Here is a 72,089-nt window from a genome sequence, read left to right on the forward strand (position 1 = left end):
GCCAGTTTGGCTGAGTAGATAGAGCGTTGGCCCTTGGACTGAAGGGTCCCGAGTATGATTCCGGTCCAGGGCACATACATTGTTTGCATTGGCCCTGGTCAGAGTGCATGCAGGAGGCAACCAATTAATGTGTCTCTCTCACATCGATGTTTCTCTCTGTCTCCCCTTCTCCCTTCCACTCTCTCTAAAAATCAATGGGGGAGAACCAAGATGGCGGCATAGGTTAAAGCCGGAGTTTGCTGCTTTGAACAACTACTTCAAAAGTGAAACTAAAAGACAGAACGGACATCACCCAAAACCACTGGAACGCTGGCTGAATGGAAGTCCTACAACTAGGAGGAAAGAGAAACGCATATGGACACTCAGAGGAGGCGCAGTGCTGAAGTCAAATTCTGAGGTGCGGAGTGCGCGTGCGGAGCGGGCTGGCAGCGGAGGGCGCGGTTGGCGTTTTCAATCGGGAGGGAGTCGCAGACTCTGAGCTCCAGATACAGGCGAGTCTTTAGGGACCCAGACTCAAACGGGAGAAGCGGGACTGCCTGGCTTCGGTCAGAGCGAGTGCAGCTTTCTCTCCGAGGATTGCAGCGGGTGCTGGGACTCAGAGAGGCAGAGCCCCTGGGGACAGGACTGAGAGCCGCCATCACTGCTCTCTCCGGCCCACCCTATTGATACTGTGCGACCCGCCCCGCCCAAGCCCTGCACAGAGCCATTTGCCGGATAGCCTCAGGCAAACGCCAGATTAGCACCTCCCTAGAGGACAGAAGTTCTCTCACTGCTGACACAGCTGATTCTCATAGCCACTTGGCCTGGAGGTCAAACCCTCCCTGGAATTAGCTACAACAATCAAGATTTAACTATAAAACCACGAACAAAGACCACTAGGGGGTGCACCAAGGAAGCATAACAAAATGCGGAGACAAAGAAACAGGACAAAATTGTCAATGGAAGATCTAGAGTTCAGAACCACACTTTTAAGGTCTCTCAAGAACTGTTTAGAAGCCGCCGATAAACTTAATGAGATCTACAAGAAAACTAATGAGACCCTCGATGTTATATTGGGGAATCAACTAGAAATTAAGCATACACTGACTGAAATAAAGAATATTATACAGACTCCCGACAGCAGAACAGAGGAGCGCAAGAATCAAGTCAATGATTTGAAATGCGAGGAAGCAAAAAACACCCAACCGGAAAAGCAAAATGAAAAAAGAATCCGAAAATGCGAGGATAGTGTAAGGAGCCTCTGGGACAGCTTCAGGTGTACCAACATCAGAATTATAGGGGTGCCAGAAGATGAGAGAGAGCAAGATATTAAAAACCTATTTGAAGAAATAATGACAGAAAACTTCCCTCACCTGGTGAAAGAAATGGACTTACAGGTCCAAGAAGCGCGGAGAACCCCAAACAAAAGGAATCCAAAGAGGACCACACCAAGACACATCATAATTAAAATGCCAAGGGCAAAAGATAAAGAGAGAATCTTAAAAACAGCAAGAGAAAGAAACTCAGTTACCTACAAGGGAATACCCATACGACTGTCAGCTGATTTCTCAACAGAAACTTTGCAGGCCAGAAGGGAGTGGCAAGAAATATTCAAAGTGATGAATACCAAGAACCTACAACCAAGATTACTTTATCCAGCAAAGCTATCATTCAGAATTGAAGGTCAGATAAAGAGCTTCACAGATAAGGAAAAGCTAAAGGAGTTCATCACCACCAAATCAGGATTATATGAAATGCTGAAAGGTATCCTTTAAGAAGAGGAAGAGGAAGAAAAAGGTAAAGATACAAATTATGAACAACAAATATGCATCTATCAACAAGTGAATCTAAGAATCAAGTGAATAAATAATCCGATGAACAGAATAAACTGGTGATTATAATAGAATGAGGGACATAGAAAGGGAATGGACTGACTATTCTTGGGGGGGAAAGGGGTGTCGGAGATGCGGGAAGAGACTGGACAAAAATCGTGCACCTATGGATGAGGACAGTGGGTGGGGAGTGATTGCGGATGGTGGGGCGGGAACTGGGAGGAGGGGAGTTATGGGGGGAAAAAAGAGGAACAAATGTAATAATCTGAACAATAAAGATTTAATTAAAAAAAAATAAAAAAATAAAAAAATAAAAATCAATGGGAAAAATATCCTCGGATGAGGGTTAACAGTAATAAAAAAGGAAGTAGAAATTAGTAGTTACAAAATAGTCACAGGGATATAAAGTACAGTATAGGGAATATAGGCAATAATATTGTAATAATTATGTATGGTGCCTGGTGAGTACTGGAAATGTCAGGGGGAATACTTTGTAAAGTATGTAATTGTCTAACCACTATCTGTACATCTGAAACTAATACAAAATAATATTGAATGTAAACTGTCATTGAAAAGTAAAATAAACAAACAAATAAGTAAATTAGCTCTGAGAAGGCACTCAGAAAAAAAGTTCTTCAGTGGCTTTGGATGTTGGAGGGTTTAGTTCAAACTTCTAGCACTTTGTCATAAGGTCCTTGGTCTTATCTCTTTCATCTTATTTATTTCCATTCTCCTTCTCCTTACTTGCAGCTTTTAAAAAAATAAGCAGTAGCTTTCCTTCCTTCCTTCCTTCCTTCCTTCCTTCCTTCCTTCCTTCCTTCCTTCCTTTTGTTGTTAATTCCCACTCAATTCTGCCCAGGCTGGCTAGCTCAGTTAGTTAGAACATAATCTCACCAAGGTTTCAGGTTTGATCCCTTATCAGGGCTCATACAAGAATCAACCAATGAATGCATCAGTAAGTGGAATAACAAATTGATGTTTCTCTTTTTCTCCCTCTTTCTCTCTAAAATCAACTTTTAAAAAGGTTCTTGGAAAAAAAAATTCCACTTATCCTGTAAATCAATTTAAAAATAATTCTTCACTGCAGCCCCATTCTAATTTAAATATGCCTCTTTCTGCTATTGCAACCCATGCACCTATTAGTGTTATCACACTGTATAAATGAGATTGTTCATCTGTTTTTGGCTATTTAGTTTTTTCTCCTGGGAATTGACAATTTATATTTTGTTCACTTTTCTGTTGAGTTGTGATTTTCTTACTAATTTATAGAAATTCCTATTTATGTGACAAATATTTTTTCACAGTCTGGTCTTAGTTTTAGTTTGTAGAGTGTTGGTTTTTTTTGTGTGTGTTTTTCTCATACGTAATTTTTGTGTGTAGTAAAATATATCTAGAAGACCTCTACACTGGTATAAATTTACTTGCTTAATTATGTCTTCTAATATTTTTGTTTTTGTATAATTAGCTCTTGGAGTTCTTGCATAATCATTTTCGAGATTATTGGTTTCTTCATAAATATCATTTTCTATCGCTGAAAATTTATTCAATAAATTTATCAAATGTCCACTTAGCTGCTGGGGAATACAAGATGAAAAAAAGACAAGGCCGCTACCTTAATAAAGCCTACATTCTAGAGGTGCAGGCAAACAATAAACAAGCAAACAAATAATCCAAGTAATTATTGCTTTTAAAAACAACTATGAAGGAAATAAAATGGGTATCTACTTCTTAGAGTGGTCACTGAAGGCCTTAATGTTAGTAGGCAGAGGACGTGACGTGCACATAAAACAGTTCCATTAAATCAGTGGTTCTCAACCTTGGCTGCACATTAGAATCACCTGGGAATCTTGTTAAAATCCTGATTTCTGGGCCTTGTCCTCCGGAAATTCTGTTTCTTTGTTACTATTGATGAGGCCCAGAAATCAGGATTTCAACAAGATTCCCAGGTGATTCTAATGTGCAGCCAAGGTTGAGAACCACTGCATTAAATGGATCTCCCATAATTTACGTAACCATTTAACCTTATTTTTATTTTAGAAAGAGAGGAAGGAAGAGAGAGTTTGAAACATCAATTTGTTGTTCCACTCATCCATGCGTTCGTTAGTTGATTCTTGTATGTGCCCTGACCAGGCATGGAACCCGCACCATTGGCGGGTTCTGGACGATGCTCTAACCAGCTGAACACCCGGCCAGGGCCTGAACCATTTTTCTTTACTGTTTTTAGATTGCTTCCACATTTACCATTACACTAATAAACAATTAGAAACAACTCTCTTTGTATATTTCCAAGGAATAGGTTCCTATAAATGTAGTTACTGGTTAGGAACAGTACTTTTATACACAAATTGCTTTCAAGAGGGAATTCCAATGCACTCTCCAGTGAGAAAACCGACTACTGCAGGGAGAGGTAGGAAGGGAGAAAGTAACTAAAAAAATGGCACGTTTGGGCTCAGCAAAAGGAAAAGCTAACTGTAATGAAGCAGACCTGGGTTTACAAGCCAGGGGCGCAGGGTGATGACAAAGGACAGCACTCCCTTGGGAACAGGAAAACTCCGATTCTAAACCCATTTCTGCCACCCAGTGACCTTCACAGGTTATAGCTCCTCTCTCAGCCTTAGTTTTCTGAAACTCGGTAGAATCGACCCTGGTTTCATGTCCTCCAACATCTGCATACCAAGCATTCTCTCTAGCCCTTCCGAATTCCAGACAACAGCGTCGGAATTGGTGGAGATGGGAGTGGGCTGAACTAGCCCCCGCTGCAAATCGCCCACTAGTCATTCGCGGGCACTTCCGGCGGCCGGAACAAAGGGTTTGCAGCCGCAGGAACTGCACTTCCGGATAACTAAAGCTGCGCACTGCAAGTCCGGGTCCGCGAGTCACACGGGGTGACTACGGTGCCGCCACTGCGCATGCTCCCCGCAGTCGCGAGGCGGGGCGGGTCAGTGGATGGGGCGGGCCGGGACCCTGACTGGTCTCGCGGTCACTGGGCGGGCGCGCGAGCGCCGCGGGGCGGAGCCTAGTGCGAGTGGGTGCTGCAGGTCTCCGCGGAGCGTCACTGTGCCGGCCGACTGAGGGCGACTCAGGTTAGGCGGTCGCCCCGGAACTGGCTGTGGTTGTGGCCCTGGGTGTTCCAAGGACCTGACGCGGAGTTGTGCTTAAGGAGGCGCGGCATCACCCCGCTCCCTCCACCTTGGCTGCAATAGCCATGGCGAAAGGCAGAGTCGCCGAAAGATCGCAGACGGAGTCACTCCAGTCGACCCCGGCGGGAGAGCGGGCTGCGGGGACGCGGGCTCCCACAGCGCCGGGCGGCAGAGACCACTTGAAGGGTGAGTGGATCCAGGGACCAGAGCTGGGCCTGGATCTGAGGCGGGAGGGTGCCGGTGGGGGTTCCGGGGGCGGGGGGGAGAGGACCCCAGCTGGGTTCCGGGGGGTTGCTGGTGGTCTGGGGCCTGTTCTCTCCAGGCGAGAGAAGGGAGAATGGGGCACCTGCGTTTGGGCCGCTGCCCAGCACCAGGCGGGACACCTGGTAGGTGAGCCGTGGTGTCTTAGTTAAATTCAGCTGAAAGAAGGAATGGCACTGGCTGGTTGACGCTAGGGAGAGTGTAAGGTTGATGATACTGGAGCTAGACGGCTGTCAGAACTTCGGCATTCGTTGCTTTATTTTTGTAGGTGAGGAGGCTGAGGCCCGGGGTGGCTGTATGACTTGCGCAAAGTGACAAAGTCAGATTAGTAAGGTCTCGTTAGGAGCAAGGACTTACCTACGTCCAGGTGTGACTTCAGGTGGCAGGAACACTTGGGTTTGAGTCCCTGCTTTACTACTTACTTAAGACTTTGGACTTGTTATCTTTCAAAGCTTAGTGTCTGAACTGTGTGTGCAGTGGGGATGATGATCACATTAATGGTATGTATTTAGACTGGTGCGTGGATTAAACGAAGTAATTCATGTAAAGGATTTAGGGTAATGCATTGCTTGTATGAAGTAAGGGCTAAATATTAGCGATTACTATTGTAGCTATAAGAGCCCCCCCTCCTCCCCCAAAAGAAGCATACCTAGAAATTAAATATTTTGATTCCACCTTGGCATAAGGTTTTTCATTGCTTTCCAGCAACTAACATGATCAAGTTCTTTAGATTCTTTTAAAGCCCATTACCTTGAAGAGATCCTATCAAATGGCCATTGTGTTGTCTGCAGCTTACTCACACTATTGTGTTCCACAACCAGTGATGGGTAAGAAGAGGGACTGTAAGAGTGTCTACCAGCACTGTAACTATAGTCAGTAATAAAGTATTGTACACTTAAGATTTATAAACATGAAGATACTATGTTTAACATTCAGCTGAAATACTTTTTGAGTCGAGTTTAAAATGTATTAAATGAAAAGAGTGTCTAGCAGAAAATGATATTTTATTTTTAAATAATTAAAAATGTCTCCAGCGTACTTTGGCTTTTTAAGCTCTATGGATAGACAGTAAAGCCAAATAACTTTAGTCACTCAGAAATGAATTGCTCTCAATGTATAAATCCACTCAAATGAAATAAATGTTTTGAAGATGCTGCTAGTGAGAGTGACAATAATCCAGGGTTTTCCTGAAAAGTGTTTTCCAGGTAGCGCATCCCAAAAGATTGTCATTTGCTTTGTGATAGCAGTCAGTTGATTTATTCCTTTTTTTAAAAAAAACCTAATTCTGTTCAGAAAATAAAAACTTGAAATCTCCAAAGTACTTTTAAATTGTTTATCTTATTTTATCATTTGAACAACACATTCAATACAGTTATTTTTTTATGATGCTGTCAAATGACTTCGGTAGACTACACATCTATAGGAAGAGAGAGGGAAGAGAAGTGAAAGCATGCCTTCATGGACGCCTTGGGTTTGGATAAATAGGTTTTGGATAAGAGAAGGGAATGGGATTGAAGGTAAATGTGAACCCTTTATGTGTGTCAATAAAGAGAGTAACTTACCAGGGGTGAAGAATTTTTGTAATTAGTAGGAAATAAAGTTGGCCATGGCATGATCAAAATTATGTGATAATATGGATGACTTTAAAGGGCTAGGCAAACCCAGCTGGTGTGGGTCAGTGGTTTAGCAGTTGACCTAGGAACCAGAAGGTCATGGTTCGATTCTCTCATAATTGATGTTTCTATCTTTCTCTCACTCTCACTTCCTTTCTAAAAATCAATAAAAACATTTTTTTAAAAATTCCTAGTTTTTTCTTTTTCTTGTCTTCCTTTCTCTGTCAGTTTGTCTGTCTCTAGTTAGTGTTAGGGATTCTCTGGTTACTGATAACTGGGAACTAAAGTTAGATTAAAATTGGCAACTGGACATTAACCAATGTATTATTAGCCTGATTTGTTGATGCCAGTCTCAATCCAAATATTATGTATCAGGATTCTTTTACTTATAATTAATAGAAAACACAATTTAAATCCTTGCTAAAAGGAAGTTTATTGGTTCATAGAACTAAAAAGTTGAGAGATTAAGTGGGATTCACTGGCTTCTGTCTGGAACCAGTGGCTCATGGTAACATCAGGATTAGATTTCTTTCATGTCGTGGTCTGCTTACTTGATGTTAGCTTTACTTTAAGTTTGATTCCTCTTGAAGGTAGCTAAATGCTATCTTGTTAATTTTGAGAATCATTTTCTTAACATTAACAATAAAAGTCTAGTTATTCACTCTGATTAGATTGTCAATCAAATGCACTGTTGTCAGAAGGTAAGAATAACATGATTGGGCCAACCTGATCCTACACCTAGAAAAGAGAGTAGGAATGAAGAAAGTAAACTGGTAATACCTATTTTGGGTTAGAGTATATATAAGGAAAGGATAAAGATTCCAATCAAAGGTGCTGCTTCAGATGATACACTATCAAGTCCAGGCTGTTTTCATGAAAGGAAGAGAAGTGAGGAATCCAACAGAAGGTAGAAAATGAAGTGAGTAAGCTCAAGAAAGAATACAAGCGATCAAAGAATGACATAATGGAGTTTAAAATGTCCATGGTGGAGCAGTCTCAGGTGATGTGAGAACTTAGTGTACCCTGGAAGTGGTTGGCTAAAGTTGAATAGAAATGAAGGTCTAAAAATTTTGAGGCTAGGTGGATCATACAAATGGATGATAAATCCTTTAGGATTATAAAGAAGTTTTCTATAAGCTTGGTCTCAGTCTTCAGTGATGGGTGGAAGTGCCTGAAGGGCACATCTCATCAGATGATAGTGAGCGAGGGTGTGTGGGTTGAATGGTAGCAGAGTTGTAGGGCATAAGCCTTAAGAGAATGAGCTTTTATGCAAAATAGGTAGTGCTGTTTCTTCTGCTACCTACAAACATACTTTCTGTGATTTTTAATGGTTATTTTTTTGGGTAACTTATAGTTATTTTAACTGTTTAAATTTATGCTTGATGATATTACCACTTTTATTAATAATTTAAAAATTTGAAAGTCCTTGAAATAAAATTTACTTCCAACAATACTACAGTAGATTCTTGTGAACTTAAAAACTTGTTAGAGTCCCTGTAAAGTTATATTCTCAGGAGATATGTACCTTTGCTTCCTTCATGATAGGATTAAGTAGGTCTAACGGAAACAGAATATTGAGAACTAATGGACTAGATGACATTAAGAGTCATTCCTAAGATCTTAAAGACAGGAAGATTTTGATATGTAAGTAATAAGAGAAATAGGAAGTTAGTACAAGGGCATTAAGGTTAAATTAGACTTTTTCAGGATGTATATATATATACATATTAGAAGTTAGAGAAAAGGTACTTGTAAGAGGGAGGAATTAAAGATACTACGTGAATGGAGAAATAATTCTGAGAGCAAGATCTGAAAGGGAGTATGCTGGCATTTAATGCAAAGAAAAGGGGAACGGGACAAGGGAAGATAATTTTGTGAGCAGATCTTGAGTTAGAGATTGGGAGCTCACTAGAGTGTGGAGGCAGTGTCATTGGTTGATAGTAGTGGAAGGTAAAATTAAAGGCTTGAAGAGATTTGAAATAGCCCTCATGGAGAGAGCTGTAAAAGAATTATTGTTTGCCAGTGATAATCTTAATTGAAGATAGAAAAACATGTGAACTTGTTCTCGGCCAAGGGAGCACAATGATCTGACTTTTTCTAACAGTACCTTTGGCTAGGGAGGGGGTTGGAAAGCAGATAATAGGATGATTCTGATTGTGAATTGATATGATGGAAGAGTTAGAGGTTAATGAATGTACAAAGTACTGGTGTGGGTAGCTCTAAATGCTTAATGACACGTGTCTAATGCAGCCAGAAGAAGGCACTTTATAAATATAGGGTGTCCCCCCAAAATGTATATGCACTTTAATAGCTGATAACTCACTCAGTTTTCACAGTTGCACTGATTTTAAATAATGGGTGAAGCCAGACTACACTTTGAACAAAGAAAATTTATCCTAACTTGCCACTAGACTTTTTTTTATGGGGATACATAAAAGATAACATTTACAGAATAAAACCAGTAACAGTTGATGAAGTGAGAGCACACAAATACTGAATGAAATTATTCTTGATGTTTGTGATTCCATTGCTTCGAGTTATCAGCAGTGCCTGGCCCAGAACAGGCATTGATTAAAAAAAAAAAAAAAGACATTGATTTAAAAAATTTATTCATTTGAAAACACGCATTGATAAAAACAATATTTATTTCTGTAGAAGCTTTTAAAATTTGAAAATGAATTGTATATTAATAAACACTGACTTTATAATCATTCAAAGTGCATATACATTTTTGGGGGACACCCTGTATTTATGCTACACATTTAGATGTAGAGTTATGCTTAGAACAAATTCCTTATCTTTTATCCGTTTAGAACTAAATGAATTACATGCTAGTATCTGGGTTTATTAGGATTATATTCAAGAAGGATTTTTGAATCATAATAGCCAGTTTTCCCTATTTACCAGTTTGTGTGAAAGGGGGCTTCAAAATGGAATGTCACTTAGTTTTGTTTTTTTTTTAATTTATTGCTTAAAGTATTACAAAGGGTATTACATATGTGTCCATTTTATCCCCCCGCCCTAGACAGTCCCCTAGCCTCCCCTATCCCCCAATGTCTTATGTCCACTGGTTATGCTTATATGCATGCATACAAGTCCTTTAGTTGATCTCTTACCCCCCTACCTCCTGCCCCCCAACCCTCCCCGGCCTTCCCGCTGCAGTTTGACAATCTGTTTGAGGCAGCTCTGCCTCTGTATCTATTATTGTTCAAAAGTTTATAATGGTCTCTATTATCCATGAATGAGTGAGATCATGTGGTATTTTTCCTTCATTGACTGGCTTATTTCACTTAGCATAATGCTCTCCAGTTCCATCCATGCCGTTGCAAATGGTAAGAGTTCCTTCCTTTTTAGAGCAGCATAGTATTCCATCGTGTAGATGTACCACAGTTTTCTAATCCATTCATCTACTGATGGGCACTTAGGCCATTTCCAGATCTTAGCTATGGTGAATTGTGCTGCTATGAACATAGGGGTGCATATATCCTTTCTGATTGGTGTTTCTGGTTTCTTGGGATATATTCCTAGGAGTGGGATCACAGGGTCAAATGGGAGTTCCATTTTCAGTTTTTTAAGGAAACTCCATACTGTCTTCCATAGTGGCTGCACCAGTCTGCATTCCCACCAGCAGTGCACAAGTGTTCCTTTTTCTCCACATCCTCTCCAGCACTTGTCGTTTGTTGATTTGTTGATGATAGCCAGTGGAATGTCACTTAGTTTTATTGCATTCTTATCAGTGTTTGTATTACTGTTGAACACAATGTTTATAAAAGTTTGCCTAATTTTAGAAAGTGAAGAAAATGAACTTGGAGGTTAATTTGTTCAAGTGTCTATATATTTCATCATCCAACTGTAAGACAGGTAGCAATCAGAGATGTGTAGTTAAAGAACTGTCAGGGTAGTTAGTGTTCTGTAGTCCTGTTAAATGTTGTCTGACACCTTTCTCCCCTCTAACCCTTTACTTAGGACTGGTGAGTTCATAATGGGAAGAAAAATATTACAGTTTAATTTTAGGACTAGCATGCTAAATGTCTTATTTAATTTTTTTAAAAAATATGTTTTTATTGATTTCAGAGAGGAAAGGAGAGGCAGAGAAAGATAGAAACATCAATGATGAGAGAGAATCATTGCTTGGCTGCCTCCTGCACACCCTCTACTGGGGATGGAGCCAGCAGCCTGGGCATGTGCCCTGACCGGGAATTGAATTAGTGACTCTTGGTTCCTGGGTCAACACTCAACTGCTGAGCCACACCCGGTTGGGCTAATTTTTAATTTAAGAGAACTGTGTTACCTGTTGAAGTCTTCAAAATATGTTTAGCCATGGCCCGGTGGCTCAGTTGCTTGGAGTGTTTGGCCCATATACTAAAAGATTGCAGTTTCCATACCCAGTCAGGGCACATACCTAGGTTGCGGGTTCTGTCCTGGTCAAGGTGCATATGGGAGGCAACTGATCAATGAAGGCTGTATATTCTTTTATATATATATATTTTTTATTGATTTCAGAGAAGAAGGGAGAGAGAGATAGAAACATCAATGATGAGGATCATTGATCGGCTGCCTCCTGCATGCCCTCTACTGGGGATCGAGCCCACACCCCAGGCATGTGCCCTTGACTGGACTCGAACCCGGGACCTTCAGTGTGCAGGCCAACACTCTATCCACTGAGCTAAACTGGCTAGGGCAAGGCTGTATATTCTTTTCTCATCTTTTAGTCTTCAACTAAATTTCCACCTGTTCTTTGAATCTTGCATCCATCACTCAAGCCCAGTAATCTTGCTTTTCTATAAACTTCAAATCCCCTTTTAACATTCCTTGGGGGTCTAGCTAAGAGCAGCATCAGATTCTTAAGAGTTGAGATTGAGCAAAATATTTGGTACATAATTGATGTTCAGCAGGTAGTTCTAAGCAACAATACATTTGAGGGCACACCTTGCATAGTAGAAACCATAAGAGATGTTTCAAGAAAGGGGAGAAAATCAACCATTTATTCTTAGAAGTTATTCTGTGTACACAAATATCTACAGGATGAAAAAAACAAAAAATCAAGTTATTGGTGGTTTTGAAGAGTTTAAAAGATACCCTTAATATTAAATTATTTGTATCAATACTTTTTGTACTCTGGACCTGATTTTAGCAAGGAAGTAAGTGGAAAGTAAGGGCTAAGCAAATTAATTCCAGATAGATTTAAAAGTAGCATACCTTGAAGAGGTAATAGGCCTCCAGAAAAATCATACAGACTATACACCTATGTTAATGGTATTTGTTGTTGTTATTGTTTTTAGAGAGAGAAGAAGGGAGGGAGGGAAGGAGAGAGAGAAACATCAGTGTGAGGGAGAAAGATGGATCAGTTGTCTCCTACCCACCCCAACTGGCTATTGAACCTGCAACCTAGGTATGTGCCCTGATCTGGAATCGAAACTGCAACCTTTTTGGTGTAGGGGACAATGCTCCAACCAACTGAGCCACCTGGCCAGGGCAATGTCTCTTTGCTTTGATGTCAACCTATCAAAAACTATGTCAAAATACTCAATATTTATATACTAGAGGCCCAGTGCACGGATTCGTGCACTGGTGGGGGGGGATGGCCTGCAGGGATTGGCCCGCTGTGGGAGCGCCACTCATCCTGGTCAGCCGAGCGGCTGTAGACGCGCCCTCTGAGTGGCTGTGGATCTGTGCTCTGAGCAGCTGCTCCTGCTGTGGGAGCGCTGCTAATCCCGGTCAGTGGAGCGGCGCTCCCACTGTGGGAGTGTGCTGACCACCAGGGGGCAGCTCCTGCATTGAGTGTCTGTCCCCTGGTGGTCAGTGTGCATCATAGTGACTGGTCATTCTGCCGTTTGGTCGCTGGGCTTTTATATATATATATAGATTATCCTTATTCCTTTTCTAGTAGAGTACATCTTTATTTAATAAAGTAGGAAAATAATCATTTTAGCCTTGTGAGAACAGTTTGTGTTTAAATAAGGATTTCTGGTTGAATTGGCTTTAGTGTGCACTGGATATTTTTGTAACTTTTGGATGATTATTCTTTTTTTCAGGGTGACTAGATATGATTTATTAAGAGTCTTCAAGATATGCATTGAATTAGATATCATAATTTGGGCAAAAATGTAGTGAGCAATTTGGCATTTGTTGTCATAAAATTCTACAAAGATCTTTCATATTTGACCCACCTCAGATGTTTACAGTCTCTGTTTAATTCTCTGTGCTGCAAAAGAGCATGAATACAAATATGTAAATAGATTAATGAACTAGAGCAAGCATGTCAAACTCAAAGGCTAACATGGGCCAAATAAACAAGGTTTAAGTTTATGTGGGCCGCAAAAAAAACCCAAAAACTTCAATTTTCATAGAAACGTAGCTTTATTTCGATAGAGACATGCTAAATACAAAGGACTGAAATAAATGAGTAATTGTTAACATAAAATAATAGGACATTTTAATAAAAATTAACTTTTTCTTGAACATTAACTTACCAGACACTGAATAACTGCACAAATTAATAAGCATAATGCAAATAAGTCTATTTTTCTTGTTCTTTGAAAGCAAAATATTTCCTGTTGCACACACCAAACAACTCAGTACAAGACTAGTGATGTGGCAATCTGCCGCTAAAATATTCACTGCTTGTATTAGTGGGGAGAAATGGTGCGCCTGTGCATAAGGCGCATAAGGGAAATGGATACAACACGATTATAGTTATTAGTCATGAGAAAAAGTTGTAGTTCGTTATTAATAACATAACTAGTGGCCTGGTGCATGAAATTCGTGCACTGGACAGGGGGGAGGAGGTGTCCCTCAGCCCGGCCTGCACTCTCTCCAATCTGGGACATCCCTCTATCAATCTGGGACCGCTGGCTCCTAACCACTCACCTGCCTGCCTACTTGATTGCCCCTAACCACTCTGCCTACCAGCCTGCTCACCCCCAACTGTTCCCCCCACTGGCATTCTCGTTCCCAACTGCCTCCCTCCCCCCCACCCCCCCGCTGGCCTGTTTGCCCCCCACTCCTCCCTACTGCCGGCCTGCTTGCCCCTAACTGCCTCTGCCTCACCATGGCTTTGTCCAGAAGGACATCCAGAAGGTCTCCTGGTCTAATTAGCCTATTACCCTTTTATTAGTATAGATTATGTGTAACAGGATATTGTAAAAATTAAGCTGTGAAATTTTTATTAAAATGTTTCTTATACACTGCTATATTGGCTGGGCTGCAAAAATATTCCTTGTAGGCTGCATGCGGCCCGTGGGCCATAGGCTTGACATGCTTGAACTAGAGTATTAAGAGACAGGCATGCCGCTGCCCTGACTGGGTGGCTCAGTTGATTGTTCTCCTGTGCACCAAAAGGTTGCAGATTCAGTTCCCAGTCAGGGCACATACCTAGGTTGTGGATTTGATCCCTGGTCGAGGTGTGTGCAGGAGGCAACCAATGAATGTTTCTCTCTAACATCAGTGTTTTTCTCTCTCTCTCTCTCTCTCCCCTCCTCCTGCCCCCTACGCTTCCCCTCCTCTTTTCCCCTTACCTCTCTCCCTCTCACCTCCCTCCTTCTCTCTCTTCCTTCCTTTCTCTAAAATCAATTTAAAAAATACACACACACACAGCATATCCTCTGGTGAGGATTAAAAAAAAAAGGCAAGTATGCTTGGTTTATTTTTCATTGAAGGTATCTTTTGTATTATTTTATGGTCTCACTTGTGGTCTGGTGCATGGATTCATGCACATTGAAAGGAAATTAATTAGAAGAAATATTTTAATATCGCTATTCGCCCTTTCTCTATAATAGAAGTGTCAACCAAATTCATGATTGACAATGACAGATCAAAACACACGTGTGTGATTGGCGCCAGTGAGAGCTTTATATGTATCTCACATGCACAAGTCAACTTAGCCTTTTATCTATGACTAGAGGCCTGAAGTATGAAATTTGTGCAAGGGGCTCAGCCCTCACAGCTGTGGTGGCTTGTCTCGGTCCTCGCCCCGGCTTCATCCAGAAGGACGTTTGGCTGTGACACCCTTCCAGATGACCTTCCGGATGAAGCCGGGGCTACGAAGGAAGCCCGGGTCCCGGGTGCCAGAGGGAAGCTGGTGCTGGCAGCCAGGGAAAGGAAGGCCTACTCTTGCATGAATTTCACGCATCAGGCCTCTAGTATATATAGAATAAATTGCTTAATTAGACCTGTTTTCTGATGTAGCTAAACTTTTTCCAGCCCAGTGAAGCACCCCAACTTCTCTTTCAGGTAATTGTCAGCAACACAGCAGTAAATATCAACATGAAGCAGATTATTATTGTAGATCATGCAGGGAGAGCAAACGGTAAAATATTTAACTGCAGCAGCGTTTGACTATATTCTGCACAATGAGAAACTGGAAGTCATTTTCAAGGTCCACCATTTCTTCTTTTCAGTCAGGTCAAGTTTCTAAACTTTCTAAATCTCCGTTTTCTGGCTAATAAAAAGAAAATAGGTTCCCACCAAGTCTCCTATCTTCCTACTCCAGGACTTCTGTGAGGATCAAATGAGATGAGGCATGGGAAAATGCTTCACAGACATTTGGTTAAAGGGTGAAATGTTTGCACCTGGCTATAAAGCGAGTGTATTCCTGGGCTGAAGAAACTGCAAGGAAGCTAGTCGTTGCTAGGGAGAGGAAGCCGGGCGTTGCTACGTGATGTCATTACCCAGATGGACACTTAGCATATTAGCCTTTTATATGTATAGATTTTTTTCCTGCAGTGCATTTTAGAAGTATGATATGAGCAAATAAATTTCTATTTGTGTCTTGGTTTTTGAAGTAAAGTTCTTTTTGAGATTAAGATGAGACATAACAAAGTTAAAATGGTAGGTACTAGTTAAGAGGTTAGACTGATTTGTGATACGTATACATTATAGAAAGTTGGAAAAGAACATTTTTTAACCTTAGTGTTCACATACTAGAACTCAATAAACCTTATATTGTCTTTTAGAAAACCTGCTTTAATGAACAGGTAAGAATAATTTACATTTAGTATATTAAAGCATTAACCTAAGCAATTGGTGTTTCAGCAGAGATTATGAGTTAACTGTAAATTTATAGTAAAATGCCTTGGAGATATACTTAACACTATTTGGTTGCTTAGTACTTTTTTTCAAATAGTGTAACTTCCTTTGGGCCTCTATTTACTTACCTTTAAAATAGGTAGGGTGAATCAGATTGTTGTTTCTTTTTTTTTTTTAAATACATTTTATTGATTTTTTACAGAGAGGAAGGGAGAGAGATAGAGAGTTAGAAACATCGATGAGAGAGAAACATCAATCAGCTGCCTCCTGCACATCTCCTACTGGGGATGTGCCCGCAACCCTGGTACATGCCCTTGACCGGAATCGAACCTGGGACCTCTCAGTCCGCAGGCCGATGCTCTATCCACTGAGCCAAACCGGTTTCGGCAGATTGTTGTTTCTTAAGCTTTAATGTGCATGCGGATCTCCTGGGTATCTTATTAAAGTACAGATTCTGATTTAGTAGGTCTGGAATTTTGGCCTGAGAATCTGCAGTTTCAACACGCTCACTGATGAAGTTGATTCTTGTAGTTCACAGAACATGCTTTGAGTAGGAAGGGGCTTGATGGTTTCTATTGCTTTATGTTCAACATAGAATTTAGCAAAATCTTGCTAATTCAGTTGTAACATAAACTCATAATGAGACAAAAGATAACGTGAAAGTTAAAGCTTTTGGGTTGAAAAGGAACAGTAATCTGTTTAAACCAGCACAAATAAAAAGGGAAGTTGGCCCTGGCTGGTTTGGCTCAATGGATAGAGTGTTGGCCTGTGGATCAGAGAGTCCCGGGTTCGGTTCTGATCAAGGCATGTATCTTGGTTGCAGGCTCCTCCCTGGCCTGGGCCCTGTTCAGGGCAGGAAGCAACCAATCGATGTTTTCTCTCACATCGATATTTCTCTCTGTCTTTCCCTCTCTCTTCCACTCTCTCTAAAAAGCAATGGAAAAATATTCTTGGGTGAGGATGTAAATAAATAAATAAATAAATAAATATGGAAGTTGTTCTAAGAATATAAGAGACAATCTCACTGTTATCTATGAGCAAGAAAAAATTTAGCCAGGTTTCAAGTGAAGTGGAAAGTTAAAAATCCAGTAGCTGATCTATATCTCCCATTTCTGCTCTTTGGATTTCTTTTCCAATCTCCCCTCTTATGTTTTCTGATACATGTCTTTGGCTTGCCATATTATTGACTGTGGCCTATATTGTTTGACTTCTCAGCCTCAAGACCTTGACAGCAGTATCTTTTTTTCTTAGTTTAGAATTCAGCGGTTCTCAACCTGTGGGTCGTGACCCCTTTAAATATATCCTGCATATCAGATATTTACATTATGATTCATAACAGTAGCAAAATTATAGTTATGAAGTAGCAACGAAAATAATTTTATGGTTGGGGGTCACCACAACATGAGGAACTGTATTAAAGGGTCATGGCATTAGGAAGGTTGAGAACCACTGGTTTAGATGTTTAGGAATGAATTGTTTCTACTTGGGTCAGGTATCCAACCTTGAGTGAGCTAGCCTTCTATGTTTGGGATCACATGGTAAGAATAGGGCCAATGATATTAGCCTCTTTGGAGAGGGGGGTGGACATGGGAAAGGTGCTCGTTGCCAGAGAAGGGGAGTCTTACTAGAGCAGGCAATAACATTTGCCTGATACACCTTTATAACTTTTCATGAAGAATGATTTTCTAAATTGAATAGAGTAAAAGCATACTTCATAAAAGCATGAATAAAAGTTATATAAACAGTGATTGGGTGGGGCATAGTGGTAAATCCATTCTCAGAGAACTGAAAGTAATAAATCCTAATTATAGTATACATATATTTTTTAAATCTCATGAGTGTTATCAGTATATACATGGAATAATGTATCTGCCTCTTCCCCAGTGAGTACTATTAAGGTGTACTATTGACTACTTCCAGGGAAAAACAGCCTGCTCATTCTTCTGCTTGCTGTTTCCTGGATCTCATTTCATACTTTTATCTTGCATAAAATTTTAAAGGTAACATTAAGATTAACTTGTGAGGGAATGCAAACAAATTGTCCCATTCTTGGAATTGCAGATAGAGCCACCCAGATACATTTGAGGTTCAACTATATTCTGAAGCCTTTGGTGTAAAGAGAAACATTAACCAGTTGCATTAATACAGCAATTTTCATCCGGTGTGCCATGGCAGTGCTGCAAGAATTTTTAAAACATGCAATACCTGACTATTTAGTCAGGGGCACTGACCTATTTTACCTTAGATTGTTAAAAAAAAAATAAAATGACAACAGTCAACATAATAGCTGTCTGGTATGAATGAATCAAAATCATACTTCATTTTTTGTCAGTGCCACAGAATTTTAATAATTCATTAAGGTGGGCCATGAGATTTAAAAAGTTGAAAATCACTGCATTAGCAAAATCTCTAGGTTTTTATGACAGTTGACCTAATTGCCAGGGTACCTCATTTTTCCTAAGAGGCTATTTTGCCTATGCTGTCACCTCCCAATATTTATATATGTAAAAGGCTAATATGCAAAGTGTCCCCTCTGGAGTTCGACCAGGAGACCAGGAGTTTGATTGCTCGCTATGACATGTGCTGACCATCAGGGGGCGATGCGGAATGAAGGAAAGTGCTGGCCGGCATCCAGAAGGCCACGGCCCTGATCGCCGGGCCAGGCCTGGGGACCCTACCTATGCATGAATTTCATGCACCGGGCCTCGAGTAGATAATAAAATTGAAAGTCAGTGAAAACACTTAGAGCAATACCCATTTTCCCCCTTTGGCTTATCAACAAACCAGTGCTACAAATTCTGGTGTTTTGTTTTTTGTTTTTTTATGCTTCTAAAATGGATATAGACCAGACCTGGCTGGAGTGGCTCAGTTGGTTGGGTATCGTCCCTTGCACCAAAAGATTGCCAATCTGATTCCTGGCCAGGGCACATGCCCGTGTTGGGGCTGCCAATTGATGTTTCTCTCTATCCCTCTCTCCCCCTTCCCATCTCTAAAGTCAGTAAAAACATATTTTAAAAATAAATAAATAAAAATAAAATAAAATGGATATAGGCAGAAAAGTACTATGCCTGGTTAATAACTGTACCTAAAATTTAATGTTACAGGGTTTTTTTTTGGGCAAAAGTGTGAACAGCTTTTTGGGAGTAGAGCCTTTAAGGAAATTATTTGCTGGTTTGGAATACTGTCTTCCTTTATATTTATTATAATTATAACATCTTTTTTTATTTATTTGTTTCAGAAAAAGCCTGTGCAGAAGCTGGGTCAGCAAGAATGTCACTTCTTATATTGGTGTCCATTTTCTTATCTGCGGCTTTTGTTATGTTTTTGGTATATAAAAACTTTCCTCAGCTTAGTGAGTAAGTATACTGAAAGAAACTGAAAATATCTAGACATCTGTAGATTAAAAGTTAAACTAATTTTAAGCAACAGAACTGTCAGGTGATTGTATATCAGCTCTCACGGATTGTGGCAATATTGATATTGATATTGACACTGTTATTTAAATACTTCTTGCCCTGGCTGGTAAGAGTTGGTTGAGCGTTGTCCCATGTACCAAAAGGTTGGTGGTTCGATTATTGGTCAGGGCACATGCCCTGGTTGTGGGCTTGATCTTCAGTAGGGGGCATGTAGGAAGCAGTGGATAGATGTTTCTTTCTCATTGATGTTTCTCTCTCTAAAATCAATAAAAACCTATTTTTAAAAAATTACTTCTGCCCTAGCTGGTTTGGCTCAATGAATAGAGCATCAGCCTGCGGACTGAAGGGTCCCAAGTTCGATTCTGGCCAAGGGCACATGCCTGGGTTGCAGGCTTCATCCCCAGTAGGGGGCGTGCAGGAGGCAGCCAATCAATGATTCTCATCATTAATGTTTCTATCTATCCCTCTCCCTTCCTCTCTAAAAAAAAATCAATAAAATATATATTTTTAAAAAAATGACTTCTGTCCAAATATACCTCTTGATTTTCTATGAAAGATTTTTCTAGCACTGCTCCTCTAATTAAGGTCTAATGTTTTTAATGATCTTGCATATATGTATGTGCTTATTTACCTCCTTCTCCTCTTCTCCCTTCACTTGCATACATATATACATATAAAACTAACTTAAAGTTTTGTGAAACAAGTGGTGGTTTCTGATATTTTCTAAACTATTTGGTTTATTGCATTTTATTTTTTAATGATAATAGTGATCAAGTAAGTTTATTTTACAGTCTATAATAGATATTGACCTTATTTTGAAAAATAGTGATGATCTTCTCTGCTTTCCCCTTTTTATCCATCCCTGCTTTCTCCCTTCTTACTTTTCTTTATGACCAATTTTTGTCTTCTGTTTACTCATTTCCTCATCTATTAGTTCTGTGTATCCTAGCACTTTTTCTTTTCCCTGTTTTATGGAAATAATATGGTCTCAATATGCACTTTTCACAGTGAAATGGACCTTGCAAAAGACTACTGAAATGTAGTTAGACTTTCAACCAGGGCCAGCCTGGTGTAGTAACAGATAACTGAAATGTGATTTCATAGTACCAGGAAGTTACTGTTTCCTCTAAATTCCTCACTAACAATTTCTTATGCTTGAAAATTTATAGTTAAACTTATATATTATATATTTTAATACTTTGATTTCTTGAAATGCCTTTGGGAAATAGCATGTATTATGTTAATATTAGTATGATTGAGTTTTAGATTCTGTCTGGTTTTGATCAGAGATTAGGAAATAGAGAACTGATTGAAAGAGGGAAATAATGTAGAGTATAGATCAGGGGTGGGCAAACTTTTTGACTCCAGGCCCACAATGGGTTCTTAAACTGGACCAGAGGGCCGGAACAAAAGCATGGATGGAGTGTTTGTGTGAACTAATATAAATTCAAAGTAAACATCATTACATAAAAGGGTACAGTCTTTTTTTTTTTTTTTAGTTTTATTCATTTCAAACGGGCCGGATCCGGCCCGCGGGCCGTAGTTTGCCCATGGCTGGTATAGATTAAGGTTGTCTTTGTTTTCACTCTGGTTTAAGAATAACATTACATGTATATAATAATGTGTTATTATAAACCTGTTGTTCTGCTTATTTCTTTCTATGTGTTATGTGTGTGTATAAGCATGCATGTGGCAGTGTTTAAATTTATAGTGAGAAAACCCATTTTAGTTTACCTGCTATTTTTCCTTTTTTATTTTTATTGATTTCAGGGGAAGGGAGAGGGAGAGAGGCATAGAAACATCAATGATGAGAGATAATCATTGACCGGGTGTTTCCTGCACACCCGCTAGTGGGGATGAGCCTGCAACCTGGTCATGTGCCTTGACCGGGAATCAAACCAAACCGTGACCTCCTGGTTCATGGGTTGACACTCAACCACTGAGCCACATCAGACGAGCATTTACCTGCTTTTTTTTAAAAAAAATATTTTATTGTTTGTTTTGTTTTTTACAGATAGGAAGGGAGAGGGATAGAGAGTTAGAAACATCGATGAGAGAGAAACATCAATCAGCTGCCTCCTGCACACCCCCTACTGGGGATGTGCCCGCAACCAAGGTACATGCCCTTGACTGGAATCGAACCTTGGACCCTTCAGTCCGCAGGCCGACACTCTATCCACTGAGCCAAACCGATTAGGGCTTACCTGCTATTTTTATAGGACTTAAGCAGTATTCTATCATTGTTCTGCAAGGTCAGTTACATTTTATCATGTAAACAAATGGGCACAATATACACTAAATGCAAAGGTGATTATTTGAGGCTTTTATAAGCAAGAAATTATTCAGTTCCAAGCAAGAAACCAAATATAAAGTAAAATTAATAGAAAGGGGGAAAATGTTAAAGTTTTTTGAAACTTATTTTCTAATTATAGTTGACATACAATGTTATGTTAGTTTCAGGTGTATAACAGAAAATGTTTTAAGTTTTCTGGATTCTGAGCTGAAATATTTCAGAAAGGGTACAGATTATAAATTTAATAAAATGCTTACTTAATTTCAGTTGTAATTGATTATTGACTTTAGCTTATCGTGAGGATTACCCAAAATGATGTTAAATGTGTTGTTTTTTTTTAAATGTATTTTATTGATTTTTTACAGAGAGGAAGGGAGAGAGAGATAGAGAGTTAGAAACATCGATCAGCTGCCTCCTGCACATCTCCCACTGGGGATGTGCCCGCAACCCAGGTACATGCCCTTGACCGGAATCAAACCCGGGACCCTTGAGTCCGCAGGCCGACGCTCCATCCACTGAGCCAAACTGGTTTCGGCGTTAAATGTGTTTTAAATATTGCTAACATCAGTGGTTTATTTCTTAATTCAAAATTTATACCAAAGTTGGAACAAATGCTTTAAAAAACCCATCTAGTTTGGGTCACTTTGAACTTTCATATATAGAGCACATGTCTCATATTAATTATATTAAAGCATTAAAAAAATGTATGGACTTTTAAAGTTAAAATTTATGAATTTATGCTTAATATATATCAAGGCATCATTTTGGATAAAACTTCATGTTTTGAAGTTGACTGACTGTAATGTTAATTATCTTAGCAAATTTCTGTTTTAAAATTTTTCACTTTGATTTTATTTTTTTAGAGAAGAAAGAGTGAATATGAAGGTTCCCAGAGATATGGATGATGCCAAGGCTCTAGGGAAAGTTTTATCCAAATATAAGGACACCTTTTATGTACAAGTACTTGTAGCTTATTTTGCTACATATATTTTGTATCCTTTTAACTGAAAAATGCCTTCTAGTTTTGTTCAAGATAATGGTTTTTTAAAAAATCTGCTGCTCTATTATACATAACTATTTTTTCTTTTAAAAATTATTAATGCAATATAACAATATTAAATAGAATATTGAAAAATTAAAATGCAAAAATTTCCCACTTTAATCCTATCTCTTCAACTCAATTACTATTTTTGAATATTATGTTTTATTATATTCTGCTTATTTCACTTATTATAAACATTTTCCTTCCCTCTGTATTATTTGAGATAATTATTTTATTTATGATTATTTGTTGTCTTAATTTAATTTAAATAATAACTTTGAATTAGTAGTCACCATACCATAAATTTAAAACATTCTCTTAGGTTTGAAGATACAATTTGTGTTTAATTTTTTTTTAGATGTTATGTTATGAATCTTTTTTTGTGTGATATTTTTTCTTCCATTTAATGGTTTTCTTTGTCAAAAAAAATTCTAAAAGGATAATTATTCAAAGGATATGGATTTTTTTTTTTTAAATATATTTTATTGATTTTTCACAGAGAGGAAGGGAGAGAGATAGAAAGTTAGAAGCATCGATGAGAGAGAAACATCGATCAGCTGCCTCCTGCACATCTCCCACTGGGGATGTGCCCGCAACCCAGGTACATGCCCTTGACCGGAATCGAACCCGAGACCTCTCAGTCCGCAGACCGACGCTCTATCCACTGAGCCAAACCGGTTTCGGCTGGATATGGATTTTTTTTTTTAATATATTTTTTTTACAGAGAGGAAGGGAGAGAGATAGAGAGTTAGAAACATCGATGGGAGAGAAACATCGATCAGCCGCCTCCTGCACACTCCCTACTGGGGATGTGCCCGCAACCCAGGTACATGCCCTTGACCGGAATCGAACCTGGGACCTCTCAGTCCGCAGGCCGACGCTCTATCCACTGAGCCAAACCGGTTTCGGCTGGATATGGATTTTTAAAATAGTACTTAGTATTTATTTCTTTGTTTATAGACATATATGTTATATTTTTAACTAGTCAGGAAAATAACTTTAATCTTTCTAAATATTTTCAAGTTCCTTAGGCTACTAGTGATTAATCTTCTTTTTATTAAATCTTTATTGTTGAAAGTATTACATATGTCCCCTTTTTCCCCCCCATAAGCCCCTTCTAGTCCACCCTGCCCCCTGTCCCAGGCCTTCACCACCTTATTGTCTGTGTCCATGGATTATGCATATGTGTATACAAGTTCTTTGGTTGTTCTCTTCCCACCTACCTACCCTCCCCCACTTCCCTCTGAGATTCTGCAGTCTGTGCTATGCTTCTATGTCTCTGGGTCTTTTTTGTTTATCAGTTTATTTTGTTCATTAGATTCCACATATGAGTGAGATCATGTGATACTTGTCTTTCTCTGACGGGCTTATTTTGCTAAGCATAATACTCTCCAGGTCCCTCCATGCTGTCTCAAAGGGTAGGAGATCTTTCTTTTTTTACTGCTGCATGAAATAGTGTAAATGTACCACAGCTTTTTTATCCACTCATGTACTGATGGGCACTTGGGCTGTTTCCAAATCTTAGCTATTGTATATTGTGCTGCTATGAACATAGGGTTGCATACATTCTTTCTGATTGGTATTTCGGGTTTCTTAGGACAAATTCCTAGAAAGTGTCTATTTAGACCCTTTGCCCATTTTTAAATTGGATTGTTTGTCTAACTTTTGTTAAGTTGTATGAGTTCCTTATATATTTTGGATATTAACCCTTTATCAGATGTATCATTGCTAAATATGTTCTCCCATACAGTGGGCTCCCTTTTCATTTTGTTGATGGTTTGTTTTGCTATGCAGAAGCTTTTTATTTTGATGTAGTCAGATTTGTTTATTTTCTCCTTAATTTCCCTTGCCCTAGGCAGTGGTCAGCAAACTGTGGCTCATGAGCCACATGCGGCTCTTTGGCTCCTTGAGTATGGCTCTTCTACAAAATACCGACTTCTGCGCATGGGCCACGAAGTTTTAATCGCACTGTACATGCACGCCCGCACGTGGTATTTTGTGGAAGAGCCACACTCAAGGGGCCAAAGAGCAGCAGTTTGCCGACCACTGCCCTAGGAGATGCACCCATAAACATTGCAATGAACGAGGTCTGAGATTTTGCTGCCTATAGTTTCTTCTAGGATTTTTATGGTTTCACGACTTACATTTAAGTCTTTTATCCATTTTGAGTTTATTCTTGTCTATGGTGTAAATTGGTGGTCTAGTTTCATTTTTTTTGTATGTATCTGCCCAATTTTCTCAACGCCATTTATTGAAGAGATTGTCTTGACTCTGTTGTATGTTCTTGCCTCCTTTGTAAAATATTAATTGAACATAATGGCTTGGGTCGATTTCTGGGGTTTCTGTTCTATTCCACTGATCTATATACCTGTTCTTGTGCTAGTATCAGGCTCTGTTGATTACAGTGGCTTTGTAGTATAACTTGATATCTTTTATCGTGATCCCTCCAACTTTGTTCTTCTTTCTGAAGATTGCTGCAGCTATTCAGGGTCTTTTTTGGTTCCATATAAATTTTTGGAGTATTTGTTCTAGATCTGTGAAATATGCTATTGGTATTTTAATAGGGATTGCATTGAATCTATAGATTATTTTGGGTAGTATGGACATTTTAATGATGTTAATTCTACCAATCCATGAACACTGTATATTCTTCCACTTGTTTATATATTCCTCTATCTTTTTTTCAATATCCTATAGTTTTCCAAGTACAAGTCTTTTACCTCCTTGGTTAAGTTTATTCCTCAGTATCTTAATATGTTGTTGTAGTGGTAAATGGAATTGTTTGTTTAGTTTCTCTTTCTGAGAATTCATTATTGGTGTATAAAATTGCCACCGATTTCTGAATGTTAATTTTGTATCCTGCCACGTTGCCAAATCCCTTTATTAAATCTAGTAGTTTTTTGATGGAGTCTTTAGGGTTTGCTATGTACAATATCATGTCATTTGCAAATAATACTACATATTGGAATATATATTATACATATAAAATATGTCTTAGTAACAAATACATTTACAAAAGCTTTTGCTGCTAAGGCAAACATTGCTTACTTAGTGTGCTTTGTGTAGGCCCTTTGTCATTATCTGTCCTATTTATCAGTGTAAGAGAAAAGAAATAACAATCTAAACAGCTAGAAAGTTAAGCTCGAAAGACATTCCCATGCAGAGAGAATAGCTTTATTAATACTACAAGATAAAGGACAGGGACATATTAAACCATTCTAAGAGATACAATAGGCAAAATTTAAAAGGTGATTAATTCTACAAATGACTGGTTTCTTCAACAAATACATTGGAAGAAGGAAAAATGGAAGCTATACTTAAGTGATAAAGTAAGCAATACCATGTTTGAGCATTTTTTTTTATACTGATTTAATCAAACTAGCTGTAAAAGAAAAAAATTATGAGGTCTTTGGGAAATCTGAATACAGACTAAATAGATATTCAGGATAGTAAGGAATTATAGTAAGAAATCTCTGGAAGTCTGACAGCGGTATTATAGTTATGGTAAAAAGAGAAGGAATCCTTATCCTAAAGTATTATAGTAGTTGCACTGAATTGATATGTCTCGGATTTTCTTCAAAATAATCCAGTGTAAGGGAAAAAGACAAATTAAGATTGGTTGAGTGTTAATTGTTGAATCTGTGCATAGGAATATAGGGCATCATCATACTAATTTCTATACTTTCATATGTTTGAAACTTTTCCATCAGGTTCTAAAGAACCCTGTAATAAATAAATTGATAAAATTTATTTTTAATGGAGGCATCCAGTTGATAGATAGAAAATTTGAGACTTGTCTTTGATTAGCAAGATTGAATCAAGATAGAGAATTCAGAGTTATCAACATATATGGCCATATACTTGAAACCATGCAAATCACTGAATTTATTGAAGGAAAGGGAGAGAAGAGTATGGTCAACAGAATGGTAGAAAAATCTTAAGAGTTGAGGGTGAGAAGAAGAAAAAAGCTAGAGATGTAATGATCTGTAATGTAGAAGAAAAGTGCTTTTTTTTTTTTTTTTTTTTAAATGAGAGAGGATGTTTAATCCTGTTCAGGAATTGCTAAAAAATGAGAAAAGTCATTTATTTTGGCCAGGAGGAAGTTTCAATGGAGTGGTGGATGGGTAAGCCAGGTTGTAAGGGAAGAGGAGAGAATGTCTTGCAAGGAAGAAAGATGAGAATCGGCAGTAATTGGGTAGGATAACCTTGGTCAAGGAAAGCCTAGATTTTCTTTATAGGCATCTGAGTAGTTTTAAACAGGGCAGCTCCTGTGGAAGAACAAGAGGTTTAAGAAACACATGAGGAGGAAGAAGATTCATGTTTCATGTTTCAATGAAAACATGAGTAAAGTGGAAACTAGAGAAAGAAGGAGAAGGAGTCTTTATGGATGAAGACAGAAATTTTCAAGTAGGAAGGAGAGATGTTGAGGGAGTTCACTCAGTTTGACCTTGTAAGTAAATCATGTGAGGGCTTAAAAAGGGGTCCAAGCCCAAACTGGCAACTAAAGGAAAAAACATAATTGTTTTTAAAATAAGATTTGTGACTTTTATTATATTTTGTAACCCTTATCTTTTTTCTAGATTAATGAATTTAGGCAAACGTGTATAAGTTAAATTACAAATAAGGAATTATATCTTATATGTACCTAGATTTCCACAGAAATCATATTTCCTGAAAATATTTTGGAGTAAGTGCAGTGCATTAGAGAAGCATATTTACAAGATTACTGGACACTGGGACGGTGGGGGCTTGCGGGGGGGGGGGAATGCCTGCGGGGGGGGGGGGCGTCAACTGGGGAAAAAGGAGACATACGTAAAACTTAAGACAATTAAAAAAATAATAAAAATAATGAACAAAAAAAAGATTACTGGAGACCTCTTTTGTTCTTTTTTCTTTTCCTCCTCTTTTTTTGTTTGTTTTTTGCCAATGCCTGATTCCTGGCTTGTATTAGTGAACTTCGAGATAAAGGCATTACAACTGAGAAGTCATATATTTTTTAAACTTTTGGATATAATTTTACTTTATTTTTAATACTGAAATGTGGATGTAATCTTATTAACATGATTACTTATGTACTGATATTTTTTCCAGAAATGTTGGCTATGTCTTGAAAATTCCACTTAATTATGTTTTAATCCTTAACTTAAAAGTTAACAGCTTGCAAACGTTTGCTATTCCAGGTTCTATATTTCTCAGTATACTCTCAGGGTTTCTTTATCCATTTCCACTGGCCTTATTTCTTGTTTGTTTGGTAAGTATATTAAATCAAATTGGAAAACTATAAAGAACAGCTTAAAATAGAATGAGGAGGAGGACGAGTAGGATGGCATTACTAGTCCCACTTATTTATATAAACATAAACTCATTAGTTTTAAGAGGAGTTTAATGTTAATTTGTTAAGTCCCTCCATAAGGATGTGTTATGTTAGATTAACTTAGGTTCTTTTTTTTCCTCGAACTGGGGTATCATAGACTTGATTGCATTTATAGGCTCTCTTTTAATCTTTTCTTCTATTGCAGTGTTTCTCAACCTTGGCTGCACATTAGAATCACCTGGGTGGGAATCTTTTTATTTTTATTTTTAAATATATATCTTTATTGATTTTAGAGAGGAAAGGAGAGGGAGAGAGAGATAGAAACATCAATGATGAGAGAGAATCATTGATTGGCTGCCTCCTGCACACCCCCTACTGGGGATTGAGCCCACAACCTGGGCATATGCCCTTGGCCGGAATCAAACCTGGGATCCTTCAGTCCGCAGGCCGACGCTCTATCCACTGAGCCAAACTGGCTAGGGCTGGGTGGGAATCTTTTTAAAATTCTGATTTCTGGGCCTCATTCCAGGGCCCAGAAATCAGGATTTTAAAAAGATTCCCAGGTGATTCTAATGTGCAGCCAAGGTTGAGAACCACTGTTCTATTGTATTTTGTAATTTAAATAGTCCAAGAGTATTGATTGACGCAATGAGTTAAGTCCCAGAGCTGGGGATGGTGTTTTCAAGCAAAGCAATTGAAAGAAAAACATGGGCTCTTGAAGTTTTATTCTTAGGCTAAAGGCTAACATTAACTATTCGATATAGTCACTAAATTTAATCGTAAGTGTCAGTTAGTTTTAGCTGATCTTAATTTAGTTATACTTTGGTCTGAGAAAGGACTCGATCAAATGGGTTCTTGCTCTCTGCACAAGAGATGGCGTGCAGAGTATCTTTCCCAGCCCCAAAAGAAGTAAAGTAGTTCAGCATTTCCTTAGGTGATTATATCCATATGAATAACTACAAAATGCTCATGGCTTCTTATTGTTTTCTAGTGTTCTGGACTTGGTGCCTCATTCTGCTATATGCTCTCCTATTTAGTTGGGAGACCAGTTGTATACAAATATCTAACAGAGAAAGCAGTAAAATGGTCACAGCAGGTAAACATGTGTTTTTAAATTATTTAATGTAAGTCTTTGGCTAATTGGGAGGTCAATATATAGTCCTTACATAAATTAACTCCAACTCAAGGCTTTAATAAAAATGATCTTTTGGCCAACATAAAATCAAGTGGGAAGCAAATGATAAATGTTAATAATTTCAAAGACAAAGTTTTTGTACCCATAACAGTAATTTTAATTCTTCATTTCTAGTAAGTTCAGTTAGAGCAGAGAAGTCAAAATGTCAGTGTAAAGGCAACCACATATTTAGATGCTTCACCTGTTTTGTGTTGATGTAGTTATGTTGTCAGTGAAAAACTTGTAATGAAAAACTCCTCTAATGCATTTCACCTGTGGGAACAACTGTTACCTTTTTATGTATATACTAGAGGCCTGGTGCACGGATTTGTGCACCAGCGGGGTCCCTTGGCGTGGCCTGCGCCCTCTCACAATCCAGGATCCCTTGGGGGATGTCAGACTGCTGGTTTCAGCCTGATCCCTGCAGGCCAGGCCAAGGGACCTCACCGGTGCACAAATCCGTGCATCGGGCCTCTAATATGCATATAAGATCTTTGGTTAATCTCTTCCTGCCCTCCCCCCTTTCCCTCTGAGATTCATCAGTCGGTTCCATGTTTCCATGCCTGTGCATTGAGCATCTGCCCCCTGGTGGTCAGTGTGCGTCATAGCTACCGGTTGAACGGTCGAGTGGTCGAACCGTTGCTTAGGCTTTTTTTTTTTTTTTTATTGACTTTTTCTTTTTTTTTTTTTACAGAGAAGAAGGGAGAGGGATAGAGAGTTAGAAACATCCATGAGAGAGAAACATTGATCAGCTGCCTCCTGCACATCCCCTACTGGGAATGTGCCCGCAACCAAGATAAATGCCCTTGGCCGGAATCGAACCTGGGACCTTTCAGTTCACAGGCCGACGTTCTATCCACTGAGCCAAACCAGTTAGGGCTGCTTAGGCTTTTATATATATTGATATATTTCATTGATTTCAGAGAGGAAGTAAGAGGGAGAGAGAGAAAGAAATACCAATGCTGAGAGAGAATCATTGATTGACTGCCTCCTGCATGCCCCTCACGGGCTTGAGCCTGCAACCCAGACATATGCCCTGACAACCGTGACCTCCTAGTTCATAGGTTGATGCTCATCCACTGAGCTGCACTGGTCTGACACAACTGTTATCTTTAGTCAGGGTCTCTGCAAAGACTAGCAATATAATGTAAGCTATACTATACAGAAAAATCTAACATAGTATTGCTAAGAAAATTCTATTTTTATAAAGAATCAGAAGAAACACTTAACTCTCAGAGGAATTTTATAGATTACCTTTGCCTTATTCCTTTGTTTTATGATTAGCATATTAACAGAAATTAAGCATTTGACCTAGAATCAAACATTTATTTACTTGTAAAGCAAGGTGCAGAATCTCAGATCTCTAGACTTTTAGTCCAGTGCTCTTCTCACTTTACCACATATGTACTGGATATTAAAATTAATTTACATGTGGTCCTGGCTAGATGGCTCAGTTGTTTAGAACATCATACTGATAGACACCAAAGTTGTGGGTTTGATCCCCCGTTAGGGCACATTTAAGAAGCAACCAATGAGGCGCCCTTAGCCGGTTTGGCGTAGGGTATGTCAGCCTGCAGACTGAAGGGTCCTGGGTTCGATTCCGGTCAAGGGCACATGCTTGGGTTGTGTGCTTGATCCCCAGTTGGGGGCGTGTAGGAGACAGCCGATCAGTGATTCTCTCTCATCATTGATGTTTCTGTCTCTCTACCCTTCTCCTTTCTTCTCTGAAATCAATAAAGATATATTTTAAAAAAGAAGCAACCAATGAGTGCATAAATAAGTAGAACAACAAATAAATGTCTCTCTTGCTCTCAAAATAAATAAAATAAAATTATTTTACATATATTTTTGGAATACCTATTTATTTTTCATAAGTAAGCTTGTTAGTCAAAGGAAGTATTAACTAATGTAATCATTGCCTATATTTAATTGGTTAAATATTTCCATATACTTTAATCTCATTTATTTTTATTTATTTTTAAAATATTTTTATTGATTTCAGAGAGGAAGGAGAGGCAGATAGAGAAAGAAACATCAATGATGAGAGAGAATCATCGATTGGCTGCCTCCTGCATGCCAATGGTAAAATAAAGATCAGAAATTTTTAAAAATTGAAGGCTGGTGCCCTGACCAGTTTGGCTCAGTAGCTAGAGCGTTGGCCTGTGGACTGAAGAGTCCCTGGTTCGATTCCGGTCAAGGGCATGTACCTTGGTTGCAGGCACATCCCCAGTAGGGGGTGTGCAGGAGGCAGCTGATCGATGTTTCTCTCTGATGGATGTTTCTAACTCTCTATCCCTCTCCCTTCCTCTCTGTAAAAAATCAATAAAATAAAAAAAATAAAAAAATCAATAAAATATATTTTTTTAAAAATTGAAGGCTGGGTATGCTGATGTGTTATATTAGCCCTTTACATTATAGGAAGTTAAAGGCATTGAAAAGTTGATTACTTGATGTGTTTCTTATATCTAGTCATAAGTTTAATTTTGCCATTTTAGGTTTAAAATGTCATTGTTGAGCCATCATTATCTAGGTTGGTATAGAACCATCTTTAGTACCATTAAGCTTTAAGCACAATTTAAAAAACCTCTCATCCCAAGTTAATTTAGCTCTGGTAGTGAGCATTTGATAAGTAGTTCATTGTCATTTTCAAGCTCCCTTTTGATTATTGCTATTGGATAAACTCTGAACAATCAAGGATGAGAATTTGAAATAAGGTATTTTATATTAAGCACATTGTTTTCAAGATTGACTTTATCTTGATCCCAGTTCTTTTCTTTCTTGACAGGTTGAACGTCATAGAGAACATCTCATTAACTACATTATATTTTTGAGAATAACACCATTTCTGCCTAATTGGTTTATTAATATTACATCTCCTGTGATAAATGTGCCATTGAAAGTTTTTTTTATTGGCACTTTTCTAGGTAAGGTCTCTGGTTCACTCTGTATTAGAACTCATTGTGTACATATCTAGCAGTGTCCAGCTGGGATGGATTTCATGCTTTGCAGACATGCCAGGACAGTGGCACAGTGCCTGGCCTATGTAAACAGATACTCAGAAATGTTGGTTGGATTGTCTTAATTTAAGTATTTTTGTGTTGCTTCTTTTAAAGAGGAGCATTCTCTATGGATATTTTTTTAATCATGCAAGATTACTAGTAAGCAGGATTTTTAAACTCCATTTTCTCCTTCAGTGGAGAGAAAAAAAGTGCCTCTTTTGAATAATTTTCTCCTTTGTCCTCTAATCAGGCACTGAAATATTGAACTTTCAGTAAAGAATTGATCCTATTTTTTATTTTATTGAAATCAATATTTATTATGGGCATTACCAAAAGTGTGTGGGAAGCAAGGATTAACACATATATTGCTTTCAAGGAGCTGCACTTAATTTTGAAATTAATCAGTGGACATAAAGATTCATTTGTATATTTTATGAATTCTAATGGTTCTTTAGCAAGAGCATTCTGCTTTTCTTTCAAATTTAAGTTGAATTGTTTCACTACCAACAAAAGGAGCAGATTCCTCATGTAATGAGTATTCATTTAAGTTAATACATGCGAGAATAGATCTTTTTGAAAAAAAAAATCAAAATCAATTTTTATTACTACTTCAAAAATTTATTGTCAAACTTAAAAAATATCACGGTTAATTTGGGATTTTGTAAATTAATGTTAACGTTTATGGAATCAAAAGAGAATTTTTGTCCATATTTTCTTACTTTACAGATTAAATACCTAGAGATTTAGCTAACTTCAGCTTTGGCTGAATTAATTTTTTTGGTTCTGCTTTTTTTATTTATTATAATTTTTATTTTCTTAATTGAATTTTAGAGAGAGAGAAAAGGAGAGGGAGAGAGAGAGAGAGAAAGAAACATCAGTGTGAGAAAGAAACATCAATCTGCTGCCTTTAGCATGGCCCGTACTGGGTATTGAGCCCACAACCCAGGCACGTGTCCTGACCTAAAATTGAACCAGCAACCTTTCAATGCATGGGACGACCAGCTGAGCCACACTGGCCAGGGCATTCGGTTCTGGTTTTTAATGAAATATGATCTTTTGTGTATGCTCTTGTATAAATTCTTTTTACTTGTATTTTGAGTCTCATTTCATTTCTGAGTATCCTACCATTTTATTTTATTTTAAGTATATTCTGTCAAGGGTGAATGACAATTTACTCAGTCTTATTTTTGAATATTTAGATTATTTCCAGATTTTTATTATTATAATGCTTTGATGAACATCCTTGAGATTAGACCTTTGCTCATATACATTATTTGCGAAAGTTGAAATTGCTGGATCAGAGCACATTCTTTTTTTTTTTTTTTAATATATATTTTATTGATTTTTTACAGAGAGGAAGGGAGAGGTAGAGAGTTAGAAACATCAATGAGAGAGAAACATCGATCAGCTGCCTCCTGCACACCCTCCACTGGGGATGTGCCCGCAACCAAGGTACATGCCTTTGACGGGAATCGAACCTGTGGCCCTTCAGGCCCCAGGCTGATGCTCTATCCACTGAGCCAAACCAGCCACGGCAGCACATTCTTTTTTTAAGGTTGTTCATAATTGTAAAATTTTTCTGGAAACTTCTCTTGGGTTCTTATATTTATTTTCTTAAAAAGTGATTATGAAAATTTTAATCCTTTATATGGAAATAAACTTAAGGGACTTCAAGTTAAAAATTTCCAAAATGGAGGTTGCTATATTCTTAAAAGATAATTAATACATGCAGAAAATTATAATGTTAAAAGATGAACTACTGATGGTTTTTATTGGTTTTGTTTGTTTTTTTAGGTGTTGCACCTCCCTCTTTTATAGCCATTAAGGCAGGAACAACACTGTACCAGCTTACAACAGCAGGGGAAGCTGTTTCCTGGAACTCAGTATTTGTCCTAATGATTTTGGCTCTTCTTTCTATACTGCCAGCCATCTTCCAAAAAAAACTAAAGCAGAAATTTGAGTGAAAAATCATCCTAGGTTTTAGTTTTCCTATCATCATCACCATCATCATCTCAGGACTGGCAGGTTTATGTGTTCAAATCACCTCTTCAGTAATTGAAACAAGGAATTTGTAAAATAAGATTCCCTATTAAATAGTTAAAATAATGCATTTAAGTGGCAAAGGAGAGTAGAAAGAATGGAAATTGATATACCATGAAAAGTGCTGTCGGTAGTTATGATAGCCATCTTCTAAATTACTTTATTCTAAGAGTAGCTATAACAACTTAAAACCAGCATTAGTAGGAAATTTTTGACCAATTGGTTAATTTAATTTATTCATGAACTGGCTATAAATACTTATCCTGGGCTTGATATTTTAATATTTTTCTTTTTTATCCCTTACTAATAAAGTAGATATACAAAAGCAAAAATTCTGCATTTTAAAAAATAGTATTGTAGTTCTGGCTAATATCAACCGTCTTTCAGAGCATAAACTTAAAGCCAGTATTTAAAAGAGATTTACATCTTCCTCTTACCTTTGAGGTAATGGATTTGTTTAGAAGTTGCATCTTAGTGTACTACTGAATTGGGAAAGGATATCAAGTTATATCTATTTAGTGAATTTTATTTTATTTTTTTCTGTTCCAGATTATCATGGATTCGTTTGAAATGTAAAATTCTGACCAATATATTTTCATCTTCTTTTTCTAGCTTTCACAGTATTTCCATTGTGCATATACAAAATGGTGATTACATGATAATTGTATCATTTTTATGTTGATAATTTATATTCAGATAAAATTTTGTTACACAGTTCCCTCTTACTATCTCAAAAGGGGATCAAAAAAGCAAACATTTAACATGCAGGTTTTAGATGTTATATTAATTATATTACCTTATATTTTGAAACAGTGACAGCATAACACTTAAGTGGTTAAATATAGTTTATTTGTTCCAATGACTATGAAATTTACTTAATTTATTTATTAGTCTGGTCGTTAACATCTGTATTATGTAATTATCCTTTTTTATGCATGATATACTTATAAGAATGCCTTGTTTCATTTCTATTAATGCCTCTTTTGTTTGGGGCTACTTTTGGTTAATGCAATTTCCCAATTTAGTGTTTGTACTTTTTATAACTCAAAATATAATTAACTTCTCACATGGTAACTACTATATTTAAATGAAACAGCTTTTTGCTGCTTGCTTAATGGTAATACACTTGATTCTAGGACATAACTGATCTAAAGTAAAGTACTCTGTCAGTTTTACCTTCAATTAAGACTGTCATGTTGAAAAGTACTATAACTGTGGGAGAAATCCTTGTATGTTTTTATTGTGAGAGGTATGATCATCCTCAGAGCCTGTTTCTACTACATAATGTGGACTGATTTATTATTTTTTCTATCACAGTATTAACAAATGGATTTATTGTAAATACAAAGAAAATATATTGATTAATATACTATTCTTATGTCACCTGGCCTTTGTGTGAAATTATTTATTATTATACCTAGCAAGGTTTTCTTCCTTTCTTATTGACCAGAGACTGAGTGATAAGCTTTTGTTATTTTTACATGTGAATTTAAAACATAATATTTTGAACAAAGGTCACTAAATATTACTCTATAAAATGTAATTGAATAAATTTTTGTCAGACTTTTTAGAATAGGTCTCACTATTCACTCCATTGTGTATATATTGTACTTACTCTATTCTCAGAGTATTTTCTCTATCCTTATCATTGATTCTTTCCCTTTGCTGTTTTTTTTTTCTGTTAGAAAACTGTAACTGTTACTCGAAGTAGGGTATTTTTTCTCTCAAGAGAATAGCCAACCTTCCTAGATTCATCATCATTGACTGCCAAGAAAGAATCCTGTAGCAGGCTATATACTCTAAATGCCGTTGGTGCCCATATTCATAGATTCACATAGTTGGCCTGATGCCAGATGTAGATTTAAGCTTCAGCCACATCTTGAAGACAGTTACATGTAATAACCACAGAGAGTAAGTATGTGTAGTGAGGAGGCCTACAAGCTAACTATGAAATTGACATACTGACTAAGTGAGACTGTACCCCTCTTAATAACCCCTCTCTGGAATTCTATTACCTTGAGTGTAATATTTCTAAGATACTTAATAAATGCAAACTAAAATAAATTATACTGAAAAGATTAAATTTGGTATTTTTTTTCATGCTTAGTATTTGTATTAAAACATCTTTCATCAAATAAAAATCTATTCTCTTGAAATTCTGATGTGCATTTTCAATAACAAAGAAAATTTTTAAAACCTTAAATTTTGCTCTCAGTCAGATGGCCCGGGAGACGATTCTGACTGACATCACCATGGCCGCCCAAGGAGGACCCCAAGTTCTTTCAAACTTGTATTGGTTGGTGACGGTGGGACTGGGAAGACGACCTTCGTGAAACGTCACCTGACGGGTGAATTTGAGAAGAAGTATGTAGCCACCCTGCGTGTGGAAGTGCACCCCCTCGTGTTCCACACCAACCGAGGGCCCATCAAGTTCAACATGCTGGACACTGCCGGCCAGGAGAAGTTCGGGGGACTGCGAGACTGCTACTACATCCAAGCCCAGTGTGCCATTATAATGTTTGATGTAACTTCGAAAGTTACTTACAAGAATGTGCCTAACTGGCAGAGAGATCTGGTGCGCGCGTGTGTGAGAACATCCCCATTGTCTTGTGTGACAACAAAGTGGACACCAAGGACAGGAAAGTGACGGCAAAATCAATTGTCTTCCACCGTAAAAAGGACCCTCAGTACTACGACATTTCTGCCAAAAGTAACTACAACTTTGAAAAGCCCTTCCTCTGGCTTGCTAGAAAACTAATTGGAGACCCTAACTTGGAGTTCGTCGCCATGCCTGCTCTTCCCCCACCAGAGGTTGTCATGGCCCAGCGCTGGCAGCACAGTATGAGCATGATCTAGAGCAGTGATGGCGAACCTATGACGCGTGTCAGAGGTGACACGCGAACTCATTTTTTTGGTTGATTTTTCTTTGTTAAATGGCATTTAAATATATAAAATAAATAGCAAAAATATAAGTCTTTGTTTTACTATGGTTGCAAATATCAAAAAATTTCTATATGTGACACGGAACCAGAGTTAAGTTAGGGTTTTTCAAAATGCTGACACGCCGAGCTCAAAAGGTTCGCCATCACTGATCTAGAGGTTGCTCAGACCACGGCGCTCCCAGACGAGGATGACAACTTGTGAGAGGGAAGCTGGAGCCCAGCGTCAGGCAACTGTCCTGTGATGTCAGTGGTGCCGCGTGTTTGCCACTTTGTTATATAGCTAATCAGAACCTGTGCTTGATCCTTGGGATGCTGAAAGATGAATGGGCTTTGGAGAGAATGTGGCAGTTAAAAATACCTTCACTTTTTGGACCTGCATATTTAGCTGTTTTGGAATGCAGTTGTGTCCTTATTGAGTTTCAACTATAAGAAAGCTGCAGTTGCATCACAATACTCAGTGGTGAAACCTTGTTTGTTACTGTCATTCCCATTCTTTTTCGTTTAGAACCCGAATAAAGTTGTATTTCAAATTTTAAAAAACCTGAAATTTTTTTATAGTTGACTTTAAAAAAAAATAGTTTGTGTATTTTTTAATATATTGATTTCAGAGAGGAAGGGCGAGGGAGAGAGAGATAGAAACATCAATGATGAGAGAGAGCCATTGATCGACTGCCTCCTGCATGTGCCCTTAACTGGAATCAAACCTGGGACCCTTCAGTCTGCAGGCCGACACTCTGTCCACTGAGCCAAAACGGCTAGGGCTATAGTTGACTTTTGAGAACCTTAAAGAAATGTAATGTTCTCTTTGGCTTTTAGAAAATGGGCAGAATAAATTAAAAGGGCTGAAGCTTTCCTGGTGTGTAAATGATCATTCATTGATTGTCAATTAGATGTGTAAAAGGTGCTAATGCAGTAAAGAAAAGACTCATTTAATTTATGAACACTGACACACACACACACACACATATATATATATATGTATGTATGTATATATACATACATATATATATATATATATATATATATATATATATATCTCCTATATAATAAAAGGCTAATATGCAAATTGTCCCCTCAGGCGTTCAACTGCTCCTTATGATGTGTGCTTACCACCAGGGGGTGGCACGGAACAAAGGAAGGCCCTGATCGCCAGCCAGGCCTAGGGACCCTACCCATGCCAGAATTTGTGCACCAGGCCTCTAGTGTGTGTGTGTGTGTGTGTGTGTGTATGTATATATATATATAATGTATAACTAGAGCCAGCTCTTATATTTAGAAAATACATCAAGAACAGAATTTATACTCAGACTATTGGGATAGTTAAACATCAGAAAAATATATCAATATCATTTACCACATTAAGAGGAGAAAATATTATCTTGATAGATACAGGAAAACTTTTTTTTTTTTTTAATATATTTTATTGATTTTTTACAGAGAGGAAGGGAGAGAGATAGAGAGTTAGAAACATCGATGAGAAACATCGATCAGCTGCCTCCTGCACATCCCCCACTGGGGATATGCCCACAACCCAGGTACATGCCCCTGACCGGAATCGAACCTGGGACCTTTCAGTCCGCAGGCCGACGCTCTATCCACTGAGCCAAACCGGTTTCGGCAGGAAAACTTTTTGATAAAGTTCAATACCTATATATAACAAAAATTGCAGCAAGTCAGTAATAAGAATAATTTATTTTGATACATTGTTTACCAAAAAACTACATTAAATGTTATTTTTAATAGAAAATTTTAGATGCACTCTCTTTAAAATTGGGAAGTAAATAAAGAATCCCACTATCAGTGCTGCAATTGGATATGGTACTGAAGGCTTTGGCCAAATGCTTTAAGGAAAGAGAAAGAAGTATTAGGTGTAAAGATTGGAAGGGAAAGATAAAACTTTTATTTGAGTTGATATAATCCATTTCATTAAATTTAATTTTTTAAAGCACCTAGCAGAATAAACAAATTTAAACTAAAATGAGCCCAACTGGTGTAGCTCAGTTGGTTGAGCATCCTCCCATGCACCAAGAGGTTGCTGGTTCAATTCCATTCAGGGCACATGCCTGGGTTGCAGCTGGATCCCCAGTAGGGGAGGAGCAGGAGGCAGCAGATTGATGTTTCCCTTTCATCAATGTTTCTAGCTATCTCAGTCTCCCCCTCCTGAAATCTGTAAAAACATATTAAAAGAAAAAAACAAAGTGAGGCATTGGCAGGGTTGCGGGACCCAACAAATGTGACACCAGTTAATAGGATCTACCATCTTAAAATATAATCTTTGGCCGAAACTGGTTTGGCTAAGTGGATAGAGCGTCGGCCTGCGGACTGGGAGGTCCCCGGTTCGATTCTGGTCGAGGGCATGTACCTGGGTTGCGGGCACATCCCCAGTAGGAGATGTGCAGGAGGCAGCCGATCGATGTTTCTCATCGATGTTTCTAACTCACTCTCTCCCTTCCTCTCTGTAAAAAATCAATAAAATATATTAAAAAAATATATATAGTCTTTGGAATATCAGCCTTACACCACAAGATGGCCTCCACAAGAAATTTTTTGACAGCTGCTAAAGGAAGAAAAAGTTCTCAATATTGTTAGATGTATTTACTCTTCTACCTCTCTTACCTAACCATTAGCTCTTTGAGGTCAAGACATAGGCTGATGGGAGGGAAGGTTGATGAAGTCCCTATTGACTCCCTGTGTTGCTTGGAGAAAGGAGCGTTGAAGAAATTAGAAGTCCCAGGAGGTGGGAGGCAGGTAGTGAGAGCATGGACGAGGTGCAGAGGGATGAGAGGGGTGCTCAGAGATAAGCAACTTCAGGGAGGGGAAGTTGGACAAAGGCTGGGTCTGAGCCGATTAGAGCTCGAAGTTTTCAACTTCCTGCGTTCAAAAAAGAGAAGTGCTGTTGAAAACGCTCTGAACGTGAAGTCTGGAATCTGAGTTGGAAGAGTCAGGACATGGGTCAGTGTAGTCAAAGAAACGACTCCAGGCTTGTTTGTTTCAAGTCAAGAAAGGGTTAAAGGTGCTCTCCCTCCAGGAAGCACATCCGAGCCTGTCCCCTTCCCTGCTTTTCTCCCAAGGGCGTTACCTTTTCTCTCCTAAGCTCCAAGGGTCCTTTTTGTCTCTGTAACTTGTTCCCTGAGTCCATGTCTTCCTTCCAAGGGCTTCTTTTTATTGATTGATTGATTGATTGATTGCCTATGTAACTTTCTAAATAAACTTTCTCTTATTAAAAAAAAGGAGGTTGAATAAATATGTACTTACAAATTATGCGTTTTTAAAATAAATATATTTTTATTGATTTCAGAGAGGAAGGGAGAGGGAGAGAGAGAGAGAAATATCAATGATGAGAGAGAATCATTGATCGGCTGCCTCCTGCACACCTCACACTGGGGCATGTGCCCTGACCAAGAATTAAACCGTGACCTCCCAGTTCACAGGTTGACCGCTCAACCACTGAGCCACGCTGGCCAGATATGTGTTATTTTTTTAAATTGACCAGATGTTTTAGCTTAGTTTCATCATTATTAAGGATATTATGGTAGAAGTACATTCCATTAGAATGTGACATTATGGAGTTTCAAGCAACTGTATTCTAGATATTTTAAGCAGAAAAGAACTTCACATAAGGAATGTTATTTTTTTTTTTAAATACGTTTTTATTGAGAGAGAGAGAGAAGAAGAAGAGGAGGAGGAGGAGGAGGAGGAGGAGGAGGAAGAAAAAGGAGGAAGAAGAAGGAAGGAGGAGGAGGAGGAGAAGAAAGAAGATATGCTCTGACTGGAATTGAACTGGCAAGCTCTCAGTTCATGTGGTTCATGGGATGTCAACCAACTGAACCACACCGGCCAGGGCCACATATGGAATTTCAGATTTTACAAAATCACTGGAAAGTTTGGAGGAGCAGGCTTTTGACTGAAGATCCAAGAATGACTCCTAGAAAAATCCAGAACTGGCAGTAATTGTGTTTAAGAGCTCACCACTATATCTGTGATTCAGAGCCCTTGCTGCTGCTTAGATCCTGAAGAGAGCCTGCTACTTTTGCCACTGTAACTCTGTCACATCATCCACAAAGCTGGAGAAGGACCACTGGCATCTCTACAACCCTCCCTGCCCATGGAACACTGACAGAAGATGCAGGAAAACAGTCCCTGTTTCTCCTTTCCATTCAAATTTCTTGTAAGTGCATCTAATTTGTGGGGCCTATTTAGCATGCAGAACTCCTGTTTTTTAGAGTTCATAGCTTTCCAGCCTCTGCAATAAAGAAAAGAATAATCATGACCAGCTGCATAATTTACAAAATAAAAATACAGCCTTTTTTTAAAAAGCAGGGAAAAAGTGCCATTAAAGAAAAACTAAAATATAAAGATTTTTCCTTTCCTCTGGGGTCTTCTTGACTTGTCATGGTGTCTTTATTTTCTATTTAATATTGTTCTAAGAAAAAAGAATTTAAAATGTAAATTATTGGCTTGAATTTACCATTTGTATTTATATGGTGCAGTGCCAATTTAAAATGCAAATATAAGAGCACTTAACTGTGGAGTTGCTGAGATGATGAGATCTGGGTTCTCGTCTTCTTGAAGGAAAGATTTCAATCAAGAGACAAAGTGCAGCAAAGCAAGCAAGAGTTTATTGGCCGCAGCAAAAACATACTTAGGACAGTGAAACAAAGAAGGGCTTAGCATAGAAGCAACAGTAGAACCTAGGCTGGGCTGCTTTGATTCACTGGAAAGTCAGAGAAAAGGGCCTTGGAGACAGGTTCAGGGAGTCAGGCCAGGACAAGTTGCCGCTACCCATAACTCCCTGGTTGCAAGGTCTCTTGGGGTCTTTTAGAGCAGCGGTTCTCAACCTGTGGGTCGCCAACCTGTGGGTCGTGACTCCTTTTGGGGGTCGAACGACCCTTTCACAGGGTCACCTAAGACCACCGGAAAACACATATATAATTACATATTGTTTTTGTGATTAGTCACTATGCTTTAATTATGCTCAATTTGTAACAATGAAAATACATCCTGCATATCAGATATTTACATTACGATTCGTAACAGTAGCAAAATTAGTTATGAGGTAGCAACGAAAATAATTTTATGGTTGTGGGCCACCACAACATGAGGAACTGTATTAAAGGGTTGCGGCATTAGGAAGGTTGAGAACCACTGTTTATATATGTGTTTTCCGATGGTCTTAGGCGACCCCTGTGAAAGGGTCGTTTGAGACCCACAGGTTGGCAACCCTCAGGTTGAGAACCACTGTTTTAGAAGAGGGGAAGGGAATGGAACAGGCATGCTCACCTGGGGTATTTATCTCTCTCTGGCAGGTGAGAATCTTAGGGGAGCTCTCAGGGGAGGGTTTCAATAGAATGTCCATCAGCTTTCCAGGTGTGCTCTTTCAGGGTCACGGTTGCCAATGATTGGTCAGTGCCAGGGCAGGCGGCCATTAGTCAATGTAGCTGGTCCTGAGGCAGCCACAGCATCACTTGTCTGGTTTTGCTGCTTTTCTGGGCCTGGAGCTGAACTACAGCTAAGGCCTAGATGTTACTCTTTGGGAGGAAAAGGTCAGGGGGTCTAAACTGAATGACCAGTGATCTGCTAGGAGAGAATAGATTTCCCTGAGACAAGGTCCTTGTTTTCCCAGTTTTGCCCCTTGCTAGGCACCCAGGTTTTTCTGCCCTGGTGACCTTCTGTACCTGGCCCGTCGGATTTGCTCTGCTCATGTCTGTCTAACTGCCTATGGCAGAATCACTGAAGTTATACATTTCTACTTTGAAACTCAGATACGCACGTGTATTTCATCCTTACATGAATAGTGGAAATGCTGCAAAAAGTAACTCAGCTGTTTGTAGTTTACTTCTACCAGCATTCTCTGCCTTTGACTTATGGATGAGTAAGGCAAGACTGAAGGGAAAGGAAACGATGTGTTGCTTTTCCCTCAATGTCATCATTTTTAGCAAGTGATTGGTTACTACAAGGAAGTCACATAAATAAGAATGAGAGAGGAGCCCTAACTGGTTTGGCTCAGTGGATAGAGCGTCGGCCTGTAGACTGAGGGGTCCTGGGTTCGATTCCGGTCAAGGGCATGTTGCGGGCACATCCCTGGTGGGGGTTGTGCAGGAGGCAGCTGATCGATGTTTCTAACTCTCTGTCCCTCTCCCTTCATCTCTGTAAAAAAAATCAATAAAATATATTTTTAAAAAACGAGAGAGGATTCCTTGGTCATTTGTATTTCTTAGGATGCCATTGCCTTTTTTCTTATTGGGAAGCAAGTTCTGGTTTGAATGGAAAGCAACCCTGTCAGGATAGTCAGCAACCCTGCTTATGCAGTTTTAGACATAAAATTTTTGCCTTGTTCTGGCTTTGGAGCTCACTGAAAGAGCAGGCATCACAGGTCCACGGGAATTCTGTGCTCCTGTAGTACTGCAAACACTATGGGAATGAGGCGCAAGGAACAGCGGATGCGCATATTGCTCATACAGCATCTGCTTGTGTGCATGCTCCTTTGCCTCATCAGATTTCACTTACAAAACACAAATTCAAAGATAAAATTATTAAGAATTTTAAGCCTGACCGGTGTGGCTCAGTTGTTGAGCGTTGACCCACGAACCAGGAAGTCACTGTTCAATTCCTGGTCAGGGCACATGGCCGGACTGTGGGCTTGATCCCCAGAAGGGGATGTGCACAAGGCAGCCAATCAGTGATTCTCTCTCATCATTGGTGTGTCTCTCTCTCTATTCCTCTTCCTTCCTCCCTCTGAAATCAATTAAAAAAGGGGGGGGGGGGGGAGAATTTTAAGACAGCAACAGCAGAGCATTAAGCCAAGTGTGTGGCCCTTCTGAATATTAATCCCCGTGCCTAGGTGGAACATCCATGAAACTAGCCCTGAGCATAATAGATGGAGGTAGAAATAGAGTTGACTTCCAATTACTATATCCAGAATAGACACTTGTGAACAGATGAGTGAGGATGAAAAGTGAGGTGAGAAAAAGGAAGTAGAGGGGCAGGAAGAAACCGTGTGTTTGTGTGTGTGTGTGTGTGTGTGTGTGTGTGTGTGTGTGTGTGTCAGAGAGAGAGAGAGAGCACAGAGCTGGTGTTAACTTCCTAATTCTGTGAGGCCCAGTTATACTTCCGTGTCCTGCATCCTGTTAGGCAATGCAGAGAAAATACAGCTCTACCGTTAGCTCATATTGTGGTTTTGGGTGAACTAGGTGTCCCTTTCTTAAGATACTTTACTGCCATCTGTTGGAAAACTGTCATAATAACTATGTAAATTAATAATGACTACAATAAGTGATGTGTCTGGGACAATGATCAATTTGTGTAAATGTGAGTGGCAGCCCATCTGTTACCCTCAGGGTCCCCTGGGTGCCAGAGGCACAAATGATAACTCACAAGCTGAGCTTAGCAACGTTAGTGGGCAGCAGACAGGAGCTGAGATGGCAGGCCAGAGTGTGACCTGGCCACACCTCTGAATCCCAGCCTCAGAGCCAGTTAGTTGAGAATCAAAACCAGTAGTTCTTGGCTTTATGTTGTCTTGCTCTTGGCAGCCCATGAAGATGGTTGTGGTGGGGGCTTACGGCCAGTTCCAACATTTGACAAAGCATAGTGGATGGGCCTGATATTTTTATCCAGGAGAAGCCTACTAGTATATAGGCGAAAAAATAAAGTTGTGTGTTTTTTCTTGTTTGTTTTGGCTTTTGGCTGGAGTTACATTAATTCTTCGAAGTTCACAAATCTGGTGCTAATTAAAAGGTCTGAACATCAGAATAACGTATCTTTGATTAATAAAAAATGGGTAAACTGGCCCTGGCCAGGTAGCTCTGTTGGTTAGAGCATCATCCAGATATGATAAGGTTTTGGGTTCAGCCCCTGGTCAGGACACATACAAGAAGCAGTCAATGAATGAATGCATAATTAAGTGGAACAACAAATTGATGTTTCTCTCTCTCTCTCTTTCTCTCTCTCAAAAAAAAAAAAAAAAAAGGTGGGAAAACAATTTGTTTCAGAGGTTTCTTTCTAATTAAAGGGTCCTTGGGGATGGGAAACAATAAGAGAACTCTCAAAGATGCCACTATTGGAAACCCTACTCATGGCCAGGACCTTCTTTGTAGATGTGGGTAAGCCAAAGATGGGAACGCGAGGGACCTGCCTGAGGTCACATCATTTGAGTAAATTGCAGAACTAGGATTCTACTCAGGTTTCCTGGTTCCTAAACCGGGCTTCTCAATCCCCACGAGTTGGCATCTGCTTCTTTCTTCTTCCTCCTCCTCTTCTTCCTAAAATGTCATGAACCTTTATTCAGACTCAGAGAAAAAACCTAAACCATTTCATGAATATTTCCCAAAAGATTGGATATTGTGAATGTAGTGCATTTAATAAGTTATTAGTAATTCTTTTGTAGCCCCTACACTTACTAGTGACCCAATAACATCTCTTTTTTTGTCACAGAGTATATTAAACGTGGCTCTTAAAAGCAGAGCAACTTCTTATGTATGAATAAAGACAAAGTGTTTCCCAGTACAATCTAGGACATAATGCTCTGAACTTTAGAAATTCAGTTTAGTTTTATTGTAGTTAATTCTTAATGTGTTGTTAAAAGTCTTGTGCTGTTTTAATTTTTCAAATTTATTATAAATTTAATCATTCCAATAATTTAATACTGATTTTTCTCTGTAATAATTCTTGTATGTTTTTTTGTCATACTAAAGGCAGGTTGATATAACTTAGAATATTTATAGTATGACTGTATGTTTTTGTTTACAGTCAGCTAGAAAAGTACTAAAATATTCTATGATTAATTATATATTTTCCTACTTTTAAAAAATTAAAGTACCATTTACATACAGTAAAATTCACTCTTTTTTAGCGCATGATTCTGTGAGCTTTTACAAATAATTGTGAAACCATCACCACAATCAAGATATATAACAATTCCATCACCCCCGAAAAAAACCTTTGAGAGCTCAGCCACATTTAAATATATCTTCCTTTTGGAATCTGGTCCAAGGGCCATTCACTCCCCCTTACTAGACCATCTGGCCGTTCCCAGGAAGCTCTTGGCCCTCAAGTTGATGGGAACAGTGAGCCCACTGTGTTCACATTCTAAGGGAGCAGGCTGGATGCAGTACATATAAGGTCATCCACCTAGACCAGTGGTCTGCAAACTGCGGCTCGGCAAACAGCGGCTCACAAGACACATGCTGCTCTTTGGCCCCTTGAGTGTGGCTCTTTCACAAAATACCGGCTCTTCCACAAAATACTGACTTCTGCGCATGGGCCATGAAGTTTCAATCGCACTGTACGTGCGCGCCCGCATGTGGTATTTTGTGGAAGACCAACACTTAAGGGGCCAAAGAGCCGCATGTGGCTCCTGAGCCGCGACTTGCCGACCACGGACCTAGACTCTCAAAAGGCTCTAACCTAGGGTGGTAGAGGGGAAGAGGGAACAGAGGGGCCCACCAGCGAGTCACTCCTGGGCTTGTCAAGAGCCCTAGGTACCCCTCTGCTTATCTGGTCTAGCCATCCTGCCCCTCCCAACCTCCTCAGATGCACACACACTACACATGCAATTATTTACACTTGCAAATACACAAACATACATCTAATCTATATAAGCACATATATATATACCTGATCACCCCCATACACAAATGCTCACATATAAAGAAGCTCCAACAGATATGTACATAGATATACACATGCATGGGCTCATGACCTGTTTGGGGGAAAGTTGCACCACTTGTGGACATTATCTGCAATTTGTTCCTCCTGTTGCTCAACTTCATACTTCCCCATGCCACAGAACATCAGATGTTGCTTGATGTGGAGTCTTCTTTGGGGCTTCTTGTTGTTATGGGTAATGGTGGCTGAAGGGTGATGATATTTTAACTGATTTAGGCAGCTTGGGTCATTGAAGAGACATGAAGAGCCCAATGCTGGTTATGAGCAAGGTGTTGGGGGCTGGTGGGAAAGCAAAGCCTGTGTGACTCCTTTTGTAGAGCTGGATCACTGTGCAGAGAGAGCTGGCTGCCAGAGCTGGCTGTGGGTGTGTCACTCTATAGCTAGCTGTATTTGTGTTTCTAGTTTTAAGAAAGCCTGTATTGTGAAGCTTAAGTTTTTCTGTATGATCAGTGGGGTTCATTTGAGTGTGCACATGGCAAACTCTTCATTGAGCCTTGGTGAGGAGCTCACATAGCTAAGAAGAGTGGGAATAGGGATTTAAACACTAACTCTTAAGAGCATCCAACTTTGTGTGTCCCCCCCCCCCCCCCCCAGTGCTCCTCTCCTGAGAATCATTGATCAGCTGCCTCCTGGATTATGACAACCCGGGCATGTGCCCTGACCGGGAATCGAACTACAACCTCCTGGTTCATAGGTCGATCCTCAACCGCTGAGCCACACTGGTCGGGCTGAATGTAATATTTTAATCCAGGGGTCTTCAAACTATGGCCCACGGGCCACATGAGGCCTGCCGAAAACATTTGCTTTTTTACTTCAAAATAAGATATGTGCAGTGTGCATAGGAATTTGTTCATAGTTTTTTTTTTAAACTATAGTCCGGCCCTCCAACGGTCTGAGGGACAGTGAACTGGCCCCCTGTTTAAAAAGTTTGAGGACCCCTGTTTTAATCTGTCACTCCCTGTTGTTGTACATGCTTACTGAAACATCTTCTCCCCTTTTTACCTGAGAAATTAATTTTGCTCCTCTGGACCTCAAATCAGATTATACCTCCTTCTATAAGCCTTCCAGACCATCTCCCAATCTGGAGAGATGTCCTTCTTTTGTGCCATGTAACTATTTAGCACCTTGAACCTCTTCTACTGTCTCAGTGTCCTCAGGATACTACAAAGGGTGGGACATCACCCTAAATGGGTGTATACAGCAGACTTTTTTGGATACCTTTGACAATCCAATTCACTGTCAGTCATGATAGTTCGTCAAGTGTATGTCAAGACTGAGGTAAAGGGGTATAACTGGATGCCCTTAGGAGGGACCCCCCAACACCCAAAACCACCAAGTCTGGACACTTGGTTAAGGACTCCATCTGGACACGGATATGAGTGGGACTCCCACCCTGGAGGACTTTAAGAACTCAGAGCTCCGACTGCCTAATGCTTGAAGTTGGCTGTACCACGAGTCACGCCCTGATCCCTGTTTAAAAAGTTTGAGGACCCTGTTTTAATCTGTCACTCCCTGTTGTTGTACATGCTTACTGAAACATCTTCTCCCCTTTTTACCTGAGAAATTAATTTTGCTCCTCTGGACCTCAAATCAGATTATACCTCCTTCTATAAGCCTTCCAGACCATCTCTCCACCTGCAGAGGCCAACAGTGACGGGGACTTCGTGTTGGACACTGGCTCCGCTCCCTTTACCGCATGAGCTCCCCACTCTTGCATCACCTGCATGTGACTCTATTGCTCATTGGGGAGATCTCCCCGAACAAACCCGGCGTTGTGGAAAGATAAAAAAGGAGCGAGAGCGATTCCTTTCAGGGAATGCTCCCTTGCTCCTGACAGTGGGCGTTGCGAAGCTACCTCCTGCTTCCCACGTTTCTTCCACAGGTTTAGGCAGGGTACGTACAGGGAGAGGCCGGTGCTATGGGTCCAAGTGACGCAGGCTGTGACCTCCAGGCCGTGCTCTCTGAGGGAACCAGTGCTTGAGGTACGTACCCAGGAGAGAGCTCAGGGCCAGGCCTTGGGGAGGCCAGCTGCCTTCCAGGGCCCGCAGTAGCAGCCTGCCAGAGCCAACCGTGAGCTTACCTCTTGCAGGAATAGTAATGATTTATAACACATACGGACTATTTCTAATACAGGGACGATTCCGACCATTTTACCTGTATGCACACTTCTCTTACCTAATAGTCACAAACACCGTGGCTGCTCAAGGTTGAACAGTAAATGACCACGTCAGCGTTCAGATCTGAGCCGTCTGCTGTAGCTAGAGCCCATGCTGGCCACCTTCTACTCCATCAGCTCCCTGGCTTCCGCTCTCCACGTTCCTGCCTCCCTCCCTCCCGCGGGAAACCAAGTCAGAGGCCCCCAGACCAGGAAGGGCTTCTGCCCTCGCCCACCCCGACTCCCGCTGCTCGCAGGGGGGCCGGCTCAGGGACCGGCTGAGAATTCCCAGCGGCAGAGGAGGGGCGCCCGAGGGGCAGGGGCCGCAGGAGGCTCGCGGGGAGAAAAGGGGGCAGCATGGTTCGTGGGAAAAGGCCAGGCGGGGGTGGGGGTGAGAGGGCTGGAAGCTGGCCAGCAACCCAGGACTCTCGCCCAGGCTTTGTCTCTTAGACGATATGACCGTGGAATAAGTTCTTACGTCTTTCTGGGCCTCAGTTTCCCCGTCTGTAGGAGGGGCCGATCCACCTCGGCCAAAAGAGGGGGCGTCCTCCGCTGTACCGGGCAAAGGGCCCCCGGTCTAGGGTCTCGGCCGACAGCCCGGAGCTGGGATGAGGGGCTTCCAGCCCAGTCCCGCCGCCTCCCCGCGCCCCCGGCGACAGGGCAGGGTCAGCAGAGCTCCGGCTCCAGGAAGGGGCGGGGTGGGAGCGCAGCGCGGGCCCGGGTCCCCGCTCTGCGGGCGCGCCCGCTCCTCCCGCACCTTTTCAAGCCTCTCGAAGGCGTGACATCCCCGAGGGAGGGAGGTTACCGGCGACACGGTAGCGGCCGGCCGCGCTGCGGCGACGGCGGTGGAAACTGCGGCCCGCAGGGTCCGAGAGCATCACGTCATCCCCTCCGCCCGGCGCCCGCCCCGCGCCGACGGCGCCTGCGCAGCGCGCGGGAGGGGTCCGCGGGGAGGGCTGTGGGCTCCGCCGCGCTCTTCGCCCTCCTCCAGGCTCGCTCGCTAGGTCCGCGGCGTTCTCGGTCGGCGGCAGCGGCGGAGGCGCGGCGGGGAAGGCGCTCAGGATGCGGCGCGGGGCGGCCCGGTGCCCCCCTGCCCCGTCACGGCAGCCGCAGCGGCCGCGGGGACCGGGCCAGGGCCGGGGGCGGCGGCCCGAGCCGCGGTAGCGGCGGCGGCGGCGGCGGGAGGGGCGGCCTGAGGCCGGGCAGGCACTCGGGTGCGGGGGCTTCGCGCTCCGCACGGCCTGGCCCGGCTCGGCCCCGGCGCCATGAGCGGCGGCGGCGGCGGCGGCGGCGGAGGGGGCTCGGCGCCCAGTCGCTTCGCCGACTACTTTGTCATCTGCGGGCTGGACACCGAGACCGGGCTGGAGCCAGACGAGCTGTCGGGTGAGTGCGCCCGCCGAGCGCTGGGCCGCTTCCCGCGCCCGCTGCCGCCGGGACCCCCCTTCCCTCCCCCGGAAACCCCCGCTCGCCCCGGCTTTGTCCCGGGAGCCGGGCGAGGGTCGGTCGGAAGGACCCAGGGCGGGAGGAGGAGACGCGGGGCTCTGAGCCCTGAGGGTCCCGACGGCCTCCCCGCCCCTTGTTTGGGCACCGTCGCCCCCGGCCAGGCAGCGGGCAGGGTGAGTGTGCTCAGTCCCGTTGCAGGTTGAGTGACTTTAGTATAAAATAAATGGGAGCCCGAACACCCGTTAGGGAGGCGAGAAGGCATCCGTGAGAAAGTAAGTTCCACCCACTTAAAAAAAAAAGAAAAGAAAAAAAAAGAAAAAGAAAAAACTTTTTGAGTTTATCTGGCCTCGTCCCAAGAAGCCTGTGCTAGCAGTTCCTCAGAACCGTTCTGACCCAGCCCTGGGCTGGTCCCCGGGGTGGAGGGGACGGAAGGCAGGGGACGTGAGCCACACCGGAGGAGTGAGCGCTCTCCTGTCTCTAGAAAGGCCTTGTGCCCGGGGCCGTGCACTCTGCCTTGGAGAGTAATTCATGTTCTGTGCGAGGCCGGCGTCATTGGCGATGAAAGGGCCCCAGCCCCGTCGGAGGGAGAGCCTGGGCTGCATAGCGATGCTTCTGAAGTCCTCTCTCCAAGGGCAAGTGGCGGGGGAGCCCAGGGCCAGTGTCCCGACAGGGTGGACATCAGCTGGAGTCGGAACTGTAAAACCCCCATGAATTCCACTGCACCGTCATCGGAGCCTTCGAATGACAACAGTTGTGAGAAAGTTTGCGTCTGGGGCGTCCCGTGTGCAGGTGTCGTGTGGATCCTCTCTCTAGTCTTGGGTCCTGGTGTATGCACTGCAAAGCTTCCCTCCTGAAAGTGGTTATCTTGTGGACTGAATTTACTTTGCTTCAGGGAAGATACACAGGTCTGTTTGTTTGTCTTTGTCGCCAGAAAAATTCCAGTGTTATGAAAAAAAAAAAAAAATTAGGTGCCTACTTCAGATGACAAAAATGGGCTGTCTTTTTTTAAAAAAAGTGATAAATTGATGACCTTTAAAAGGTCAGAACAAATATACTGTCTCCTTGAAATTAATAGCAGGTGGAGAAAATAAAAATCATGAAGCAGTATCACAGTTAATACTAGGCCACTTGTTGGGGAAGCTTTATCGTCTCAAGTTCACTTTTTTTGTCTTCAGAACTCATAGTGCAGAAGTTAATTTTTTCTGTTTCACATATTTCAAAGATATGTGACTTTGTGGTGCAGTTGTTGGAATTCGGTTCATGTAATTGAAGGGACCTCGAAGGTGAAAATGAAGCTTCGGAAGGACAGTAGAGCCAATGTCCTGTTAGTTAATTGCCTGACTTTTGGTCCAGTGCTCCTCTCCTGACATTAAACTGCATCTCATTGCCTGGCTGGGTCTTTAGAAAACAGTAATATGTTGAGAAAGACTAAAAATATCATAGTTCTCCCCAGTAAAAGAAACTTTAAGGCGGTGGAAAAAACCAGTGTTATATGGTGTGCTTTTGAGTGTTCATTAAATTGTATAGACACGTGAAAAAGGTAAAGGAAATAATAAATTATATAGAATATCTCTGTGATGGGGCAAGTTAGATAATTCATCAATGCAAAAGAGACTGTAAATAAAAAGCATATTACCAAGTGCATCCTCAAAAATGTGAATTCTCTTTAAGTAAATATCTGTTAATTATCTGGCTTTTCAGTGAGCTAAAATTATATTCCTGTGAAAGCTTATTGGGGGGTAAAGAAGGGGGGTGAGTTGTATAAAATGTTTAAAGAAGGGTATTTTTTTCTGTATTTTAAAATGTGGTTGCAGTAGTGGAATGTCAAGACCATTTATTCAGTAGGTGGCCTTTGTTAGAATAGGCACTGATTGGAGAATTTCTTTTCTTTCTTCATTTCATTTCTGGTGGATTGGGGAGGGGGGCAATTGAAATCTGGACTACCCAGGGGGAATCTTTGAATAAAACAAAACAGAATACAAATGACTCTATGCAAGTCAGTCTTGAGACCTACAGGGTGCATTTTCTCTGCTGAGCCTGCCTTATAGCTCCCAAATCGGTGATGTCATAGTAAGTAAATGACAGGAAATTGTGAACTGCACCCAGGTGATCTAGGGAGTTACTGAGGAGTAAGTCTATGATTTTTCCAGCAAATTAAGTTATATGTGTCAGATAGCCACTATATTCCTTTTTTTTTTTTTTTTTTAAATATTTTATTGATTTTTTACAGAGTGGAAGGGAGAGGGATAGAGAGTGAGAAACATCGATCAGCTGTCTCCTGCACACTCCCCACTGGGGATGTGCCTGTAGTCAAGGTACATGCCCTTGACCGGAATCAAACCTGGGACCCGTGAGTCTGCAGGCCGACGCTCTATCCACTGAGCCAAACTGGTTAGGGCTATGTTCCTTTTTAAAAAAAAAATATTTTTATTGATTTCAGAGAGGGAAGGGAGCGGGAGAGAGAGAAACATCAACGATGAGAGAGAACCAAATGATTGATCGGCTGCCTCCTGCACGCCCCCCACTGGGGATCAAAGCCTGCAACCCGGGCATGTGCCCTTGACCGGAATCAAACCCGGGTCCCTTCAGTCCCCAGGTTGACCCTCTATCCACTAAGCCAAACTGGCTAGGGAAGCCAATAAATTAAAAAGTGAATCCAGAAAAAGCAAATCAAAGATGCTCAGTGTTTCTTCTGGTTTTGTAGAGGATTAAGATTCATTGTCTGGTTGCAAGTATACAGTTTGCTATGTTGAACATAGACCCAGATCATTGGTTTTTATAGTAGACTAGAGGCCCAGTGCACAAATTCGTGCACCAGTGGGGTCCCTCGGCCTGGTCTGCGGGATTGGGCCAAAACTGGCTCTCCAACATCCCCCGAGGGGTCCCGGATTGGGAGAGGGCGCAGGCCAGGCCGAGGGACCCCACTGGTGCACGATCAGGGCTGGGGAGGGGTGTGACAGGTTGGCCAGCCAGGAGGGACCGCGGGAGGGCTCCAGGGCATGTCCAACCTGTCTCACTCAGTCCTGATAGGCCGGACCCCAGCAGCAAGCTCACTTACTGGTTGGAGCATCTGCCCCGTGGTGGTCAGTGCATGTCATAGTGACTGGTCAACCAGTGGCTGTCTGCCCCCAGTGGTCAGTGCACATCATAGCAAGCAGTTGAGCAGCTTTAGCATATCATTAGCATATTACACTTTGATTGGTTGAACGGATGACTGGATGACTGGACACTTAGCATATTAGGCTTTTATTATATAGGATGCTCCCTGTCACCTCTTGCGTTTTCTTGCATACTTAAGCATTTAGGCAAGCTATGTAGTTTATTTATTGTGCAAGGAACTGAGGAAGGTGTGAAATTATTTTGTTTTCTTTTCTGGTTAATTGAAGAAGTTCTTTGGGTTGGAAGGATAGAAGGTACTCTATGAGTGAAGCACAAGAATAGTCAATTTTAGGAGATTGTATTTGCTTGTTAGCTTTTTGAGCTTGTCAGGTAGATAAGCAAATCTGAAAGAATCGCTTTTGATTTACATTTTCCATTATTGTTGGTCCATCCTAAGTGGGAAGGCAGATGGTAGTAGAGTCCAGTACCTCTTTCTACCCCTTTGATGGCTGGGTTTCTGTTTCATGTTAAAGAATACTGTGTGTGATTGTCCTGAGGCATATCTTTTAGCTTTTCCTAATGTTAATTTCACACCAAACATTGTTGTGAATAGTACAAAGGACTTCAGTACATCCTTTTCCCAGATTCACTGATGGTTAACATTTTGCTCCATTTGCTTTATCAGTTATGTGTTCTCTCTTTCTAATATATATAAACAAGTTTATTGAGATATAATTAACATACTATATAATTTACTTACTTAAAGTGTACAGTTCAGTGGTTTTTAGTATATTTCCAGAGTTGTGCAATCATCACTACAATCAATTTTTGAATATATTCACTATCTCCAAAACCCATACTCCCCATTTCTTCCAATTCCTTAACCTCCAGTCCTAGTCAACCACTAATCTCCTTTTAATCTTTATAGATTTGCCTGTTCTGGATATTTCATAAAAATGCATGATTAATGCATCATTAATGTTACTAGAGGCCTGATGCATGAAATTTGTGCAAGGGGCTTGGCCCTCGCAGCCGTCGCTTCGTCTGGAAGGTCATTAGGCTGTCTGGTCTAATTAGCATATTGTGCTTTTATTATTATAGATAGCATGTAGCATGTATTTCTTTTTGTGACCGAATAACATTTCATTGTGTGACTATACCACATTTTATTTACCCATTAGTTGATGGACATTTGGATTGTTTATACTTTTTTATTATAATGAATAATGTTGCTGTGAATATTTGTGTACCTGCTTTTGTGTGGACATATGTTTTCATTTCCCTTGGAGTGGAATTGCTAGGTCATATGGCAACTCTGTGCTTAACATTTTGAGAAGTTACCAGACTATTTTTCAAAATAGCTGCGTCAGTTTACATCCCCACTAGCAGCATATAAAGGTTCCACTTTTTCCACATCCTTACCAACACTTTTGAATATACTAGTAGATATCCTAGTAGGTATGAAGTGGTGTCTCATTGTGTGTGTGTGTTTTTTCCAAAGTATAATAGAAAGTTTATTTAGAAAGTTAGGTAGTAGAAGTGAGCGAGCCTGCTGGGCTGCGTAGGCTTAGGACACAAGTTACAGAGGGCTGAAGAAGGGCTCTTGGAGCTTAGAAAGGCAAAGGTAACACGCGTGGGTGCCGCGGGGGGGGGGGGGGGGGGGGAAGGGGGCAGGGAGGTCGGGGAGGGGGTCGGGGGGAAGAGAGGGGAAAAGAAAAGGCCTCATTGTGGTTTTGATTTGCATAACCTTGATGGGTAAGGATAACTTACTTAAAAGAAGAAAAAGAAAAAGGGCTGTTTCTTCCCAGAGATGAGTATCTATGAAAAGTTTGATGAGCCAGTTTCAAACAGGGAGTCAGTATGAGCTAAACTTAATTTTTATTTTCCTCTACCAGTCTAGTCAGTTCTGTGCACATCCTCTCATAGTTGCATCTCTGCTCTAAGGCCTAGACTCTTTTCTAGGTGAAGTGAAACTCAAATCCTGATAGTTTACCTCAGGCATATGTGACACTTTTAGAGATAAAGGTTGCTGGGGGGGCAAAGGAAAGGGGGGGCCAGGGAAGAATTCCTAAGTTAGGTGGTGTGTTTCCTTTTATAAAGTAGAGCAAGTAAGAAGTCAAGAGAAGAGACCAACATACAGAAACAATTACAGAGCAGCCCAAGCATTTATTTTAAATTTAGTTGGAGAGACTGTATATTCTTAAACATAAGAGAACCCCACTTCACACTCCCTCAGGTAGGGAGGATCACATTGAAGGATCACATTTTACTTGAATGACATTGGGGCCCTAATCCTCTCTTCTTAGGAGGAAATCCTGAGTCAGTGTGTGATGGTTAAACCAAATTCTTTTAGACTCTGCTCAGCCCTTCCTTCCTTCCTAGATTAAAAATAAAATTTTCTTTGCCTTAGGCCTCCTTTGGCAACACCCATTTCCAGTGCTATAACCTTTCATAAGCTTGTTTTTTGGCTAACTCTGGTGGAAGGTGTATTTGGATTTGGCTGGGCTCCTCAATTCCTATTGCCATGCCTGGATTTGAATTAATATCAAGCGGTTTTAGAGGTCTTTCAGGAACGTAGGTACACATGAGGGTAACTATACTTGATCTGTTTTAGGTTCCTATTACCTAGGATCCAGTGGAAGAGAAAGCCTTGCCTTTTAGAAGTTGATCACTTACTTATATACTAGAGGCCCGATGCACAAAATTCGTGCAAGAGGCTCAGCCCTCACAGCCCCGGCTTTGTCCGGAAGGTCGTCCTGAAGGACGTCTGGTTTAATTGGCATATTATGCTTTTTTATTATAGATATTACTAGAGGCCTGGTGCACGAAATTTGTGCACATTAAAAGGGAATTAATTAGAGGAAATATTTTAATATTGCTATTTGCTCTTTTTCTATAATAGAAGTGTCAGAGATGAAAGAAAATTAGTAAAATGTATATGAAAATCTCCCTCCTGTCAGAGTCTGGGTGCGCCGCAGGACCCAGAGTCAAGTTCCTGCCCACCCGCGCGCGCCTCGAAATCGTGCGAGACCCAGACCTGGCCAGCCCCACTCCTGTCAAGCCCCTCTGGGCAGGGGGTGCAGCCTCAGGTCCCCCGTCAAGCCCTGCTGGGTGTGGGGGGGCGCAGTCTCAGGTCCCCTGTCAAGCCCTGCCAGGTGGGGAGCACAGCCTCAGGTTCCCCATCAAGCCCTGCTGGGTGGGGGGTTCAGCCTCAGGTCCCCCGTCAAGCCTCACTGGGTGGGGGGTGCGGCCTCAGGTCCCCTGGCCTGGTACTGGGGCGGGGGGCGCAGTCTCAGGTCCCCTGGCCCTGGCGTGAGGGAACGAGGGCGCAATGACCATTTGCATATTAGCTCTTTATGATATAGGATTGATTTCAGAGAGGAATGGAGAGGGAGAGAGAGAAACATCAATGATGAGAGAATCATCAATTGGCTGCCTCCTGCACACCCCTTTACTGAGGATCGAGCCTGAAACCCGGGCATGTGCCCTGACTGGGAATCCAACTGTGACAGTCAGCCACTGAGCCACACCAGCAGGTGTGAAGGGGGTGTGACCAGCCTGCAAACAGCCATCAGCCCCTCACCCAGGCTGGCCAGGCACCCCAGCAGGACCTCCACCCTGATCCGGGACACCCTTCAGGGCAAACCAGCTGGCCCCCACCCATGCACCAGGCCTCTATCTTATATAATAAAAGGGTAATATGCATATTGACCCTAACAGCAGAACGACTGGGAATGACTGGTCACTATGACACACACTGACCACCAGGGGGCAGACGCTCAATGCAGGAGCTGCCTCCTGGTGGTCAGTGCGCTCCCACAGGGGGAGCTCTGCTCAGCCACAAGCCAGGTTGATGGCTGCCAGTACAGCGGTGGTGGTGGGAGCCTCTCCCGCCTCCTCAGCAGCACTAAGGATGTCCGACTGCAGCTTAGGCCTGCTCCCCGCTGGCAAGTGGGCATCCCCTGAGGGTTGCTGGGCTGCCAGAGGGATGTCTGACTGCCAGCTTGGGCCCGATCCCCCAGGGAGCGGGCCTAAACCAGCAGGTGGACATCCTCCGAGGGGTCCCAGACTGCAAGCGGGCATAGGCCGGGCTGAGGGGACCACGCCTCCCCCCCCCCCCCCCAGTGCACAAATTTTTGTGCACCGGGCCTCTAGTGATTTTTAAAAAAATATATATTTTATTGATTTTTTTACAGAAAGGAAGGGAGAGGGATAGAGATTTAGAAACATTGATGAGAGAGAAACATCGATCAGTCGCCTCCTACACACCTCCCACTGGGGATGTGCCCGCAACCAAGGTACATGCCCTTGACTGGAATCGAACCCGGGACCCTTCAGTCCGCAGGCCGACGCTCTATCCACTGAGCCAGACCAGTCAGGGCTCTAGTGATTTTTATAAATGACTATATAGTTTTGCAATACACTTTTAAACAGTTGGATTTTTTTCAGCCCTACTTAATATACAAATTTTTGTTCTGCATCACCCAGCAACTTAGAAGGAACTAGTAGAATCTAGGTCTTCTATCTGCTGTCTCACCATTGATGAGATTATTTTAAATTATAGATTTGGGAAAACCAAAGCAGCGGCTTAATCATTAAATAGCAGAGTTGTGGCATGGCCTCTTTAATTCAATCTCCAACCCACATTTCAGTAGAGGAGCTCTGTCAGGAAAGGAGTCAGGTCACTCGTTTTCTGAACTGTAGTTAAGGCTGGATATTATTTTGTGTATATTTTTTCCTGTTTCCCCACTCTTATCAGTTCTGGAAATGTTTTTCTTAGAACAAATAGTTATTAGGGCTTTGTTTCTCTGAAGCTCCCTTTGTGTGTGTGACTGTTTCAGGATGTTTTATGCTTTTTGTTTGAGGTCTGTTTTCTTTGAAAAAAAAAAGAAAAAGGTTTTGCATTTGCTAACCTCAGAAATTCCTCAGTGTAGCCTGAAGTTTGCATCTTTTGTGGTTGTAGTTTGGGGCTGGCTGTGACTTCTGGTTTACCAATTTTTATAATGAAATGATATAGAAAGCAACTTTCAGGATTTTTAAAGGCAGGAAGAGAGAGGAGGAAATGATTTATAATTAATAATTATAAATCACGATTTACAGGCCTATCTCAGAGATACTGTGGGTTTGGTTCCAGAGCACCACAATAAAGTAAGTCATTTTCGGCTGATAGAGGATTTTGCCTTTAATTTGAAAAACACACAACCTCAGTGAAGTACAGTAAAGTGAAGTACAATAAAATGAGGTATGCCTGTGTAAGTGAGTAAACCCAATTTAGAAAAAGCATGCACTTTTGTTATAATGCATTAGAATTACTTTCCAGGAATGTCAAAGGATTTGGTACTCAGTTGTTTCATCGCTGATGCCCTTTTCTTTCTTTGTTTTTGTAGTTGTAAAATAATGGCCCTCTAACAATGTGTTAGTCTTGTTATAAATTTAGGGATTAAAGATAGTGCTTCACATAGTAGTTGCTTGATAAGATTTGTTGTATTAATTATGAAAAAATCAAGATAACCTATACAGAGTTTTAAAGAATTGTATATTATCTCCTCTTTTTTTTTATATGGTATAATACTTAACTTTTTAGAATAAATAAGCCAAATTTCCACAGCTTTTCAAAGTACTAAGTGAAGAATGTAGGGGTCCGTAGCAGAGAGGAATGGCAAAGATTGTGTTTTCTTTTTTTTTTAAAATATATTTTATTGATTTTTTACAGAGAGGAAGGGAGAGAGATAGAGAGTTAGAAACATCGATGAGAGAGAAACATTGATCAGCTGCTTCCTGCACATCTCCTACTGGGGATGTGCCCGCAACCCAGGTACATGCCCTTGACCGGAATCGAACCCGGGACCTTTCAGTCCGCAGGCCGACGCTCTATCCACTGAGCCAAACCGGTTTCGGCAAGATTGTTTTTTCATACTCAAAAAGCTGAGGGCCAGAGTCAGATTTATAGGTAAAATGGTGTGATGGGAAAGGCATTTTGTGCTGCACTCTGATTATTTTATAATTTTTAATTTATACAGGTAAATTTTATAATAGTTCAGATGAACCTGTACATTTTTTGTTTTTTAATGAATCTTGTTTTAGTTTATTTAAGCATTTCTATTAACTCAGGATCATAATCTCTTATTGAGAACAATAAGACAAATATTTAGAAGTATTATCTGCCAAACTGATATTCATCAGTTTTGCTTAACTTTGAGGTTTTGTTTGTCCCAATAATTTTTAATCCCCCTTTTTTTTTTGCTAAGTAATTACCTAATCTTCTCCCACCCCCATTTTTTCACATCATCTGTCTGAAACACATTATTTCCCCTGCATTTCTATTGTGTGGAAGGTGATATTTAAGCATTCGCTCGTTTTATCTTAGAGGAATGTTTAATGTTTTAGTCAGCTGATCCAGCTCTGTTGGCTGCTTAGCTCAGTTGATTATGAGTGTTGTCCATTTAATGAGGCCAAGGTCATTGAGTCCATTTCCATATGGACCAGTTAACTTTGTTCTACCCACTTTTGTGCTAGCCTCAACTGACCATCCCACTTGCAAGTACACTCTGGGGCATAGGGGACAGGGACATAGGCAAGAAAGTGATGCTAGAGTAGCGCTTCATTCCTGTTATTTATAGACTAGAGGCCTGGTGCACGAATTTGTGTACCAGTGGGGTCCCTTGGCCTGGTCTGCAGGATGGGGCTGAAACCGGCTCTCTGACATCCCCCCGAGGGGTCCTGGATTGCGAGAGGGTGCAGGCCATGTCAAGGGACCCCTCCAATGCACAATTGGGGCTTGGGAGGAATGCGGGAGGTTGGCCAGCCCTGGGTCAGGGGAGGGGAGAGGGGGGACACGACGGACCGTGGGAGGGCTCCAAGGCATGTCTGGCCTGTCTCACTCAGTGCCAATCGGCTGGACCCCAGCAGCAAGCTAACCTACCGATTGGAGCATCTGCCCCCTGGTGGTCAGTGCACGTCATAGCGAGTGGTTGAGTGGCCTTAGCATATCATTAGCATATTACGCTTTGATTGTTTGAACTGACTGGACACTTAGCATATTAGGCTTTTATTATATAGGATGATAATTATATTACTAGACACGTATTGTTTATTAAATACACTTCAGTGTCAGGTCCCAGATGACATTATTTCCGTTTTATAGATTAGAAAACTGAAATGCAGAGAATTTAAGTAATATGACCTAGATCAGCGGTCGCCAACCTTTTGGACTTCACAGACCACCAGTGACCACTGGTTGGCAACTGCTGCTCCAAAGGTTTCCTTAAACCAGCGGTCGCCAAACTTTCGGACCTTACGGACCACTGGTTGGTGACCGCTGACCTAGATCATATAGCAAGAATGGGAAGCCTGTTTTCTCTGTCTCAAAACCTCTACCACATAACTTTCTGTTATTGAAAGACCAGCTTAATGATGGCACATTGTTTGCATAGATGTATAGATATAGTTGATGTCCTTGAAGAGCTCATAGTCTTCTGAGGAGTCATACGTGTGGACCAATAACTGCAGAAAAGGATCAGTTTATTAAGAGAGGCGCAGCTCAGCTGGTGTGCTCAGTGGTTAAGTATTGACCCATGAACCAAGAAGTCACCGGTTCAATTCCCTAGTCAGGGCATATGCCCAGGTTGTGGGCTCAATCCCCAGTAGGGGGCATGCAGGAGGCAGCTGATCGATACTTCTCCCTATCGATGTTTCTATCTCTCTATCCTTTCCTTTTCTCTAAAAAAATCAGTTAAAAACATATTAAAAAGGGGGGAAAAAAAAAGAGGAGCAGATAATGGTTCAGGAGAGGGAAAGAGTTCTTCAGCTTTTTAGTTTGTCTTGCAGTATTTACTGTGAAGTGCTTAGCTCTGGATGTGATCCTGAACAAAAACAATACTCGGATTATTTATTGATTAATTCAGTGCTCATTTAATGTGTGTAAAAATACCTATGAGCCTATACATAAATTATAGAATCTGAGGGTTGGACCATGTAAGAAATAGTATTTTTCTCTCTCTAAAAATAAAACTGAGTTATAAAGTACATATTTCCTATAGGGAACTTAGAAATTATAAAAAAGGTCTGGCCAGTGTTGTTCAGTGATTGAGTGTTGACCCATGCACCAAGAAGTCATGGTTTGATTCCCAGTCGGGGTACATGCTGGGGCTGTGTGCTTGATCCCCAGTAGGGGGCGTGCAGGAGGCAGCCAATTGATATTTCTCTCATCTACGTTTCAATCTCTCTCTCCCTCTCTCTAAAATCAATAAAAACATATTTTAGAAATTATAGAAAGATACAGAAATAAGTCACTCAAAATTCTATCCAGATTTAAGCCGTTAGCATTTGATGTCTTTCTGTAGTACCTTCTAGTTTAAAAACATTTTTTATTGCAGTATATCTTAAATACAAATTGTAAGTATGTAGCTTGACATTTTTGTAACCATCACCCAGATTAATTATTTTCAATTTTTATCATACGTGGGTTTATGTGTGTATACTTTTACATGTGAGTCTGTCAGTGATATGTATTGAAAATATATTCTCGTAACCTTCGTGTATTCTCATTCTCTATGGTGACTTACTTTTGAGGAACAAAAGTTTTTAGTTATAATATTGTCCAATTTTTCAGTCTTTTCTCTTTATGTTTAGTGTATTTTGTTTTCTATTTAAAACATCTTTGTTTCCTCTTAAAGGTTTTATTGTTTGACCTCTCACATTTAGACTTGCAATCTCAGAGCTAACTTTTAAACACTATGCTATAGCACTACTTTGTACTGCTTGAAAAAAGCTCCCCAACTTCTTTTTTGTGGGAAAGCTATTTTCAGCACTCAACAGAGTGAAAGAGAAACATTTCCATTGCTCTCACAGCTGGGCCTGAAGTACAACAAGGCTTTTGATATGACCAATACAGTGCTTTTAGGGCACATTTATTAAAACAAATGCTAGTCTTTGTGCTTTGATGTAGTATCAATGGGTAAAATTTTAGTGATTAGAAAACTCTGTACAAAAATAATTTATTACTATAAAAAGTCTTAAGGTTAAAGAAAAATTTCTTCTGTTGTTGAGGGTATCTTGACAGGAGGCTCCCAGATTCTTAAATCTGTGTGCTCTGGGGAAGAAGAGGCTGTTGGGGCGGGTGGTGGGTGGGGTGGCGGGTGGTCCCCTATTTTAAGGTGTGGATTGAAATTTGGATGTATGGACATGTCAGTGTTCTGGGTACAGCCATATTTGCTGCTCTGGGCTCTACTTTGGTATGCATTCTGTGAAGCAGATAGATGTTGTCACTTTTCATGCAGCAGAGGCTTCCTTCTTGGGAAGCATTTGGGAATTTCCAGGGCATTTCTGTGTCTTATTTTTCTAGTTATAGATTTAGAGGAGACTCCTGCATGTATGGCTGTTCTTTTGGGAGGAAAAGATCTACTATTTGTTGAGTACCTTGTGTGCTCCGTACAGTTAGGTCCCATATGGTTTACATATGTTAACTCTCTCAGTCCTCTCTATAGGCCTATGAAATAGGTTTTATCCCCATGTTACAGATGAGAAACTGAGATTTATAGAAGAGAGACATTGAGCAGGTTACGTAAAATTCAACGAGACATGGAACTAGTATTTGAATCTAGATTTGCCTGTGTTTAAAGTCCTCTCTTCCATTATAGTGCATACTAGAAGCTCGGTGCACAAAAATTTGTGCACTCAGGGGGGTCCCTCAGCCCAGCCTGTGCTCTCTCCCAGTCTGGGACCCTTCCGGGGATGGGCCTAAGCTGGCAGTCAGATGTCCCTCTGGCAGCCTGGGAGCCCTCGGGGGATGTCCACTTGCCAGCGGGAAGCAGGCCTAAGCTGCAGTTGGACATCCTTAGCGCTGCCTAGGAGGCGGGAGAGGCTCCCACCACCACCGCTGTGCTGGCAGCCATCAGCCTGGCTTGTGGCTGAGCAGAGCTCCCCCTGTGGGAGTGCACTGACCACCAGGAGGCAGCTCCTGCATTGAGCGTCTGCCCCCTGGTGGTCAGTGTGTGTCATAGTGACCAGTCATTCCCAGTCGTTCTGCTGTTAGGGTCAATATGCATATTACCCTTTTATTATATAGGATACCACAGGATACTAGTATACTGTAGTACCTTCCTGGCTTTATATGGATGAGAGGGCCTTCAGATTTGTGAGGCCTGCCTCACCTGAAAGAGATACAAGTTTACTCAGATGTGTTCATGAATTCTAGGAGAGGTTAGCTTTGAAAGATAAATTTTTATGTCTCTTTAGTACTTAGCATAGAGCTGTGTACATAGTAGGAATTCGCTTGAGTATGGAATAATGTAGTAATGTAGCAGAATGGCTGAGTGTGGGGTAGACAAGTTCTCAATCCCACGGTGGCTGGGTGGAGAAAACATCACTCTGACGGCATATATTTGTAGCTTGGATTTGAGGTGTTGGATGAATTGTTTTGATTAAGTCTTGCACATTTAATAAATATTTGTAGATTGATATGGTGATGAATTGTGGGGATATTTTCTTTTTTTAAAATATATATTTTATTGATTTTTCACAGAGAAGAAGGGAGAGAGATAGAGAGCTAGAAACATTGATGAGAGAGAAACATCGATCAGCTGCCTTCAGCACACCCCCAACTGGGGACGTGCCCGCAACCAAGGTACATGCCCTTGACCGGAGTCGAACCTGGGACCCTTCAGTCCACAGGCCGACACTTTATTCACTGAGCCAAACCAGCTAGGGCTGTGGGGATATTTTCACCTTTAGGGATAATTTAAATTTTTGGCTTGGCACATTTTCTTCTCTTTCTCTATGGTTGCAAGATACGTTCTTTTTCAAAATTCTTTAGCCTCATTCTGTAATAGATTGGCTAGTTTGGTTTTTGCTGCTGTGGTAAGAACTGTTATAATTAGCCCTAGCCAGTGGATAGAGCGTCAGCCTGCAGACTGAAGGGTCCTGGGTTCGATTCCAGTCAAGGGCACATGCCCAGGTTGCGGGTTCAATCCCCAGTAGTGGGTGTGCAGGAGGCAGCCGATCAATGATTCTCTCTCATCATTGATGTTTCTATCTCTCTCCCTCTCCCTTCCTCTCTGAAATCAATAATAATAATAATAAAAAAAGAACTGTTATAATTAGTATCTTTGCTTTCTCTAACAGTTTTATGGGTTTGTTTTGAAAAACCTAAAAAGAAAAAAAAATCAGAAGAAACTTTTATTTTGCTAAATATTTCTTCAAGAAGGGTATTTTATGTGGGGCAGTACTCTAAATGTGGAATCCTAAATGACCAAATTTTTCAAATATCTCCAAGACTAAAATGGCCTCAGAAGCTTTCCCCCCCCAAAATGTAGGAAAATTGTTTATAAATTGGAAAGGATAGAATTGAATTAGAGGACACTCAACTCTGAGATCATTAAGTATTTATACAGGGGCATTTAATTCCTTTGAATGAATTCATGTCTCCTGATCCAGACAAATTACAGCCCAGAGTTCTGAAAGAATTTTGGGATGAGATCATTTGCTCTTTGTCAATAACATTTAAGGACTCATGGAATTACCACAAAAAGACATATTTTCAAAACTGAGACTGGAAGAGCTTTACGTATTCCTAGTAAAAATCTAGAATGGCTTAAATATATGATATGGGGATTTAGAACAGGAAACTGTAATTATGAAGAGCCAACATGGGCCCACTAAAAGTATGTTAGGTCAGACTAACCACATTTTCTTTATTAAGGGAGTTCACTGGTAGAAGAGGGAAATACTGTCAGCTATCATTTTTAAATTCAGGAATGTTTTGATGGGAATGATTAGGATATACTTGGGGATAAGAGAGAAATTTCAATTGTTTGATGAAGCAGGTGCTGCAAAATAGAAGTATAGAAAGGAGATGGGATTTAATAGCAACACTAAAATGTAAGGATTGCCCTGACCGATGGCTCAATGGTTAGAGCATTGGTCTGCACACCAAAGGTCTTGGGTTTGATTCCTGGTCAAGGGCACATACCTGGATTGCAGGTTTGATCCCCAGCCCTGTCAGGGCGTGTGCAGGAGGCAGCCAATTGATATGCCTCTCACATTGATGTCTGTCTGTCTGTCTCTCTCTTTCTTCCCCCAACCCCCGTCCCTTCCACTCTCTCTAAAAATCAATGGAAAAATATCCTTGATGAGGATTAACCCCCCCAAAAAGACAATAAAATGTAAGGCTTTTATAGTTGGTTACAAGTTTGATTTATGGCAAAAGTATGACTTAGTTGACAAAAAGTTGTGAATTTTAGCTTGCATTAATATATATTGTTTAAAAAGAGTGGACAGTCCTGTTTTAAATTATGCTAGTTAGACCACACCTAGTTAGAATACTAATTTCAGTACTAGGAGTCAGGGTGGTGAGGGAACTGAAAACCATGTCATATGAATTAAGTTCAAAGGAGCAGATTTGTTTTATCACTAGTAAATGACTCTGACAATAGCTTCCACAGAAGAGTCCGAGGAGAACTTGGAGAAGGAGAAACGGCAACATTGTTGGAATACCATAGATTTTGATAGCACTCACTTGAATAATTGTAGATTGGCTAACAGGCACAGAAGTGTATGAAGTTCATTCTAGGGAGAGGATAGCATCTGCAAAAGAATGAAGGCATGAAAAAGCATGCCATATTTAAGGAAATACAGTGAGTTAGCACAGATAAAGTATAAAGATGGAGAGAAGGGGTTTGGTGGGGGAGAACGGGGAAGTTAGCAGGTGCTTTATATGAAGGTGTAGTAACTGGACACCCATGAGGATAAAAATCTATGATAATAGCCCTGACCGATTTGACTCAGTGGATAGAGCGTCGGTCTGTGGACTGAAGGGTCCCAGGTTCAATCCAGTCAAGGGCATGTACCTTGGTTGCAGGCACATCCCCAGTGGGTGTTGTGCAGGAGGCAGCTGATCGATGATTCTCTCTCATCGATGTTTCTAGCTCTCTATCCCTCTCCCTTCCTCTCTGTAAAAAAATCAATAAAATATATTTTTAAAAAAGATGTTTAAAAAAAATCTATGATAATAAAATCATAATATGCTAATTAGACCAGACAGCTGAACGACCTTCCAGACGTCATTCCGGATATCCTTCTGGACAGAGCTGCAGCGGTGGGGGCTGGGGTGGTTAGGGGCGATCAGGCAGGCAGGTGAGCAGTTAGGGGTGATCAGGCAGGCAGGCGAGCAGTTAGGGGCAATCAGGCAGGCAGGTGAGTGGTTGGGGCGATCAGGCAGGCACAGGCGGTTAGGGGCGAGCAGGCAGGCAGGTGAGTGGTTAGGGGTGACCAGGCAGGCAGGCAGAGGTGGTTAGGGGCGATCAGGCAGGTGGGCGAGCAGTTAGGAGCCAGTGGTCCTGGATTTTGAGAGAGATGTCCGACTGCTGGTTTAGGCCTGATCACCATAGGGATCAGGCCTAAACCGGCAGTTGCACATCCCTGTAGGGTTCCTGGATTGTGAGAGGGTGCAGGCTGGACTGAGGGACATCCCCTTCTCCCCCCATGTATGAATTTCGTGCACCAGGCCTCTAGTGATTTATGTAAGTCTTAATTGTAGTAGGCCTAGAATTCCAGGCTTTTTCACTTATTTTCAAGAGCTCTTTCTCCTTTCCTTTCATCAGGTATTTTTTTTTTTTATAAGTCTGAATATTTTTATTTGACATGTTAAACTTTGTAAATTTAAAGTATACAGCATTTTACTTTGATACATTTATATATTATAATATGATTGCCATTGAAGCAATATTTGTCACATTACATCTTTGTACAATGTTATTATCTACTAGAGGCCCGGTGCACAAAATTGGTGCACTGGTGGTGGTGGTGGTGTGTGTGTGTGTGTGTGTGTGTCCCTCAGCCCAGCCTGGACCCTCTCCAATCTGGGATCCCTCTCACAATCTGGGACTGCTGGCTCCCAACTGCTCGCCTACATGCCTGCCTGATTGCCCCTAACTGCTTCTGCCTGCCAGCCTGATGGCCCCCTAACCGCTCCCCTGCCAGCCTGATTGACTCCTAACTGCTCCCCTGCCAGCCCGATTGCCCCCAACTGCCCTCTCCTGCTAGCCTAGTCACCCCTAATTGCCCTCCCCTGCTGGCCTGGTCCCGCACAACTGACCTTTCCTCCCCACCTGGTCTCCCCCAACTGCCCTCCCCTGCCGGCCTGGTTGCCCCTAACTGCCCTCCCTGCTGGCCATCTTGTGACCACATGGAGGCGGCCATCTTTGGCCACATAGGGCCAGCCTTCTTGTGTGAGGGTGTGCCGGTCAATTGGCATATTACCTCTTTATTATGTAGGATGTTCTTTTAGTGCATTAGATCTCTATGACTTATTTACTACTTGTACAAGTTTGTATCCTTGAATACCATCAATCTTATCTCCTCCTCTTCCCCCAGCCCCCTGGTAACCATCTTTTTTTTTAATGGTCTGACTTTTTTAGGTTCCACAGATAAGTGATAACTTACAGTACTTGTCTTTCTGTGTCTCACTTATTTTACTTAGCATAATGTGCTCATCATGGTCCATCCATATTGTTGCAAATGGCAGGATATCCTCCTTTCTCATGGCTGATTAATATTTCATTGTGTGTTCATACCATGTCTTTTTTATCCATTCATCTGTCGATGCCATTTTGGTTGTTTTCATATTTTGGCTATTGTGAATAATGCTGCAATTAAACATTGGTGTGCATATATCCCTTGAAATCCTGTTTCCTTTGGGTATATACCCAGAAGTGGGATTGCTGGATTGTGTGGTAGATATATTTTTAATCTTTAAAAAATGTATTTTTATTGAATTTCAGAGAGGAAGGGAGATGGAGAGAGATAGAAACATCAAGGATGAGATAATACCATTGATTAGCTGCCTCCTGCACCCCCCCCCCCCACCGGGGATCAAGCCCAAAACCTGAATTTGTACTCTGGAAATCAATCATGAACTCTTGGTTCATAGGTTGACACTCAACCTCTGAGCCACGCCCGTCAGGCTATTTTTAATTTTTTGAGGAACCTCCGTATTGTATTCCGTAATGGTTGGACTAATTTATATTCCCACCAACAGTGTTCCCTTTTTCACCACATCCTTGCCAGCACTTAGATGTTAGCTTGACAGATGTGTGCCCTGCAGGGTATTCAGATGGGCTGAAAGGGAGGCAGTATCTGTACTTGATGTCTTGCTACCAAAGTTCTGTCCTAGCTGTGGTTTGGAGCAGTCCTATCTGGATAGGTTCTCAAACCTCAGTCTCATGTTAAAATAGTACATTTTAGAAGTAGGTACATGAGTTGGACTAGGTTGGTGCCTGAAAGATGTCAAGCAGAAGGCAAATTATCAATAAAAGTAATGACTGTATATACAAATCTAAACTTATCTTACAAAGAAAATATGTTGAGAAAGTGAACAAATCTGCCTCGAGGGGAAAACATGGCAGTAACAGATGGTTTCTGTTCCTCTTCCATTGAAAAGCCTGGTGAGCAGCTTTCCTGCGTTAGTGCCTTAAAGAGGCCTTGTGGCCTGTCCAAGATAGGGGCAGCTCATTGCCTGCGTTCTGGGTATTTGTTTGTGAATGTCTGACTCCTGAGCACCACAGTCAGCTAGTGATGTGGGGCCAAGGTACAGGATGTCTCTTCAGGGAGCAGTTTCCTTCTTCACTTTATGCTGCAGGAGCGGTAATATACTTCAATTTCATATGTAGAAGTGCCGGGAGCCGGTCCATGCTTGCTGTTTCAAGGGACCTGGCATATATGGCATACTGTTCTTAATATGTTTGCTCACCTTCTTGGCACTATGTGTTTTAACCAAGGTCTCTGAGAAAGGTTGTTTCCCCAGGTAGGGATTTTCCCCTGAAGTTAGGGAGGGAATAAAACCTCTTAACTAAGTGCCAGGCGGGTAATTAATCACTTTAACTATGAACAATCATGCTTAAGCTACATAATCTTTACTCCCTGGAATGGAGATAAGAAACACCCTAACCTTTTTTTTTTTTTTTTAAATATATTTTATTGATTTTTCACAGAGAGGAAGGGAGAGAGATAGAAAGTTAGAAACATCGATGAGAGAGAAACATCGATCAGCTGCCTCCTGCACATCTCCCACTGGGGATGTGCCCGCAACCCAGGTACATGCCCTTGACCAGAATCGAACCTGGGACCTTTCAGTCCGCAGGCAGACGCTCTATCCACTGAGCCAAACCGGTTTCGGCAAAAACGCCCTAACCTTTGGAATAGAGATTGATAGGATTGGAATCAACTGGTATAAATACAGATGTAACAAGTCAGACCTTAGAAGACAGAACTTGGAACACAGAACCTACACAGAACCTAGAGACAGAAGAACTTCGCTGGAGAGAACATGGCAAAAGATCCTGGACAGAAACTGGCAGCAGAACCTAGAGACAGAACCTAGCGAGAGAACCTGGCTGAAGAACCTAGAGACAGAACCTGGCTACAGAACCTGGATAGAACATGGCAAGAGAACCTGACTAGAACCTGGTGACTGAACCTGGTTGGAGAACCTGGACAGAACCTGGCTGGAGAACCTAGTAAGACAACATGGACACAGAACCTGGCTGGAGATCTAAGCAGAACCTCTCTGGAGATCCAGACCAGAACTTGGCTGGAGATCCTGGCTAGGCTGCTGATCAACTGAACGCTGTCTCCGTGTCATTCCTTCTTCGCTGACTCTGTCTACGCCTTTGGGAACCCCTGTACCTGCTGGGGTTGGACCCCGGCATAGAAGAAGTGACGGAGAGTCATGAATAGAGTGTAGTGTGAGACAGTTTTTTGTAGCTACCAAAAAACTCTGCTAGCCTTATTGTGTTTTTAAAAGATGTCTCTATTTAAAAATGGCTGATAATAATGAAGTAGTCACCCTAAAGTAGCAGCAAGATTAATTATCATTTAGTTAGAAATTGGCCTTCCCTTCTCTTACTGCGTGTGCCCCACCGATCAGATGACAGGAAATAATCTCTGATTTGTACAGGGGCTCAGAAATTATCTGGAAGACAAAGAGAATTGAAATGCTGGGGCAGCAAATGAGTTGAACACAAAACACAAGTTGGTTCTTCAGCATGCACTAGAAATAGAAGTGTGACTTGATAGTACTGCTATTCCTATGGACAGTCTGTTTCAGGAGTTTGTAACAGGCAAGATACAGTGACATCTTTTAGTGCAGAAAGTAAACTGATTATAGCATGAGTGGCATTGAATTGGTGACTGATGTCACCAACAGGATCAATTCTAGGATATCCCAAAATGCCAGTATGCAAAGGATAGCTTAATAATCTGGCTATATCCACTCGCAAGAAAAAGAATTTCATCACTCTTACTATAGGTAATGGGAATGACGATAGGATTGGTGTTGATGTGGTGAGGTCAGGCAGTTCATGTAACATTTTCAGGCCTGGAGAGAGGGATAGTTCAGTTGCCTTCAACGAGTTTTGTCTTCTAGAGTATAGCTTTGAATGCTTGAAACCTCTGCTTTAAAACATTGACAGATTGTTAAAAACATTATTTTTTATTTAATTAATTGCTTTTAAAAATTAAACTTTTGATTTCAGATAATTTGCTTTTAAAAATTAAGCTTTTACTTTTAGATAATAGATTCATATGCAGTTGTAAGAAACAGTACAGAGATTCCCCTGTATTCTTTTTTTTTTTAATATATTTTATTGATTTTTTACAGAGAGGAAGGGAGAGAGACAGAGAGTTAGAAACATCGATGAGAGAGAAACATCGATCAGCTGCCTCCTGCACATCCCCCACTTGGGGATATGCCCTCAACCCAGGTACATGCCCTTGACCGGAATCGAACCTGGGACCCTTCAGTCCGCAGGCCGACGCTCTATCCACTGAGCCAAACCGGTTTCGGCCCCCCTGTATTCTTTATCCAGTTTCCGTCAATGGTAACATTTTGCAAAACTATATATTACCACTACCAGGATATTGACAACGATACCATCAAGATACAGAAGTGTTCCATTACCACAAGAATTTCTGGGGTTGCCCTTTTATAGCCCCTCATCTCTGACCTCTGGCAATCAACAATCTGTCTTTATTTTTATAATTAGGTAACTTCACAAATGTTATATAAATTAAATTAGACAGTATATAATATATTGGGATAGACTTTTCTCTTGTGCTAGTAGTGCAGGTCTGCAGGTGATGAATTCTCTTAGTTTTGCTTTACTTAAAAATGTTTTTATTTTTGTCTTCATTAAAGAAAAAATTCTCAACTAAGGATATGCTTTTATTGATTTTAGACAAGGGGAAGGAAGAGTAGAGAGAGAGAGAGAGAGAGAGAGAGAAGAGAGAGAGAAGAGAGAAGAGAGAAGAGAGAAGAGAGAAGAGAGTGTGAAAGAAACATGATAGGTTGCCTCCCATTTCAGATCAAACCTGCATTGTTGGGTCTGTGCTTGGACCAGGAATTGAACAACTACTTTTAGGGAGTTCAAGAGTTCAAGACCACGTTCCAGCCAACTGAGCCACACCGGCCAGGGCTTGTCTTCATTTTTTAAGGTTCTTTTATTTCTATTAATAGAATTTTGGATTGACAAGATTTTCTGCCCCCCCCCCCCCCCCCGCCCCTTATTACTTGTAAGGTGTTGGTCCATATTTTCTAACCTCCATTGTTTCTGATGAGAAGGCAGTGGTAATTTCAGTTTTTTTCTCCTTAAAGTAATGTATTCT

At 41.1% G+C, this 72,089-nt stretch overlaps 2 protein-coding genes and 1 pseudogene across 4 annotated transcripts in view; all 3 read left to right on the forward strand.

Annotated features, from left to right (window-relative positions):
- The first annotated feature begins 4,817 nt into the window (after positions 1-4,817).
- On the forward strand, positions 4,818-35,518 carry TMEM41B (transmembrane protein 41B). Its single transcript, XM_081098902.1, has 7 exons — positions 4,818-5,137; positions 19,091-19,208; positions 22,425-22,553; positions 27,761-27,854; positions 28,909-29,013; positions 31,877-32,015; positions 33,885-35,518. The coding sequence occupies exons 1-7, from the start codon at positions 5,017-5,019 to the stop codon at positions 34,052-34,054; spliced, it is 876 nt and encodes a 291-aa protein (XP_080955028.1). The 5' UTR covers positions 4,818-5,016; the 3' UTR covers positions 34,055-35,518.
- Positions 35,519-36,225: 707 nt separating this feature from the next.
- LOC308524451 (GTP-binding nuclear protein Ran-like) lies at positions 36,226-37,089 on the forward strand (annotated as a pseudogene). The gene has a single exon. The product of its transcript is annotated as a GTP-binding nuclear protein Ran-like (transcript).
- A 12,998-nt stretch (positions 37,090-50,087) lies between these two features.
- The window catches only part of DENND5A (DENN domain containing 5A), an 82,692-nt gene continuing 60,690 nt past the window's right edge, over positions 50,088-72,089 (forward strand). For both annotated transcript variants that reach the window (XM_081099101.1, XM_081099100.1), the window contains exon 1: positions 50,088-50,273. In XM_081099101.1, the coding sequence (XP_080955227.1) occupies positions 50,156-50,273 (118 nt within the window). In that variant the 5' untranslated portion in view covers positions 50,088-50,155. The remainder of the gene's footprint in view (positions 50,274-72,089) is intronic.

Source organism: Myotis nattereri, assembly GCF_964212035.1.
Source record: "Myotis nattereri genome assembly, chromosome: 9".
In the NCBI taxonomy this organism is placed as follows: domain Eukaryota; kingdom Metazoa; phylum Chordata; class Mammalia; order Chiroptera; family Vespertilionidae; genus Myotis; species Myotis nattereri.

What these genes read in the sequence shown, in the direction of transcription:
- TMEM41B (XM_081098902.1), top strand. Translation starts at nt 5,017, where the DNA reads ATGGCGAAAGGCAGAGTCGCCGAAAGATCGCAGACGGAGTCACTCCAG. An exon ending in AACTTTCCTCAGCTTAGTGA is followed by an intron (nt 19,209 to 22,424) that starts GTAAGTATACTG and finishes TTATTTTTTTAG; the next exon opens with AGAAGAAAGAGTGAATATGA. An exon ending in TATTTTGCTACATATATTTT is followed by an intron (nt 22,554 to 27,760) that starts GTATCCTTTTAA and finishes AAAAGTTAACAG; the next exon opens with CTTGCAAACGTTTGCTATTC.